The sequence below is a fragment of the Medicago sativa genome, chromosome 7 (genome assembly GCF_051527215.1).
Source record: "Medicago sativa cultivar Bolivia chromosome 7, Bolivia_mono, whole genome shotgun sequence".
NCBI lineage: Eukaryota > Viridiplantae > Streptophyta > Magnoliopsida > Fabales > Fabaceae > Medicago > Medicago sativa.
In genome coordinates, this window is record NC_140755.1 from 55,782,233 (window position 1) to 55,843,180 (window position 60,948).

Genomic DNA, 60,948 nt, shown 5'->3' on the forward strand with positions numbered 1-60,948 from the left:
GATTTTTTTGTGTATTTGTGAAAATAATTAGTGTAAAAAAAAAATGATTAGTGTGTGAATCTTGACCATGACTTTGACTTATTTATAGATGATGTGGTAAGCTTTGGACCAATGAGACAATGCCATGTGTACTTGACTTGTAACAAACCTTGACTTTGACTTTAACAAAACTTAAAAAGGGATTAAAATGCAAATAACAAAAGTACGGGGACCAAAATGAAAATTAAACTAAAATTGAACTGAAAAAGTAAATTGAAAATTAACGTAAAGCGAGACGATTAAAAGCAACAAAGCAGATTAAAATGAATCAGAGATTTTATGTGAAATGACCAAAATGCCCCTAGGGACTAAAATGACTCGAAACGACTCAAATGCAATTTTAAAATGATGTTTTAACAAGGGATTAAAGCAAGAGTTTATACAAGCGAATTAAAAGACTCAGAGACAATTTTTAGAATTTAAACAGGGTTTTAACACATGAAAAGACTAAAATGCCCCTAGGGGCTAAACTGACTCAAAATGACTTCAAATGCAATTTTAAAAATGGATTTTGACATAGAATTGAAATAAAGACTTATTCAAGCTATTTGAAAGGACTCAAGCCAATTTTAAAAGATTGAAAGAAATTTTAACATAGAAAATGACTAAAATGCCCTTCTATGTGAATTTTGCAAATAACATTGAAATAAAATGCAAGGAAAGATGTAATTGATCAGAGACAGTTCAAATGACTTAAAATGTAAGAAAAGAAGAATTGAATAAGTATTTTTAGGTCCAAAATTAGGGTATAACAGCTGCCCCTATTTAAGTTTCTTTGTCCGGAGAGTCAAGAGACGAAGTCTTAGAGTTGACGGGACAAAGATACTTAAATATTAACATTTGCACTGCTTTTGGACATAAAAATACGCTTTTATATTTTCAAAACATGAATGCTATGCAACATTTTGATTATGAATGCAAGACAAACGACTGGAGTCCATGGAACATGTCATGTCACTGGGGATTCAGATGGACATTGACAGGGTGGACAAACCAGGGGATAGAAAAAAGGGTACAAGCTGTTCTTTGGATCGAACTAGCCACTTGACCGAGGAATACAAAGCAAGAGATAGGTACAAGCTGTTCTTGGGATCGAACTGGGCACTTGACCGGAAACATAGGCGTATAGGCAGATACAAGCTGTTCTTTGGATCGAACTTGACACTTGATTGAAGATACAAACAGATAGGCAGACACAAACTGTTCTTTGGATCGAACTGGCTGTTTGGCCGGAGATATAGACAAAAGGGTTGATACAAACTATTCTTTGGATCGAACTTGCCGTTGGATTATCACCCCATCATGTCGGTAGGTGCAAACTGTTCTTTTAGATCGAACTTGCCGTTTGACCGATAACAAAGCATAAGCTGGGTACAAACTGTTCTTTGGATTGAACTTGTCGTTTGTCCGGAAGCGTAGGTATATAAGCAGGTACAAGTTGTTCTTTTGATCGAACTAGCCACTTGACCAGTAACAAGATATAGATTGGAAGTCTGATTTGACAAGATACCTATGGAGGGTAAATTGTCATTGACTTGGTTTGAAGATAAACATGACCATTTTTGTTGGCCCAAAAGCAAATTGAGAGTAAATTGACATTGATTTGGATTGAATTGGAAGTTGACATTGAAAGAGAGATTGAGAATTGAGATTGAGCAGAGACATAGACATAGACATTGGATTGGAGAGTTGAAATTGAAAGAGATATTGGAAGTTGAAATTGGATTGAGACATAGACATTAACATTGAATTGGAGAGTTGCAATTGACATTGAGATTGGATTGGAATTGAATTGAAAAATTGACATTGACATTGAGATTGGATTGAAATTGGAGATTGATTTGCAATTGAAATTGAGATTGCTTCGAATTTGACATTTGAATTGAAATTGCTTCGAATTTGACATTGAATTGAAATTGCTTCGAATTTGACATTGAATTGAAATTGAGATTGGAAATTGCTTCGAATTAGGATTGGATTGAATTGACATTGGAATTTGAGAGTTGAGATTGCATCGAATTTGACAGTTGAAATGATTTGAAATTGAGATTGGAAATTGCTTCGAATTAGGATAGGATTGAATTGACATTGGAATTTGAGAGTTGAGATTGCATCGAATTTGACAGTTGAATTTGAATTGAATTTGACATTGGAATTGTAATTGAGATTGGAATTGAGTTTGACAGTTGAAATTTGGATTGGAATTGAGATTGGGATTGATTTGAAATTGGAATTGGAAGTGGAAACTGATTTAGATTGGAAATTGAAATTGGAAATGCAGCATGTATGTATGGCATAACAAGATTACTGAATGTATGAGCACATAAAATGCATGATTATGCATGTATGAATGCTTGAAATGTATGATTGGTTTGAAACTTGACAGAGAAATTTCACAAAGGCAGACAAAACATTGGAAGGTTGGGCACGTAGTGGCTCGTGCTGCAACATATTCACGGGGGAAAACCTCTTTGGGAGAGACCGTCGTTGAGAGACGTATCAAAACCATGGCTGAGGGCAATAAAACTTGTAGAGAATGGAACCTTGGAAGATTCTTGGATACAGGTCGCCGTTGCTAGGCGTGTCAGTGCTGGGTAAACATTGGATGTTCGCATCTGTGGTCAATGCTTTTCAATATTTCATTTTTCATTTTTCATTTTCAAACCCCATTTTTGCCTGAACCCCCCTTTCGGGTTTTCGATTCACCGGGGAATAAGATTCTTTTCATTGCCCCATTTTTGCCTGAATTGCCTTCATAGGTTGTCAATCAGCGGGGTGCTCATTTTTGCCTAAGCTGCCCTTTCGGGTTTTCAACTTAGCGAGCTTGTCATTTGTATTTTTCAATTTTTTCATTTTCATTCTGTTTTTTCATTCTTGCCATTGACCACAGATCATCCTAGGGAGTAACCTGCTTGTAACATGAATTGAAATAGACATTGACATTCATTTATTCATGCATGTTTCATTGAAATGTACCCTGTTGCTCAGGTTTGCTTTCAAAATAGACAGAAAAAGATTTTTAGTTTTCAAAAGATGTTTGTTTCAGACATTAACATTATCAAAATAGAAAGAAAATGTTTTGTATATAGCATTGAAAGTGGAAAGAAAAATAGAGTTTCAAACAATAGCGCAGGCTCAAATTGATGTAGAAGAGTGAGAGTCAGCCAAAGGCATGACTTCACGGATTTACAAAGCTTGGAAAATGGTAATTTTATTGGTTGGTGATACATTGAACACGATGACCGCTACATTTCATAGAAATTTTGAATTCACAAGTACAGAAGCCTCTGATGAAGACGATCGTTGATAGTTGCAGATGCCCCAAGGGGTGATGGTAATTTGCCAGATATAGTTACTTGTCTTTTATCAACCTCATTTTTGCATGAACCGCCCTTTCAGGTTTTCGGCTCATCGAGGCGCTCATTCTTGCCTGAGTTGCGTACAATCTCAGCGAGCTTTTTCACATTCATTCATTTTTTTTTGTCCCTAACTTTTGCCTGGATCGCCCTTTCGGGTTTTCAATCCACCGGGAAGCGCATTTTTGCCTAGGCCGCCCTTTCGGGTTTTCGACCTACCACGCTGTTCTTTTCTTTTTAGACAAAGTATTTCTTGACTATATCGGCATTGACAGGATTTGGGAGTTCAACACCATCCATGTGTGTAAGAATCAAAGCACCACCAGAGAAAGCCTTCTTGACAACATAAGGACCTTCATAGTTAGGTGTCCACTTGCCCCTTGGGTCGGGTTGCTGACTTATCCTTCTTTTCAATACAAGTTCGCCTTCCTTGAATTCTCGAGGTCGGACTTTCTTGTCAAAAGCATTCTTCATTCGCACTTGATACAATTGTCCATGAGCCATAGCATCCATACGTTTCTCTTCAATCAGGTTCAACTGGTCATACCGACTTTGACACCATTCAGCCTCAGTTAATTTTGCTTCCATGATCACTCGAAGAGATGGAATCTCCACTTCCAGAGGGAGAACTGCTTCCATACCATATACCAAAGAGAAAGGGGTTGCCCCGGTTGAACTGCGCACTGTAGTACGGTAACCATGCAAGGCAAAAGGTAGCATTTCGTGCCAGTCTTTGTAAGTAGTAACCATCTTCTGAACAATCTTCTTGATGTTCTTGTTAGCGGCCTCAACTGCACCATTCATCTGAGGTCTATAAGGAGAAGAGTTGTGATGTTCAATTTTGAATTCTTCACATAAAGCTTGCATCATACTATTGTTCAGATTGGAACCATTGTCAGTGATGATCTTGTTAGGAACACCATATCGACAGATGATGTTATTCTTGATAAACTTGACAACTACTTGTTTGGTCACATTTGCATAGGAGGCAGCTTCAACCCACTTGGTGAAATAATCAATTGCCACTAGAATGAAACGATGTCCATTGGAAGCCTTTGGTTCAATTCTTCCGATCATGTCAATGCCCCACATAGAGAAAGGCCATGGGGAAGAGATAACATTGAGGGCATGTGGAGGTACATGAATCTTATCAGCATAAATTTGACATTTGTGGCATCTTTTGGCATGTTTGTGGCAGTCACGTTCCATGGTTATCCAGTAATAGCCGGCTCTTAACAGTTTTCTCGACATAGTGTGGCCCGAAGCATGGGTCCCAAAAGTACCATCGTGTACATCATGCATCAATTTCTCAGCTTCTTGTTTATCAACACATCTCAACAAGACCATGTCATAGTTCCTCTTGTATAGGATTTCTCCGTCCAGAAAGAATTTACTAGCCCATCGTCTCAAAGTCTTTTTATCCCTGTTGGAAGCACCAGGTGGATATTCACGATTCTGCAAGAATTGTTTGATATTGTAATACCAAGGCTTTTTACATTCACATCTTCATCAGTTTGATCTGGTATATTTTCAACAGTAAACACATGAGCGGGTCTATCAAGACGCTGTACTTTGATCACAGGTACATCATTCCAATGATTGACACGAAACATGGAAGACAAAGTAGCAAGAGCGTCAGCCATCTGATTTTCATCCCGAGGGATATGGTGCAGCTCAACCTTGGTAAAGTACGTCAACAGACGTCTTGCGTAGTCACGATATGGGATCAGCTTCTCATGATGAGTCTCCCATTCACCTTTTATCTGATTAATAACAAGTGCAGAATCTCCATAGATGTCAAGGTGCTTAATTCTCAGATCGAGGGCTTCTTCAATGCCCAAGATACATGCTTTATATTCAGCTATGTTGTTTGTGCATTCAAAAGTTATTCGAGCGGTGAAAGGAATGTGGTGCCCCTGTGGAGTTACAATGATGGCTCCAATTCCTTTACCATAAGCATTAACAGCACCATCAAACACCAATCCCCACTTGCTATTGGGGTCCGGCCCTTCATTGATCAGTGGTTCTTCACAGTCTTTTGCCTTCAGATACATAATCTCTTCATCAGGGAAATCAAACTTAATTGGCTGGTAATCATCAAGAGGTTGACAAGCAAGATGCTCAGCAAGAACACTTCCTTTGATTGTTTTCTGAGCTTTGTACACAATATCATATTCAGACAACAACATTTGCCAACGTGCGATCTTTCCAGTAACAGCGGGCTTCTCAAAGATGTACTTGATTGGGTCCATTCGGGATATCAACCAAGTTGTATGATTCACCATATAATGACGCAGGCGTTTGGCAGCCCAGGCTAAAGCACAACAAGTCTTTTCAAGCATTGTATAGCGAGTCTCACAGTCGGTGAATTTCTTGCTCAGATAGTAGATAGCATGCTCTTTCTTACCAGTATCATCTTGTTGACCGAGAACACATCCCACTGAATCATCTAATACTGACAGATACATAATCAAAGGCCTTCCTTCCACTGGTGGGACAAGGATAGGTGGTTCTAGCAGGTAATCTTTAATGCTATCAAAAGCTTACTGGCATTCATCATTCCATACAACAGGCTGATTCTTTTTGAGCAATTTGAAAATTGGTCCACAGGTAGTAGTCATGTGAGATATGAATCTTGAAATATAATTCAGGCGTCCGAGGAAACCTCTGACTTGCTTTTCAGTTTGAGGGGCCGACATCTCTCTGATGGCTCGGACTTTATCAGGATCAACTTCAATGCCTCTTTGGCAGACAATGAAACCTAGCAACTTTCCAGATCTTACACCAAATGTACATTTGTTAGGATTCAACTGCAGCTTGTACTTTCTCAGTCTTTCAAACATCTTTTTCAAATACACAACATGCTGCTCCTCATCACTTGATTTCACAATCATGTCATCAACATATACTTCAATCTCTTTGTGAATCATATCATGAAACAGAGTTGTCATACCTCTTTGATAGGTAGCACCAGCATTTATCAAGCCAAACGGCATCACGTTATAACAGAACGTTCCCCACGGAGTGATGAAGGACGTTTTTTCTCTATCTTCAGGTGACATCCGTATTTGGTTATAGCCAGAGAAACCATCCATAAAGGAGAACACTTTGGATTGGGCAGACTGTCAACAAGCACATCAATATGAGGCAATGGGAAGTTATCTTTTGGACTGGCTTTGTTCAGGTCTCTGTAATCAACACACATCCGAACTTTCCCATCTTTCTTTGGTACTGGTACAATGTTGGCAATCCACTCAGGGTATTCAGCTGTCATGAGGAAACCCGCATCAATTTGCTTTTGTACTTCAGCCTTGATCTTAAGAGCCATGTCTGGACGAGACCTTCTCAATTTCTGCTTGACGGGAGGACATTCAGGTCTTGTCGGTATCCGATGTTCCACAATCTTGGGATCTAGACCCGGCATATCTTCATAGGATCATGCAAAGACATCTGGATAATCATGGAAAAGCTGAGTGATCTTCTTTTTCACTTCTGGCTCAAGTGCAGCACCAATCTTGATCTCTCGCTTGTTCTCTTCGGTACCCAGGTTGATAAGCTCAATCTCTTCCTGGTGAGGCTGAATGGCTCTTCTTTCTTGCTCAAGCAGTCGAGTGATCTCATACGGTATCTCTTCATTATCTTCCTCATCTTCAGCTTCATATACAGGGAATTCAAAATTTGGAGGAACCATAGGGTCACTGTGTTCAACGGGTTTATTGTGGTTCAATCTGCATAATATGATTGGGATGATTTTAGAAAAATGTGTTTTTTTTCATGCAGATTTTTGAAATTAATAAGAAAATACAGATGTTTTGGTTTTTTCTGGCATTACCATTATTTCCAAGAAAAAGGCACTAAAAAGTAAAAGAAACAAAGAGTCGTGAGAAAAACGACAACTTTTATTGATAACGGCAATGCCGAAACAAACACGCCCTTACAATGATATCACTTTCGCCTTGGGCAGAGCGAAATGATTGTTATTTTGAAAACGAAGAAAACATGAGCAACAAGACACATTACATGGAAGCATGCATGACTAAAGGAACATCAATGGCTTCCCAATTTCTCACGGTGCCTCCTGGTATAACAAATGTAGGCACATAACTATTTTCAGCAGCATCTTCAGCAATAGCATTGATAAACCCAGCACTATAGAAAGTTCCTGTTGAAACGCCTGAGGTTGGGGAGAATCAAAGGCCCTCTTTATGCTTGTTTTCCAGAATCTGAATCACTTTGCCCCAGCCAGCAGCTTGCCCTTCTTGAACAGCTTTCTGGGCGTCTTTCAATGAAGCCATAGCAGTACCAGCTCTCCGGGGTTCGGCACCCTCAACAGTCAAGCCTTGAAATGACGTCCCTTCAGCGGACCCTGCTTCAACACAAGAGAAAGATGACACTTGGCTAACCAGATATGCTTCTTCACCATGTACAGTGACAATCTTACCGTTCCTCATGAACTTGAGCTTTTGATGCAAAGTAGAAGTTACTGCTCCAGCGTCGTGAATCCACGGTCTTCCGAGGAGACAACTGTAAGAAGCATTGATGTCCATGACCTGGAATGTAATTTGAAATGTCTCAGGACCAATGGTAATTGGCAAGTCCACTTCCCCAAGAACATCCTTGCGAGATCCATCGAAAGCCTTAACCAGATAGCTACTTCCCCTCAGAGAAATTCCATGATGACTCAATTGTCTTAGTGTAGACTCGGGCATTACATTTAAAGATGATCCAGTGTCCACCAACACATTGGATATCATGTCAGACTTGCAGTGCACCGAGATATGCAGAGCCAAGTTGTGGTGTTTCCCTGCTTCGGGGAGCTCATCGTCACCAAACCCCAAGTTATTGCAAGCGGTAATGTTACCCACTATTCCATCGAACTGATCCACAGAGACTTCATGATCAACATATGCTTGCTCAAGTACTTTCATTAACACTTTCCTGTGAGCTTCTAAGCTCAAGAGCAGGGACAAGCTGGATATCTTTGATGGAGTTTGCAGCAGCTGGTCAACAATTTTATAATCGCTCTTTTTGATGAGCCTCAGAATTTCGTCCAGATTAGACTCTTCAATGGGCTGGCCCGAGGGGCTGGCATTCTCTTCCTCAAGGTTAGCCATGTTTCTTCTCTTGTGAAATCTTGTTTGATGAACTCTATCTGGTTGGTAAACCTTGCGAGCACGAGCCACTTTTCAGACTGCGGCAGAAGAACCAGAAGACAATGAGCACGGGAAGCCATTTATGACCGATGAATGATGCATATGATGCATGATATGCAAATGCGAAAAGACTCTTTTTTGTCAGAGGACTTTGTCAAAGTGGTTGTGAACATCACGGAGAAACACGGTTTTATTTGAAAATCTTGAGCAAAACTAAAAGTTTAGTTGAGATGGTATCACTTGGTGTTCATATCCGTGATGTTCAAAAGATGACTTGTCTAAGTCCTCCGATAAATGCATGGGAAAAAGTTTATGCATGTATGCATGTATGCATGTATGCATGATTATGTTCAAGTTCGGAGAAAACATAGTGGGTTGAAGTTCAAAGTCGAGGAGTCATGGGTGGACACGGTGTCCGGTGAAACTAAGGTTTGTAGGAAATAGTAACCGGGTTCTAAAAAGGTTCCCAAGTCGCAACCTCTCCGACGTATATCATGGTGCCACGAGACAACACTCGCTCCATGATTATCCGTGGAAGGTCTAACTTGAGTGTAGTATCGCGTGACGACTAAAACTCGAGACAACACTCGGTTTAGCCTCCGCACTACATCCTAGAAAAATGGCCATGGATGGGTTTGGTTATCTATGGTTCATAGCGTCATAGAACAATTAGAAGTAAAGTGCCTAAACGCGACAACACGCGCCGACAACATTACCCCCAAAATGCCTTAGCTATGTGGGATTGATCGCATAATCCAAAACACGAGGCAACCCCCGGAATGAATTGTCGATTATATCCCTCCTAAATCCTAAGTTCACTCAGCCCGGGTGCAGGACTTTTGATATTCTCACCCCACACGTTTGCAAGAAATTAAACATTTATCCACATAGGAAAGCAAGTAAAAGAAACAAGTAAAAAGAGCGCAAGCGTGGAAATAAAGACTAGGCGTAACTCTCGAATCTCCCCAGTGAAGTCGCCATCTGTTTTATCTTGGTTTTCGGGTGTCAAACATTGATTACGTTTGAACCTTTTAAACCGGTGATATCTTATTTTTTCTTGGGAAGGGAAAAAGTAAGCAAAACCCTTGAGAATCGAGGTCCGGGAGTTGTTTTCGCTACGGGAAGGTGTTAGGCACCCATAACGACTATAGTATCCTATAGGAACCGTCTTTAATTTCTACGCGCGCGCTTTATTTTTAAATGCTATTTTGAAAAGTGTTATTTACACCTATGGGTTTTCTAAGTGAAGAATTGGAGGGAGAAGAATGTTTTTGGATTTTTATTTTAGTTGAATTGAAGGAATTTTGTTCCTTGCCTACGTACCCGTTTAAGGGATCAAATCCACCGTAGTTCTCTTCCAAAAATGTTTTTGTTTTTGTTGGTTGATTTTAAGTTTGAAAATTAGAAGTTGAAGAATGAGAGAGAGAGAGGCCTCAAGGGCATGAGATTTAGAAAATGTGAGGTGGGATTAGTTATTTGCAAAATGTGGTCTAAGTATGGTTATTTTTTCATTGAAATTTGATTAAGAAAATGAAAAGGGAAAATTCAATGGGATTTTGATCCCAAGGTTTATTTTGAAAATGGTTTGAGTGAAGTTTGTTCAAGTTTTTTGGAAAATGATTTTTCTAAGTATAAAGCCTAAACATTCATCTAAACATACATCTAAACATGCATATTCTAACTATATACCTAAAGTGGTGTGTGTGCACGTGTCGGTGCTTGTGTCGGTGTACATTACTAGAGTCCATTGTCCTTATTACATCATTGGCCTAGATACATTCTATGGTCTTGCAAGGAATTAAAAGTGGCATAAAAGTAAAGTACAAGATTTCCTAGGTGTTACATTCTAAGTATTAATATGGGAATTAAAGTGCAAGAAATGAAACTATAATGGAAGAATGAAGTATGCTTGTGGAGATGCATGAAACATGAAACAAAATGGTTAGTGGCACAAGGAATAATAAGGATTGAAATGGATGCAAGTAAAATAGCATAGGAAAGTAATGAAACTTGAAAAAAAAGGTAAAAATCCTAGCACACAAAAGTGGTAAAATATGCCTAAACTTTGTCATAAAATTCCCACAAACATAAGGCCTATAATTTTCATGCCATGACAATCTTCAAAGAGTTTTATTTCAGCTATGACATGAAAATTATAAGACAATATTAAACCAAGAATTATGACACATTTTAAGCATATTTCACACTTTATTTCTACAAACAATTATTTACATGACTTGTAAAACAAGAAACTAACAAATCAAACTCCAAAACAGTAAAGAATAGCACCAAATCAGAGGCATACACATTGTAAACCCTTATACCAAGGGTCAATATACCATAGTAAGGTTTTAGGATCAAGAACATGCAAAAATTTCACAAGAAATTAACAAAAGGTAACATAAAATCACAAGAAAACTCCACATATATTTTTATCAATTTCAACATGCAACAATTATCACAAAAATACCACAAAACCATCAAGAAGTATGTATGAAAATTTTTGGAGTTTTTTAGAGAATTTTTAGACACAAACACATGTAAAATTTCACAATTTTCGACAAAAAATGGTAAACTTTTAACAAGAAAATACTACATATTTTTTAACCGAGATTTAACACATAAAAACACCAAAAAAAATGTCAAGAAAATAATCAAGAACACATAGAAAATTATTTGGAGTTTTTTTCACGAGAACCTAACACAACAGGGGGTATGAACAGCAAGATTAGCAAGAAACACACAAGGAAAGGGGGTGTGAGTAGCACATCAGAATACACAGCAGAAAATAAATCAGTTGGGCTTGGATTGCATGGGTCATGGATATGGAGCGGGTTACTTGAACCGGTTTTAAAAAGAGAAGTAATAACAATGGTTTTCTTCACATACAGTACGTGAAGCTTGTTTTAAACACACCAAAGCAAATTCTTCTTCTCTCTTAAAGTAGCGCTGCTACTTCTTCTTCTCAGGCCAATAACCAATTTCCGGCACGGTGGCCGGTGGTGCACCACCGTGCCGGAGTTTCAAAACTCCGCCATTTCGAAAGTTGCTTACGTTTTCAAATATCAATTTCGGCACTGAGTTCGAATCCAAGCTCGGATTTTAAAGAAAAGCAACGAATAAGAGCAGATCTACGTTCAAACAACACATCAAATATGAAAATATGTGAAAAACGGAATGGTTTTACCTCTGTTCGTCGATGTTCCTGGCTTTCTCCTTGAACTCAGTCTCGAATTTGATGTTGCTTCTGCTTGAATCACCACAAATCGATTCTGTTTGATTTGTTGCTGCACTTTGAAGCTCGAATTCCTTCTTCTTCTTTCACCTCGTTCTTGATTCGTGATTCCCTTTGGAACAGTTCTGCTTGTACGTTGTTGTTTTGTTCTCGAATTTGAGCTTCGATTGATGCATCGAATAGTGCTTGCGAATTCTGATGTGTGAGGATTTGCGTGAGATTATGAGCTTACGGTTGCAGCAGCTTCGAAGGGGGCAGCAACGTTGTGATAATCTTGGACAGAATTGGAGTTTGAATGTGGAAGAATGGGTCGGTTATGATGGAAATGGTGATGAATTTGGGTGGTTATGGAGGATATAGAAGGTGGTGGAAGGTTGTTATGGTGGTTTTTGGTGGTGGTTAAAGGTTGTTGTGGCGGAGGAAGAGTTAGTTAGGGTGGTGATAGGTGGTTAGAGTTTGTTAGGGTGGAGAAAGAAAGAGGAAGAAAAAGAAATTGATTTTGTGATTTTTTTGTGTATTTGTGAAAATAATTAGTGTAAAAAAAAATGATTAGTGTGTGAATCTTGACCATGACTTTGACTTATTTATAGGTGATGTGGTAAGCTTTGGACCAATGAGACAATGCCATGTGTACTTGACTTGTAACAAACCTTGACTTTGACTTTAACAAAACTTAAAAAGGGATTAAAATGCAAATAACAAAAGTACGGGGACCAAAATGAAAATTAAACTAAAATTGAACTGAAAAAGTAAATTGAAAATTAACGTAAAGCGAGACGATTAAAAGCAACAAAGCAGATTAAAATGAATCAGAGATTTTATGTGAAATGACCAAAATGCCCCTAGGGACTAAAATGACTCGAAACGACTCAAATGCAATTTTAAAATGATGTTTTAACAAGGGATTAAAGCAAGAGTTTATACAAGCGAATTAAAAGACTCAGAGACAATTTTTAGAATTTAAACAGGGTTTTAACACATGAAAAGACTAAAATGCCCCTAGGGGCTAAACTGACTCAAAATGACTTCAAATGCAATTTTAAAAATGGATTTTGACATAGAATTGAAATAAAGACTTATTCAAGCTATTTGAAAGGACTCAAGCCAATTTTAAAAGATTGAAAGAAATTTTAACATAGAAAATGACTAAAATGCCCTTCTATGTGAATTTTGCAAATAACATTGAAATAAAATGCAAGGAAAGATGTAATTGATCAGAGACAGTTCAAATGACTTAAAATGTAAGAAAAGAAGAATTGAATAAGTATTTTTAGGTCCAAAATTAGGGTATAACAAATGTTTCTGATACCTGGAGATGGACACTTGATACCGTTCACGGATACTCGATGCGGGAGGCCAACCGCTTTATCACCGCTTATGGGGATCAAGTAGATAGGAGTCTTGTTGACGATGTCTGGCATAGGTACATACCGGCAAAGGTTTCTCTGTTCGTGTGGCGCCTTCTCCGTGACCGCCTTCCGACCCGAGATAATTTAATGCGAAGGAATGTAATTCACGCCCCAAATTCTGTGTGTGGCTGGTTGCGAGGTCTTGGAAACAGCACATCATCTCTTTCTACAGTGTGGTACATCATCTACATTATGGTCTTATGTGTTGACTTGGTTAGGCTTGCATTTGGTGACCCCCTATGAGTTACGTGATCATCACATTCAGTTTTGTTATATGGCGGGGCTTCCGCGGTGCACTCATTCCTACTTGAAAGGTATATACGCTTGTGTTTGGGTGATATGGAAAGACCGGAACGATCGTATCTTCCAAAATCAGATAACACATCCATCTGTTCTTATTGAGAAAATCAAGTTCCATTCTTTTATATGGATGAAAGCAAAGCAGATATCTTTTAATTATTGTTATTATGATTGGTGGGTACATCCCCTCCTTTGTATGGGTGTTCACTACTAATCTCTTTTTGACTTTTCTTAGGGAGCAAACCGTTGTGCGGCTCCTTGCGTTTGTAAGTTTTTGACGGTGACTTACTTGTGCACGTCTTGTGCTCGGTGCGTCACCGGTGTCATTAATATATATCATTTTAGCTTGTGCAAAAAAAAAATTCTTTACAGGGTGGCAAACTAGTAAATTGTTTGATAAGAAATGACAGTACATGTAAACTGGTAAGTGCACAAATGGGGCAAAAATGAGAAAAAAACCCTTACATTTTTTTTTTCAAAAAAAAAAAAAAAAACCCTTACATGTGATCATCACTTATCAAAACTCTTCAATTAAGTTAAGAGGAAAACTAAGGTAAGCTTTTCCCTTTCCTTCTCGGCCTAATCAAAACACTATAAACCTTACAAATAAACATCAAGCATAACAATATACATTAAATAGATGAATGTGTAAGTAGAGTTTTTGCATAATTTCTTCTATTTTAAAAAATAAAGTCACTATAAATCTTTTTTTTTTATGATATACACTATGTAACTCTAAAATATACTCATACATCTCTTCTAACGCTTCCTTTTCGTCAATCGTCATACCATCATGTGGGTAATGTCGATTTATGTTAGAGAAGCCTTATTTTTTGTTTTTCTGTTTTTTAATAATATGTCTATCATTAGATTGATCTAGTGGCTAATATTTAGAGAAGAAGAGAGATGGAGACGTTTTAAAGGAGATGATCCGATTCCTATAAACATATAGTGAAATTTATCAAACAAAAGTTTCAACTATTCAAATAAAAAGTGTTGTTAGAACAAAGCACATGGTGTCCTTTGGTTATGCAACTCGTACTACAGATGACTAGGTGCGTGCACAATAAAACAATACCAAGACAATGCTAATCGGAATCCCACACTCTTCAACTAGACCAACACCTAAACCAAAAGCCTACATCCAATGCAATATAACAAAAGCAAGTTTCTTTTTTTATTGACAAACTTATGTTGCAATTTCCATGCGAGAAAATCAAGTATTGTTATTTCCTTCTTTCCCTTTGATAATTAAACTTAGAGTAATCATATTTGTACACATCTTTTGTGACATATTAGGAATAATCTTGTTGTTCTCGCTTTTTTATTGATCAAAAACAATAGAGAGAGCGAAAAAGAAAGAGAGAGAATAAGGATACAATGTGAGTATGAAAAAGAGAATTGTCTAAAAGTTGTATTAAAATGGTTACAAATATCATTTGTGTTAAACTTAAAAGTGAAAACTGTATGTGCCAAGTACCAAACATAAGAACACACGAGTTTTCTAGAAAAAATATCGATACAAAGTAAGGATTTGTTTTCTTCTTAGAAAACTTGCATTTTTGTTGAAACCTATTCTTGTTTAAATGTTGCCCTGCCTTTTACGAAGTGTTTCATTCTGAAGTTCAACATTGTTATTTGCAGCTTCTGATGTAAATAAAATTTAGCCACACAAAAAAAAAAAAAAATCTTGGATCCACCAGTGTTGGTAAAGAGTGGAAAAATAGTGTTACACAAAAAAATTAAGTTTTACTTGGTAAATGAGTCAATTTACGTTGATGAACATGAATTGGAATTCTGAGTTCTAACCCTTTTGTCCACATGGTCAAATGAACCGAAACTAGAAGCATGTAAGAGACAAAGAAGCTTGGAAGAGAAACTAGAGATTTTGGGGTTTGACATGAAGTGGGAGTTGCTCATTGAGGTGGGTTTCTGGTAAGTTACAAATTTTTAGTTAGAAATTGCTTGCTAGAAATTGTTGATGAATGTAGGAACTATGTGTAGGAGTATATACACATATATAGTTGAATAATAAATTTAAGTGTTAAATTAATTCTAAAATCAAAAGCTCAAATTCTAAGCCTCAAGGAGAGAATACGTCCACCAAATAACTTATTTTACCCAACCATTCTACACTTACACCAAAATACCCATCCCATGTAAACGTTGACTTTAAGCTTAAAGAATTTGCTTTCCGAGTTATAACTATGCATCCACACAACCTAACTAACCATGCTCTATTAGAAATTCATACATAATGCACGTTAGTTAAGCGTTATCAGATAGTGAGATTGGTTGGTTCAATTGGTTTAAGCTTAGAGTTAAAGAAGTTGGAGGCCGCAAATTCAAACATGTTAGAATGAGCAAATATTAATCTGACAACTAATTACTAACATTTACCATTAAAAAAAGTGTTATTAGATAATTTTTAATTGAGTTTAACTTAATTGGTTGTTTATAATACATAATTATTAACACATAGATTGATATTGGATTAATAATCCAACATAATAATCTAATCCTCAACCCGTAAACCTACTCGGCCTGAACCGATACAAACCTTTTTTTTTTTTGGGTTGGTTTACCAAGCTAAAAAGACAGAAATCCAAAGAGTCCGTATATATATGTGGAAACCCCCAAAACCCACACAAACCATGACAGAACACCTCACAGTCGCATGACATAACACAAAAAAACACCAACAGACACCCCATCATGCGACCGCAAAGGGAAACAACAGCCAAAACTGGAACAACGACGCAACCATAAAAGAGAGCGAGAAATAGACGATATTGGGCATTAAAACACACCTTCAAAGCAACTCGAGGGGGTTTAGTTGAGAAGAAGCTTCCAAGATAAATCCACTACATTTGATAGAATCGGACTTATTCAAAGACCTTCGAACACTCTTTTCTCATCCACATGATGAAATTTTAGGGTTTAGCCATGAAACAATAGATACAAGTTATAACATATCATCAGTAACAAAGAAGGAACTAGAAATTGTGTACCTTTGAATTAGCTTGATGAAGGATAACCGTTGACAACGCCGACAACTATGAGAGGGGTAACTACCCTCATTCCGTCTAGCTCTAGGTTTTCACCAATCTTCAGAATAATTAACCGTCTAATGGGATGACGTTTAAATAGCTAAACGGCTGAGGGCAGGGACCTCTCATTGGGCTTATCTAAATGGTCCAACCCATCACGGTCCATTTAGTTACAAAAGCCCAATCACTCAAATTCATCATATAATTAGTGCTTAACACAATAGACCATAATTTATATTATGACACCGAATTATAATAATTGATTATTGTCAATCCATAATTGATTAATTAAATAATTAATCCAACAATCTCCCACTTGGATGACAATACTCAATTACTGAAAGAATAAAAAATTCACTTGTCATAAAGAATTTAAAATTTAAAATTACATGTATGGTCAAAGCACTAATCATTCAAAAGAGAGGTAAGCTTTAATGTTGCAGAAATTGAATCCGATAGGGAAAACAAATCATACAGATCAAAGACTCACTTTTCTAACAAATGATGAATCTATAGTGACACGTTTGAATTAAAAAAGAATATGTCACTAAAGAATAGCCCAAGCATTTTAAAAAAAATGCTGTAACAAACTCCCACTAACCCAAAATAACATAGACTTAATCAAATCATTATGAGTTACAATACTCATATATATAAGTCTGTGGTTAGTGGTTCTGCCAATGAGTTTTCAATATTACAGAAGTCATATATCCACATAGGTACACGAAAAGTAATTACTTATAGGGATAGCCTATTAAGAGAGTGTAATTACATATAGTCAAAATCAATAAATGTTCTACGACATTCAATTAATCCAAGTTTTATAAAAAAACGTGACTATGAAAATCCATAAAAGCAAAATAGGAAATTCAATAATCCCCAAATTGGATTAACATAGACACTTAGTTTAAAGAAAAAAAAATGTGGATTAATGTGGCCACTAGAATGTCAATAACAAAAGAACATGTATGATTATCTCAAATTATAAGTACCACAAGAACACAATATCATACTCGATAGGAGTATTGATATTATACATTGTACTTACTATTTATGACCTCATAAAATGTGGAATGTTGGTAAAACAGAAGCACAATATATATTTGCATGCCAAGAAGTTATCGTGCATATTCCAACAAAATTGACTTAAGCATCCAATTATGATGCTCATTGAGATCGATAGAATTTTAACATATATCTCAATATAATAGAATGAGACTAAAGTTTAAAGTCTCTTAAGCTATGCCATATTTTATAGTGTGCACAAGACTATATGGCGATAACGACAATAATATTGTGTACACATTTCTCTTGATCTCACATATATATAAACAAGAGTGAGATTTCTCATTTGAGCTCATAATATATAATGTTGTGTACACACTCCCACTGATCCCACATATATATATAAACAAGAGTAAGTGGAATTCTCATTAGTGATCACTGATACAAAAAAAAAATTACAATAATGTAATATTTAACAGTGGGATACTTAATTACTAGTGCAAGATTATCAACATAAGTGGTTATATAATTTTAGCCAATAGAGTTTCATGAACTCAACCACATATTTTGCACATGAGCATAACAGAATTATTAACACAAGTGGTAACTCAAAGATAATATGAAACCCCATAAATACATATTTTATCAATGGCAGATATTATCAAGAATTGGGTTTCGTAGTTAACCACATATTCTGCATTTAGAATTAAGGAGAATGTAAATTTTCATTTAAGAAATTTATAACACAAAATCTCCTTTTTCACAATTAAAATTCCAAAGAATTTTATAAATATAGTAACCTCTATACGACAAAATATGATGATTATATAAAAGGTTTATCATCATATGAGTGAGATAAGTCTCTATTATTATAAAATAGGATATGAAACTCTATTCACAATTTTAATAACTCACTCAAAACTCAAATGTTATAATTATACTTACACAAATTTGAGAAAAAACATTAGGTTACAAGCAGCGGAAATACACAAGACTTATATTTTATTATTATTGAGGATATAAGAGAAAATAGTCATAAGCTTCCATAAGTAATAACATAACTAATATCCTCAATATAAGTCTCTACAAAAATTTCATATCTAAAAATATGAAAACAAATAAATATATTTGTTTATGAGATATAGTTAGTTGACATGTAGAATTTTTCTCACTTGTTGAAGAATGATAGTTAAACTATCTTACCCACAAAAGGATGATTATGTTAAGTAATGTCATACCGATAGGGTATGTCCATCACGTTACACAATACATAGCAATGATTCTCCCACTTGATAGAGAATAGACAATGATAGTTGAATTAAAAGTTTGAAAATATTTTAAATAAAATATTCAACTATTTCTCTATCACAACATGATATGTAAAGTAACGTCACACCGATAGGGTATGTCCGTCACTCACATAACAAAGGGATAGTAGCAATCCGATATATTTATATATATAAAAAATCACATTTAGGTAGAAATTTAATTCAAAATGTAATAATATTGGATTGCAAAATTTATACAATTTTCTACATGTCTTTTAACAAAGTAACTTACTTATATTAATCTCATTCAAGGATCTTAACGATAATAAGTAAGAACTATATCATCACAATGTACCATTCTTATGTCTTACAAAATTTAAACATTGATAGAGTATTCTAATTATAATTGACATAAATATAAACATTTTAGGTACATTGAATAATAACAATTATATTAATAACAACACACCGATAGGGTATGACTGTTACCAATATAATGCTAATCTATTTAACAAAATTCGCATAATTGTACTCACGATAGGTGAGATTACAATTATACAAATAAATAATTTTTATGCTTAAGAAAATATGATATAATAATATCATGCATAAACAATTGTACTTAATTTACTCAACTTCGGTCATATTCAAACGATAGAAAAATGTGCTTAACAAAATTTTAAATTAGCACATCATAAATATGACTTTATAATTTCTTTTATATGAAGTAGTATAATAACAAAAATTGTTATTTGGAATAGAAGTGTGTCAAATAGTTTTCTAATTTATCCAGAAAAGAACTCTTAGAATAAAATTTTTCAATGCTCCCACTACAAATTAGAAAAAAACACAAATACAAAATGGAGCATTATAGTAAGAAAATAGTATATAACAACAGAGTTCTGTTTAGAATATTCTGAAAAAGGATTTCACTTCTATATAGGATATCATAATTGCACAACAAAAGAGAAGAAGAACTAAATTTCTTCATATGTGCAATAATAAGCAATAAGTCACAAGAGGATAAAATAATTAAATAACAATTTACCTCGTAGAGTGTGACATCCATCCTTATACTTAGAGCCACTGAATTTTGATGACTTAACGAGAATATCTTATAATATAGTCATCTCAAAAATATTCATCAATAGAGAATAAGCAATTATAAATAAGCATATGTGAGACTCTAATTATAAATCAATATGATTTATATAAGAATTCAGATGTAAGGATGATACATATTTTAAAATTGCCTCAACAGATAGAGCATTTGGAACATAAAATACAGTTGCATACGACATGTTATTCACAAAATCCTTGAAACAATTATGGCATTCGGATCTGAGAATTAAAGCCATACATTTTGGGTTGAACAAAAAATACACAGCAACTTGCAAAACCTATAGTACACACCAATATTTGTGACAGAAAACCGATAATCACAAAATGGAAATAAGAGAAAACAAAATCGGTTTTAGATGTGAAACAAGCACTATGGATTCAATAGAATTTAAAGAATGAATATGAACAATCGTATGGATGATTAACCGATACAATTAGATAATATAAAATACTATTTATCAGATTTACTCTAAATATAAGATTGATACAGATTCATATAATAATTATTTGCTGAATCCTACAAATCAAAGGATGTTGCTTATCGCAAAATTAGAAAACCCTCGATGGAAAAGGCAAAAATTCCAACATGTTCGTAAAACCTCATCGTGCATTAGGTACAATACATCATACATCAGTTTTGGCAAATGGAGAATAAAACAAATGATCATATAATAGAATTCACGTAGATCACAATAGCCAAAACAGATTCCGATTCAAAAAATAGCCATAACATGTATCTATTTGGCTCTGATACCAATTGATGAAATTTTAGGGTTTAGCCATGAAACAATAGATACAAGTTATAACATATCATCAGTAACAAAGAAGGAACTAGAAATTGTGTACCTTTGAATTAGCTTGATGAAGGATAACCGTTGACAACGCCGACAACTATGAGAGGGGTAACTACCCTCATTCCGTCTAGCTCTAGGTTTTCACCAATCTTCAGAATAATTAACCGTCTAATGGGATGACGTTTAAATAGCTAAACGGCTGAGGGCAGGGACCTCTCATTGGGCTTATCTAAATGGTCCAACCCATCACGGTCCATTTAGTTACAAAAGCCCAATCACTCAAATTCATCATATAATTAGTGCTTAACACAATGGACCATAATTTATATTATGACACCGAATTATAATAATTGATTATTGTCAATCCATAATTGATTAATTAAATAATTAATCCAACACCACATTCCAATTGTCCTCCAAAACCGAACTCTCCAACTTATTGTAGGCGGAAATACCGAAAAAAAACACCCCCATCCTCCAATCTCAAAACCCAACCATCTTCAACATGATTCCACATAGAGCCAACCACATCCTCCCTCAAGCTACCAAGAAGCTCCTCCTCCCAAAAAAAATAAATTCCCCCCGCCAAGTGAAATTCCACTCACCCACTCCCTCATCCAATCCTCTAAAGTCGCCAACCATTGCCTCTTTTTGATGAGAGAGAGAGAGAGAGAGAGAGGATTCTAGGGTACTTTAAACAAAAGAAATATCACTCCTCCAAGGAACCTTCCGAAAACTCGAGATAACAACACTCCCCACCTTCCTAACCAACTATAAATCAAACCAATTAACACCTACTAATTCCCCCCATCATTTTGATGAGTACCTAGGCTAAGAACTACCCCCTCCTCCACCAAGTTGTCGTCTTGCCGATACTTGGAACATATTTTTCAATTAGAACCTCTTTCCACATAGCATTCTCTTCTTGAAGCAATCTCCATCGGCACTTGGCAAAAAAAAAACTCAAATAAGCCGCCCTTATATCCTGCATTTCGATTGACACACCATTCTCTAGGGGTGTTCAAATCCAAATCGGTCCAAAATAAATCTGCAAACCAATCCAAAAAACCAAAAACTGCAAAAAGCCGAATATATTTGGATGCACTTGGATGTTGTTTTGTAAAAACCGCTAAGAACGGATCGGATTTCGGATCACTTTTTCAAAACCGAACCAAACCGAACAGCAAAAATAAATATTAATACTTATTTATTCTTTTATTAGTATTATATATTGCATTATTATGTTGCTTATTAAATTTTAATCTTATATATTGCAATAATTTAATCTATATTATTATTACTTCATATGTTTCAAAAATAATCAATAATTTTAATATATTTTGCATCAAACCTACTATTTTACCGTGTTGGTGTAATATTAATATATTAATAAAAAGATTATATTCTTCAGAAAATAGTAAATAACAAAGTATATTTTGCATTTTGGATGTCCAAAAACCGATCCAAATTAAACCGCATATATCTGAATCGGTTTGGTTCGGATTTTTTTAGAATATTCATCCAAACCGAGCCGAACCGCATGTGATTTGTATTTTAGATCGGTTGATATTTTGCCTCAAAATCGCATCGCAAACACCCCTATCATTCTCCAATTAACCCAACTATCCTTACAGTCACCTCTCACCCCACGCCAAAGAAACTCACGTTGAATTCCCACCATCTTGCTCCACACCTTTACTGGCATATTCAGAAAATTCTACCACCTAGACTAAAAAATTGTGTTCCCAAATACTCATTTGCTCCAACAAAGGCTCCCAAGTCGAAAAATTCATAGCATTTGCCCCAACCGGTAACCCCAATATTTAAATGGAATACCACCTTTGTTACAATTATTTAATGTCTGGTTTATTTTTTCATTTATCATTTAAAAAGTGTAACAAACTAGATGAGTATATTTATACTTACTTTTTTATTATCTCAATTATAACCTTAAACAACTTTTTCTATAATAAAAATCGTTTTTGATGTCATTAAAAAAAATTAGATTATATTTATTTTGTTATATTGTTGGTGTCATTGAAATATATAATCATGATAAGTTTAGGTTTATTATAAGTTGAAAGCAACACAAATTTATATTTTTAGTTTTAATCCAAATCAAAATTTCATAAAAATAACACCGTTAATAATTTTCAAAAGTTAACGCAAAAAAAAGAGCGGAAAGACGGGCACGTGAGTGCCGTCTTTTTGTTAGTTACTATAATAAATTGATAATTTTGTTATGTACATAAAACATTTATCGTTGATTTGTTATTTAGTGGTTGTCATGGCTCACTTTAATGGAGACAAATCATCATCATCATCATTATTATTTTGACAAAAACAAAACTATATTCATTCATGCAAATTGATAAAGTATATGATTCATCATCGCCAAAATCATAAATGATTAATCTGCGAACAATCTCACAACATCCAAGTTAATAACATACACAAAATGTCCACAAATAATATGATAAAATTAAAGTGATCGGTATGCTTGTGCCTTCGGATATGCAACGAGGCCTAAATCAATTATTGAGTGGTGGATCTTTCAATATGAACTAAATGAACACCACAAAAAAAAATCATACAACGACGCACAAAACGAGCAAAACAATGCCACACACAGACGACGAAAGTAAAAAAGCCTAGATCTATGTGAAAATCACTTTTCTAGATTGAAATAAAAAGAAAAGGAAAAAAACGAAGAGGAGTGATTTTGGGTCAAAAATTGAACCAATAAACCCCCTCAATGAAGAAAATGGTCGAGGGAAAGAGAAAAATAGGGCCAACTTGTTGGAGATGGAGGAACCAGAGAGAAAGAACTAAGGCAATACTGCTTTAAATCATTATAATTCCTTATTAGTTAGCTCCTTCAAGAAAAAAAATATCCTTATTAGTAATATGTTGTGTCGTCTTTCCCTTTTCACAATAGCGCTCAAGAATATTCGATCAAAATAACATTGGTGAAGATTTGAATCATTTTTATATTACGGAAGAATATGACTAATTTGAAGAGAATGAATACATCGGATACTTTAAAACGAGTAGGGCTTAGCGGAATGTAGCATAATAAAGTGGAGGAGAACGGAATTGTAATATCCCGCTTATTAATGATACGATGTTTTACCTGATAACATTAAAATGCGCGCGTTTAAGGTTAAGGGTAGTTTTATAATTGCACGCCAATGGGGGTATATAAGGACTTTAAGTCCAAAATTTTCATAATTTCCTTTACCTTCTCTCTCTAGGGTTTGGAAAAATATTTTTCTCCTCCTTCTCTCTAGAAAATTGGTCTTCTCCCTTCCCCTCTACACTTAATCTTCACTCAATCTTCTCTTAATCCTTCATCAAGTTAGAATCTAAGCAAGAGATAAGTACAACTAAAAGGGTGTTTGGCTAGGAAGTTCTTGAAGCAAACCTCTCCAACTAAGTTCCTCTCATCTAGAGATTTTCTTTCTAAGGTTTTGCTGTCAAGGTCTAGAGATTTTGAGCTTATCTTCAGCTTAATCAAGGTGAGTTCTTAGTTAGAATCCACCCTTGGGAGTATGTGATTATGTTACAAAGAAATACATGAATTTTTTTTAGGGTTTTTGCATAGAGATTTGTTACCCATTCTCATGCCATGCTTGCTAAACTGTGAAATACTTGTCATGTGATTGTTTTTCAGGTTTTCTATGATCAATAGAGTCATAATATACTTAGGGACACTTGGTTTTGAGGTTTTTGGGCTAAAAATACCATTTTTGCAAGTTCTGGACTGTCACGACTCGCCGGGGCAAGCTAGTACTCGCCATGGCGAGTAAAAACCACAGAAGCTATGGTTTACTCGCCACCAACTCGCCTAGGCGAGCAGACAACACCAAAATGTGTTGTTGGCTCGTTTCGGGCAGTTTTGGCGTTTTCGTGTCGATTTTTCTTCGTGCGGTCTTTTTACAAAAGTAAACCCCTCAAGCCAAGACCCTATTGGATAATCTTTTAAATGTTTTTCTTGAATGTGAAGCAAGTATTTAACTAATTTAGTAATGCATGACATGCGAGAGAAATAGTAGGTTTTTGATCGGGTAGCAAACAATACTTTAAGAAAGGGAATGAAACTAGAGCTTCGATATAGTTTATCGAGAACTAGAACGTTAATCATAAACTCTAAGTATGTTAGGACGTGAGATGCTTAGTTAATCTTTTCACTAAGAAATGAATGTGTAAGACGTAGGTGTCGTGACTCTTGCGATCCACGCTAGGTTGGGATCTCAAGGGGGAGCCCGTACGTTACTGAGGGAGCCCGATGTTCCTTAGATAGGTTTTCATCGGTTATGGATGGGATTGTACTCGAGATTACTCCACCCGGGGCTTTCCGTAAAATTAACTTAGATAATGTTGTTGTGCAACGCTAACTCCTAACATAAAGAATGTATATGATTTATGTAAGAAATGATATGATACGTAGTTAGTTATGAATAGATTATGCATAGAATAAGCTATGAATTTATACCGGTGACGATCTTAGGTTTCTTTAATCGTCCGGTTTAGGATCGTGTCATGAATAAGTAATGCTTAGGCATCATGTATTTAGCATATCTTGGCATAGAGGACTTAGATTCCCCTGTTTCCGCCATGACACGTAAGATGTAGGTAAAACCTATTATATGTTAAGACGAACCTACGACGGCTTTAGCATGCACTTCCGTCTAGGTAAGCATGACCACACACGTATAATCAACCGTCAGGTTGTATTGTAGACACGTGGTGACCGTAGGTTTCCCCGAGGTTACCAATAGCCTAGGGTTAGGTAAAGCTCACTGAGACATTATGTCTCATCCATTTCCTTCTTTGTTCAGGTTCACAGGTTTCCCGTGGCAAAGGTAAGGAGAAAGCTACGAATTGATCGTGCTATCTTGGATCCAGCTTTATGTCTCATAGCTTGATGTTATGTTATATTATAAGCTTGTGTGTAATGAACATAAGTTGTATGAGTTTCATTAGAAGGTTTATGTATAAATAATGTAACATATATTCAAGTTAGCTTTTGTAACCGAATTCTCGACTTATGTCGTTTCCGTATTGTATAATTAATGTATCAAATATCAGTTATAACACACTTGTTGAAAATTCTAGACACTTTTAATTTGGGCGTTACAGGAATGGAGTGGGATATAGACCCCACTTCATTGCTTGGATAATTTTATATTTAATGTAATATAGCTTTTATTCCTTTGTTTGGAAATTAAACAGAACATGATAAAATATAACTTTTTATTCCACTTTTTCCTTTACTTAAAATATTTTTTTATAGAATTAAAATGATTCATAAGCCTCGATTGAACTCAAACTTTCTTTATATCAAGATACAGGGTGCGTTTGTTTCAGCTTTAAAAAAATAGATTGTGTGTCAAAAGAATTTAGAGATTTTTTTTTTATAGATTTTAAAAAAAATCTGAAGTTATTTGTGTTTGCCTACTATCCATAAAAATCCATTTTTAAAAAAAAAAAATTAATTCTAACATGTACATGTGTTATCTCCTTGTTGTTGAAAAAAAATGGATTTTGAGAAAAGCTAATCCTAATAGCTTTTCATTTTAGGGCCAAAATAGATTTTTTTTTTATAAAATGATTTTTCTAAAAATCCTAAACAAACACTTAAAAATGAACAAAAAGTGATTATTTTTAGGAAAAAATAGATTTTTTTTTTAAAAAAATATGAAACAAACGGGCCCACAATTGTTTAATCTAGTGTATATGACTTCAAATGTATGCAAGATTGCCTTCTTTATAGTGCTGTTAATGATAATGTTAGAGGGATAATCTTCTAAAAAATGTGAAGCCATAGTAAAAAAATACAATCGCATGATATAAATAACAACGTTTGAAATTATTTTTTCTAACAAGAATAACGTTTGAAATTATTAAAAAAAAATGAAAAAATACACAAAGAGAAAACAGTATAACCACAAATTAGGGAAAATAGTTCCAAAAGATTGACGCACCGGGAACTTTCATCTCAAGAGAAATAGTTCCTTGTTTTTTCCCTTTTCCTTTTTCTTTTTTTCTTTTTGTTGTTTTGATTTGCTTTTTGTAACAAAAAAACGAGGGAAAAGAACGGGAAAATTACATACAGAAGAGAATAAGAAAGAAATGGGGCTACTTTAAACAATCTTAAAATAAATCTTTTTTATAAACACTATAGTTTTTTAATACTATTAAATTAAATAAGTATATAAACTAAAATCAAACCAAATTATTGAAAAAGACAAGAACGACACTAACCAATAAAAGTGGTTAAGATTGAATCATCGGATTCATCAAATTATTGGCTTTGTTTTACACCTCCAAAATACAATTGTACACAATTTCTTTTAGTTATATTTTTCTTATTTGGAGAAAGTGATTAAAAAAAAATTCATTTTAAATTTTTTTTTATCAGATAAATTAACTATATTAAATATAAGTAATAAAAGATACATTTAGATTTGCATTTTTCATAAAGTTTCGAAGGTTTTCGTTAAAAGTATAAATATGTGAAGAAAAGTTGTTTGAAATGAAAAAATTTAGGAACAATATGAAATTTCAGAAAACTTTAGGAATTCAATTTGCAAAATTCCATAAAAGTTTTGTGTTGGTTTTTGGATTTCGAAACTATTGTATTTTTGGTTTCTAAAGTCTATTTTTGAAAAAGAATTTTCATCCAACATTCCAATCAGAACATTTTATACGCATAAAGGTTTGAAGCCAAAGGAGAGGAGGTGGAAATAATAGACTTGAAGCCAAAGAAAAGCTAACATAATTTTATATATATATATATATATATATATATATATATATATATATATATATATATATATATATATATATATATGAAGTAGAGTTGCTTCAAAGGCATACAATTTACAAATCAAATCTAACAACCTCTTTCAAGATTGATGACGAAAGTTTACTCGGTATTTAGTACTTGTTGTACTATATATTTTAGTACAACTAGATTAGTGACCCGTGCGTCGCACGGGTCTTATTAGCCGAATTATAGTTGGTAATTTTAATATGAAATGAATACTGAAACAAAATAAAAGGACATTAGATATAAAATGTCTTGTCTTAATCGATGATAATGTATAGTTAATTAAAATGCAACACCATTACATAAATTATTGTACATTATACTAAATGTGGGTTTTTTATACTACACGTTACGGAACACTTCCTCAGACGAAATTGGATGTCATTTCAGTGTCTTCACCGTCTTCATTTGTGATTAATATTTTCAACCCTTCTCTAGAAGTAACCCTTGAAACAACAACATACAATTGGCCATAAGAAAACACAGGCGTTGGTAAATATACACCAACATGTTTGAGTGATTGCCATTGACTCTTGTTAATAGTCATTGCAAATGATACAGCTAAAGGAAATTGTCTTCTTTGAAACTTGAAAGAAATTCTGATGTATGAAGGTGTTAGAGACAATCTGGGTATAAATACTTTGTCACCAACATTACTTCCGGATATTACATTCCCCTCAAGAACATATTTCCCCATTCTAGTGATAACCAGTGGCGGAGCCACTCACAAGACTGTGGGGGCTCCTGCCTGCACTATTTTATTAAAATGCATTGCTACTATATGTCTATATTAGTACCTTTGAGGTAATTTTGGGTAGTTAAATTTTAATTGGTTTGCTTACTAACAACACAATCTATGAAATAACATCTCACCTATTTAATTTTTGTCCCTCACAATCATTTGATGACAAGTTTTGCAACAAAAAAAAAATTCATTTGATGACAAGTATAATTAAATTTAAATTGCATATTTTCGATTGTAATATTATTACAATTGAAATTTTATTTTATTTCAACATGGTAATGTAAGAAATAATTGCTATTTTTCATTCTTCAAAAGCATTAATATATTTTCATAATTTAAAAAAAAATTAAAGTATATTGCGATGTATACATATACTCTTAAAAAAATATCGTATTTTTGATATTATATATATGTCGAATATTGCCCCCACTTCTTAAAATTCCTAGCTCTGCCGCTGGTGATAACCAACCTGGTTCCATTGCATAGCCCATACCGTTGATCTAAATTCCTTAACATTACTGGCAATCCAACTTTTAACCTTAATTTGTGATTAGGAAGACCCTAAGCAATAATTGTGTTGGGAAATTCAGGTGTGTGAACATCGTCAATTGCATCACCATTAATGTTACGTATAACTGGCGAATCATAACTTAAGTACACTATTTTATTGAATTAAAAATACTGTACAATATTTTACTAATGGGCCATACCCATTAACATTATTGGCTAGGCTTTATTGAGACACACGTTTAGCAAAGGGGTAAACATGCCACTATGTTAATGTTAAATCAAAATTAAAAAAACACAAAAAAAAAAAATATATTCAGAAACAAATGAATGTTTAATAAGCTATCAAAGTTCTATCCTTTTTTTTCCTCCCAATACCATGAGATTAGTAATTACATTGAACAAATTATTTACTAAAACAAAATATTTACATTTACAAAATTATTTACATTAACCAAATATTTATACAGTCAATTATTGAATGTTGTTATACTTAGATTAGTAAATTACCAGCACTTAAACGATTAAGAAATACTTGTACTTTTTCCTTATGAAGAGCATGAAATTTTGTTATAGTTATAAACTAAATAAGTACTGTCAATTGTTTCTAAATACAATCTATATTCTCTAACTATAGAATTGCATCAAATCTAAGATCATTCGTGGTCAATCTTCAAAAATGCCATAATTTATATATCTTCTGCTATTACTCATTATTCATCCCTGCCTTCTTGATTCGGCATTTTTTGTTTATTTGAATAAAAAAAATCTCTTTTCTTTTATGGAATTTCAAGAACTAACATATTTACTCAGTTACATAAACTTTTTAAGAAAAGAAGTCATGCCAATGATACAAAAAATACTGGAACTAATATAATTGAAAACAGACATATAATGACTAATAGACGCATAAAATGCTGCAACTATTTCATTGAAAACCAATCCTTTGAGCTTAAACAAATATTAGTACATTTTGGCATAATTAAAATACTGAAGAACAAATTATAGTCCTTCTCACATAAAACATAATTATGAAACTGAAAACTGAAAATAACAATGACGAAAAAACCAACAACTTTTAATGTCCTTCACGAAAAAAACCCAGCTACTTCAACCAAGGTCAAGTTGTAAACAACAGTCACGTAAATGTTATCAATCTTCAAAATCGACGACACCTGAATGTTTCAAAACGGCCAAGCGAATCTCCAAAATCACCACAAAAAATGCTTGGTAAACGCACGGCACCCTGATATACTAAATTTATGGAATATGTTACGATGAATAGGACAATTCACAGCAGCATGACATCAGTAAACTAAATATGACGTCAGTGAAATGAAGATGGAAGGATATGGTTTGATCAAGTACAATATGCAGGTATTTATAGAAAGAAATGTGAAGAGCTACCAGTTTATGCATTGGAAATGCTAAAAAAATATTAAAAGATGAGGAAGTTCAATGTATTCTAAAAGTATGATAAGATGGAACCGTAACATTAAAAGCTTAGGAATTTCAATGCATTCTAAAATTCTGATAATATGGAAACGTTCAATGTATTCTAAAGAATGCACTAAATGTTGCATGAGAATAGGAAGGTACATAACAGTAGCCAGGCTATTTGCTAATTTCGAAAGGAGAAAACTTAGGTGCAGTACCACATGTGCTGTTGGTGCTGTTCTCCAATTAGAATTTAACACCTGTATACTTTTTAAATCAAAAGTTATTTTTTGTTTCAAATGCCAATTAAAATGCACCGCTGGTTTTTGTATATTCCGGCGATCCATTATTCAATTTCTTCCAGACTATTGTTACTCGATTTAATTATCACACCAAATATTTCTCCTCATCAAATTTCTGGTAGATTTCACCGTGATCTGTAAAGGTTATGGTGCTTTGTTTCTATGCATTTGTTAGACTGTAGAATAGTAATTTGTGTTAATACTAATACCCTTGTGAACCCGGTGCATATGCTTAAAAAGAAGAAGTAATGCCGTCTTGCTGATTAGTTTGTGCAAGTTCGGTTAGCGGTGGCAGAGAGGATTTAAAGTAGTGGTTGCCGATAGGATTTGATTGGCGTTTATAAAAAAAAAAAATTAAATAAGTTTTTGATTTAAAAAAATATACAGGTGTCAAATTTTAACAGGAAAACAGCACCAACAGCACATGTGGTACTGCACCTAAGTTTTCTCCATTTCGAAATGCACAAACAGACCACGTTTTGGTTTGCTACACTTTCCAACTAATCTTCCTAAAACCAAGCCTTAGTAAATGCACACCAAGTATAGGGAAAATAAAGCAAGGCAAAATTTGAAATTCAAATTTCAAATATGGAAGGAGGGAAACATTTTTAGGGTTAAAGTGATTAGCAATTAATGACATGTTATTAGAGGGAAAAAATTAGGTTAAACTAGACTTTTCACCCGTGCTGCCGCACGGGCCATATATAGTTGAAAACATTAACTGCACTTTTTATTAAAAAATATAGGTGCGATATATCATAACGTATAAGGTATGTTAAAAGAACTCATGTTGTACATATGTAAGTTAATTTGTTTAATATAGATAAGCTTTTCCCTGTTAGTATGTTTTGTTTGAAATGAGCGTATATGAGTCCGAAAGTTAGTACATACTTGGAATATAAGGGATTACATGAGTGTAGGTCTTAACATGCTTTAGATTAGAAAGCTGCTAATTAATACATACTTGGAATATAAAGGATAACACCAACGTATCTGTCAAACTGGTAAGATGATAAAGCTACCAAATTAATTGACCAAATACTAATATACATATAAATTGGTCTAAGGTGTACATGTTTTCAGCAGAATTTTTTTTTTTTGTCACGGAATGGCAGAACTAACTTAGAGTAGATATGAGAGAAGCAATGTGATACTAAATGCATTTCAAATCACCTGCTTGTCTAAGTGGGCAAATAATTCAAGATCAAGTTTGAAATCTCAAATCCTAACCGATGAAGATTTTCTTTTATATTTTGAGTGAGTAATCTAGCCCAAGCGGACCTTTATTGACTATAAGCTTTAGGGCTCAACTTGAAGCAACTTGAATAAGTTTATTTTAGAACAAAAAAGAATAGACTGCAAAAATGTTGTGCACTGTCAAATCAGTGAGCCTAGAATTGGCAAAAGTTACAAACCCATATATAGTTAATTTGTTTAGTATAGATAAGCTTTTCCCTGTTAGTATGTTTTGTTTGAAATGAGCGTATATGAGTCCGAAAGTTAGTACATGCTTGGAATATAAGGGATTACATGAGTGTAGGTCTTAACATGCTTTAGATTAGAAAGCTGCTAATTAATACATACTTGGAATATAAAGGATAACACCAACGTATCTGTCAAACTGGTAAGATGATAAAGCTACCAATTAATTGACCAAATACTAATATACATATAAATTGGTCTAAGGTGTACATGTTTTCAGCAGAATTTTTTTTTTTTTGTCACGGAATGACAGAACTAACTTAGAGTAGATATGAGAGAAGCAATGTGATACTAAATGCATTTCAAATCACCTGCTTGTCTAAGTGGGCAAATAATTCAAGATCAAGTTTGAAATCTCAAATCCTAACCGATGAAGATTTTCTTTTATATTTTGAGTGAGTAATCTAGCCCAAGCGGACCTTTATTGACTATAAGCTTTAGGGCTCAACTTGAAGCAACTTGAATAAGTTTATTTTAGAACAAAAAAGAATAGACTGCAAAAATGTTGTACACTGTCAAATCAGTGAGCCTAGAATTGGCAAAAGTTACAAACCCATATATAGTTGATAGGTACAAAAAATACAGACCCACATGATAACCACCAAAAAACTACAAAATCACATCCATCATCATTTGAATTCAAAAACCAAAACATATTGTCAACTAAAAAACCAATGCCAAACAAATCTGCAGCAGGACCATAAAGCAGCCTCATCAATAATTGATGAAGAGAACATGAACTGCAACCATGCAAAACAAAATGGTAGCTGCACAGACTGCCGGAAAACCTGTAGTGCACAACACAAAGCTGCATAAAACAACATGAAAGGCAGCCAACACCCAAAAAACTCAAAGATACCTGCAGCCGAAACAGAAAAGTGTGAAATTCATCAGCATTCAAAAACAAAAACCCAGTAGCTACCTCAATGTATTTGATATAAGAATAATACGTGCAGTAGAGATTAGTACTTAAGGATGAAAAGAATGGAAAAATTAGACAAATTCAATGAACAATCTCATCCATAATTCAAGAATCGTACATTGAGTGGTTAAATACACATTTCTCAACCATAAAAAATGTCATACTCAGTAATACTAATAACAGCCACACCCTTGAATATTAGATTTTAGAGTTAAACCCAAACATTTGTGTTTTCTGTCTTAAAATAATGAGGAATATTCATTTAACGTACTTGTGCACATACACCATTTTCACGTTGAAATCACAGTGAATATCACCAACGCGTATATTACCTGAGGTACACTCGTTAATGCAAGGATATATTCAAATTGGGGCTGAACAGAGACCTCTTTAACAGATGGGGCTGAAACATGTTGTCATTGACTTATGCAGCCTGAAATAAAGCAAAATGAGACTATTAGTTTTCTATTTCCTCTAAAATAGAAAAGGCAAAAATGAAGAAGCACTAAAAGAATAAGAGAAGCTGTAATAAAGAAAAACAAATTCTTAATCAAAACTTTTTAGAAAGTTGTCGAATATTAGCAAAATAATATAATTAAACAAACATCATAAAAAATAATGGATGAGCAAGGTTATATCATAATTGCACAATTCTTGTTATTTAGCCACTCACTGGTTCCATATAGAAAAATTCACTCCCAAGGTTATATTATAATAGGAGGCAAAATTTCTTTAAAACAAATCAAAGCAATTATAATAGTACTGTGATCTTAGGTACTTACATGTCACTGGATATCAAATTTATTGATATTATAAAACCATCCTTTCTGATCAGTGGGAATCAAATTAATTATTAAGAGGAACCATCTTATTTTTACCTTAACTCTTAATCTCTAATAATAATAAATTATTTTCTAAAGAGTTGTATGTGGTAGGCTGCAAGCAGATAATCACATGTAACTTGAAATGTGATGAAAGCTTTATCTTAAAGTTGTTGGATTCTAATAAAGCTACAGACTACATGTGTACCTTAAGCAACATTTAAGTAAAAACCAACACCCAAAGTATAAGTTAAAAATACATATGAGGCATTCAATCAAACATGTAAAAGAAGAAGTGAATATAGCCTTAAAACGATACAACCAGCAAATCATTTTCCAAGATACCAGATGCTACAATTTGTTTCTCTCTCTTTTAAAAAAAAAACAGTAGTCTTAACCCTAATCCTGATAAATTTCTCGATGGCTTTAAGCAACCTGTTGATGTCCAATCTTATTAACATATATGAATAACTCATAAAATTCATAATGTTTCAACTATATTTAATTCAAGATAGCAGGACAATGTTTGGAACAATGCTTGAGCTAAACTTAATTCAAGATAGCTGGACAATGTTTGGAAGTCCCATTACTTTGCTTGCAGGTCAGATAGCACATTATTATCAATTTATTTGTGCAAGCTTCGATCAAGTTAATCAAAGAGTCCAATGATCCTATGCAAGCTATACTAAGAGGTCATTGATAAGTACAAATGCAAAAAATAATATAAAATACAGTATTTCAGATTCCACATTAACAATTGAACATTGCAAAATATCACTTATACTTCTTTGAAAAGAATAAATGATCATTATAAGGAAATAAGACTATTCTCTTATAAATCAAAACAATGTCATACCTTTACATCCTCATTATATCTTATATAATTAATAGTATCGGTTCAAATGTATATGAATTAATTGTATCTATATACCTATAAGATATATATATAGTTAAATCTATAAGAAAAGCTATTGTAAGATTAACAGAAACATGTGGTAAAATGATATGAATTTTATATATCATAATCAATATAGACATAAAACTCTAATACTTATTAAAAAGACAATAGTCAAGTAATGGAGTTAGTACCTTACATACACACAAAACTACATATGAAACATAAAAAGAGATATAAATATCTTAAGTGGAGGTGTCAAGTCAAATAAAACTAAAAAGATTATTGATGATGGTTGAAAATCCACTTAGTGACAGATTTTTCCCTATATACGCTTCTTTAGATCTGCATAGAAACAAACCAAGTCTTTGGCAAAGGTACTATCACTCTATTAGTGACAGTTATATGGTCTACCAATGATAACCATACTTCCAGCAAAAAAGATTATGGTGGTTCAAAGATGCATGTAAGAATCCTAGCTCACTTGCATGTAAGTGATAAATTCAAATGCATGTAATAAGAATCCTAGCTCACTTGCATCAATATAAATCACTTTAGGGATAGTTGATAATGTTGTCAAATGCAAACTTACTTGCTTTCCGTATCTATACAGAAGTATAAAGCGGAAACATAGAAGTATATTTTGAAGAGAAAAAAAAATTAAAACAGCAGCAATGACAACATTAATGTTTAGTTTTAACAATTAAAACTTGTTTATTGTTTTGAAATAGCAAATTATAGCTACTAAAAATAATATTAATCAAACTTTCTAATACCCACCCTTTTATTTTTCTAATCAACTAAGAGGGAAGAAGGCAACTTTGTTTCAAGTTTTGTTCTTTCCAAATCACCTCATCCGTCCTCTCACTATCCTGCAATCCACATTCACACAAAAAAAAAAAAAGAAAAAAACGACAGATACAACATTAAAATAGACATAAGTTAATTGTTGAAATGCATACAATGGTTCAAATATATAGTTATTCTAAAAGCTACACCTTATAGTTTTTCTTTCTTTCTAAATTACGGTGACTCGCTGTGATTTCAACTGAGTTGAAAATAAAAATAGTGTCGTATGTATCTGTGAGATAAGAAAAAGGAACAACGACCTTCACTTACCGGCGGCCGCCGACGACTTTAGAAACTTGTCGTCGTTGTTGCTGATGTAATTAAGAAGAAAACAAATTCATATCTTATGCAGGTCATTACTCATATGCCTCTGCTGCATCATTTTGCAGATTTTTTTTAATCCAAAGATCGATTAGGTTATATTACGGAAACAAAACCCATACATTTCAACATCATCATCTATTACCCATAAAAAATTATAATAATTACCATTAATATAAATGAAACAGAACCAAACCCAGACTTGTTAATATCTGAAACAAACCCCAATTTCTTCAACATCATCTTTTACCCATGAAACTGAACCAAGCCCGTATTTTTTATTGTAAAATTAAAAAAAAAATCTTACAATTTCAAATAAAACAAAGAAATTACACCTAATTAACCAAAAAAAGTTAATAGATTTTGATGGTGGTGATACACAGAACGATTTTGATTGGAAAGGAAGCAGAAAAAAGTTAATAGATTGAGTACCATGGGTCGGAATCAAAGACGGTTGCGGAGGAGACAAAACGACCAAAGTTGGTGCCGCCATGGCTGATGGTGGTGATACACAGAACGATTTTGATTGGAAAGGAAGCAGAATGTCGTGAACAATTTAAGGAAAAAGATTATTTGAAAGTCAGTTGTTTTGTTCAAAAAATATAGGAGGGATTTGTTTTGTTTAGGGTAAAACAGGAATTTTATAGATTAGGGCTTAGGTTTAATTAGGGCAAAAATTCTAGCTTGGGGCAACTTTTATATATAGATGATGATTAGCTAGACCTAATAAGCTTTAAGAGTAAGTGATTCTAAAATTCTGATAATATGGAAACGTTCAATGTATTCTAAAGAATGCACTAAATGTTGCATGAGAATAGGAAGGTACATAACAGTAGCCAGGCTATTTGCTAATTTCGAAATGCACAAACAGACCACGTTTTGGTTTGCTACACTTTCCAACTAATCTTCCTAAAACCAAGCCTTAGTAAATGCACACCAAGTATAGGGAAAATAAAGCAAGGCAAAATTTGAAATTCAAATTTCAAATATGGAAGGAGGGAAACATTTTTAGGGTTAAAGTGATTAGCAATTAATGACATGTTATTAGAGGGAAAAAATTAGGTTAAATGATTAGCTAGACCTAATAAGCTTTAAGAGTAAGTGATTTACGTGTTCCATCCTTGCAAATTTCTAATTTGATCAGTGTGTAAGCAACATTTAAATCATTTGCTTCTTCTTGGAAACTTCCCTAACCAATTAATTGGCTTCTAAGAATTTACTTGTTATATAAACTATTCAAAGAAATATGACTTTGAAGCTATAAAGAGTTTACTTGTTATATTAAGTACAAGAGGGAACAAGATCTAATGGTTGCTTGTCAGGGTGGACATCGTTCGGTTGCGGTTGATTAGATGGATGTTGCATGAAAACGGATTGTATGTACTCCACCAAGTCATCCACAATGGAGTGGCGCCTCCACGAGGAGATTGGAAAAAAATCAAACTTAGTTGAGACAAATGTATTGATAAATTTCTTAAAAGAAATATACATTTTTCTTTACTATTTCTTTAATCAATACACTGTGAGCACTAAAGCTAAGCATTTGCGGCATGAATTGATAGTAGGAGGAACATATCCATTCATAGTTGTTGAATAGAATAAAAATAATTTGCCACTGTGGTTGATTGTAACTACTTGTATTATGAATTTAAACACTGATTTTGAATATTGTGGGTTTCTGAAGGAGTTGCTAGGGAATGAGGAAGTACAAGAGGAAGTACCTAAGGAGTTTTATGAGAAGAAAAACATCACAATGAAGGTTAAGGTGATCGCTGATTCACTTTTTCTGATCCAGAATCTTCTAATTATTGTGGAGTTGAAGAGTAACATTTAGAAAAGAAGAGAACTCTTACTTCTTCTGTTTTCCTTACCAATGAAATTTTTCAAAATAGAGTTATTTTTCCAACATCTATTTCCTACCGAGAAAAATCTTGGAAAAGTTACAAAAAGAGAGGAGAGAGATACTGCAAGAACTTCTTCAAAGAAGCAAAAAATACTCAAAGAGAAAGAAATTGCTAGTGGAGGTGTTACAAAGGAACATAATAAGAAAACTATCGATTGAGGAGACATGAAAACAAAGAAACTTAAGAAGAAAGCTATTGATTGAGGTGTTACAAATGATTTTCATATTTTTACTCTTAAGTCCATCCTAGCCAAGTTGAACAAACAATCTAAGTGGGTGAGATTTGTTGGAAGTATGGCGGGAGCATACATATTCAATTGGATATATGACTAATGAGGGGCGAGTTGTTTATGCAATTTGCTGATGCGCTAATGCGCTTCTTCTGATCCAGAATCTTCTAATTGTTGTGGAGTTGAAGAGTAACCTTTAGAAACGAAGACAACTCCAACTTCTTCGGTTTTTCTTAGCAATGTACTTTTTCGAAATAGAGAGTAATGTTTATACTTAGTGTATGTGAATGTCTATGAGTTCTCTAGCTTCATTGTTGTGGTATGTATGTAACATAAATGTATAATTGTTCTTTAGCATTGATGTTGTGGTGTGTAGTAACCAAAAGATGTAGTGTGTGTATATCTATATATATAAAAGAAGAATTTATGTTGTTAAAATGATTTAGAAAACAATAGTAATAATGTAGAAGAAACTTAAATAATGGAATGAAAAGTGGGACATAATTGGATTTTGAAGTAAATTTTTTTTTTGTTGATTAAATTATTAACTTATAAATAAGTACAAGAGGGAGCAAGATTTGATAGTTGCATGGGGTCGACATCAGTTGGTTACGGTCGATTTTTGGGTGAAAAAATTACAAAAAAGATTATTCTTCCAAGATTCTCCTATACAAGTTGTGAAGTATAGGAGAATCTTGGAAAATTTACAAAAAAGAGGAGGGAAACACGACAAAAGTTTCTTCAAAGAAAAATAAAATAGTTTATACTGTAAAATGTAAGAAAATATCAGTTTATATTTATTATAGGTTTATTAATAAATGTTAAATTTCTTTTCTTAGTTCCCTTATTTTATTATTATAAATACATTATATATTATTTTATTAATATAATATTTAAAAAATAGAAAAAGATAAATTATTATTAATTAAATAAATTATTATTAATTAAAGTGGCACAATTGTGCATTTTACAATTAATATTAACCCCTCAAGATACTAACTCCTCAAATTGGCATAGGGAGAATTGAACTTGAGACCTTGAGGATGAGTACACTCCATGGTCCGAGATCAATACCTCCAAATCAACCCAACTCGGTTCATAATCAAAGAAACATTAATAAGACTTATTAAGAAAAAAATGGAAAAAATCTAAATATAATAAATATTTTATTAAAGATAAGGAATGTAGATGCAAATATATAAATATTTAAAGGAACACTAATTTTGTTTATAATAATAATTGTTAATAGTTAGAGAGTAACAATATGAGGTGCCTGTTTATTTACAAAATTGTCTTTTATTTTACATACGAGTTCAAAAAGAAAAAAGAAAAACACAAAAAAAAAATACAAAAGATTAGATGAATAAAAATGAATGTGCAAATACATATTTAATATTGATGGTGTTTCTTCTCTAATTTCAAAGTGGTAATTGATTCAATTTATAATTTTTAATAAAATAATAGAATGATACAAATTTTATATGATTATATATATAAAAATCAATTATATGATAAAATATAGATATACAATACATAAATTTAATAACGGTTAAAAGTAACAATCACTTTGTATTTTTAATATATATAATATTCATTCTCATATTGTATGCATGACTCAAAGAGTTATATTTAATACATGAAGAATGATATATAGATGTGTACTATTTGAAAGATATATTTATATGGTTTGTTTATGTAGTTGGTGGTGCTGTTTGTGATTGAAATGCATTACTCTAAGAATCATATTCAACTCATGAGAATGAGAAAAAAATCAAATGTGTGTGATATAACTGATATTCAAAACTAATTTTTTTTAGTTTAAATTAAATGCTATATTAATTTTGTTTTTATCTCTTCTATAATTAACAAAACATGCATAGGCAAGGGGCCGGGTGGAGACATGTATTACCTTCCCTGTCCCCATACCCCACTCCCGTATACTTACATATTTCCCTACCCATACCCAGCGGGAATGAGAAATCGAAACTGTTCTTATTAGGATTTAAGTTGTTTACTTTTTAGGTCATTCCTTACTAAAAGAGAATGAATTTAGATTTTTATCGAGACTGTTCTTTGTTTAGTTTTGAGAAAAAAAAGTTAGTGGTGTTTCTCATGATATTTCTTAAATTTATTTGTGTGTTAGGTATTGAAGAGTAATTATTTATTTTGAATGATTGTATGTGTAGTCTTACTAGTGCTATTATACATTAATCATTAATGAATTTACCTTCTTTTTTTTATTAAATTTTCAACTTAAATTTTCATTTTCACTTTAAACCTTCAAGTTTTTTGTTCAAGTTTTACCACTGTAATTCTAGTTATACAATTCATACAATCCTTTTTACAAGAAACAAAAACATAAAATTTGGTCATCTACAATATAAAGAAATGAATCCCCTATTATTCAAAGGTATGCGTGACATGATATTGCATATTATACAATTGTGTGTGTATATGCGTTTTACTTTGTAGAGAACGAAGATTGGTCAAATAAATTAAATACCGTTGCTAAAAAAAATACATGCATTAAACCGAAATCAAAACAAAGTTTGATCAAATAAACCAAACCCAAATCAATCGTCTTTCAAAACAAAAAATTGCTCAATTGTACCAAATATTGTTTCTTTTATTGCACCATCATGCGTTTATCGTTTAATAGTCTTAATCAATTCCCAAATTGTAGCATCAATGGTGCTATATAATTGTAAATTGTGCGATCTCAAAATCCATACGATCATACAATTCTTGCTCATTTATTGTTTTGCATATGCTTTGCAATTGTGTTATCTATTTTTTTAGAGCAATGCTATATCTCTAGAAAAATAACATCAAGAATTCTTCAAGAATAAAGAGTAGCCAATCATAATGCACTATTTGCCACAATTCAAGGAGGTGTGGCTGAAAAATAGGAAGTGGACAAATAAATCATCCAATTAAAATTTGCCAACTGTGTCTTGAAAAATTCTTGATGCTATTTTTCTAGAAAAGTAGCATTTTCCATTTTTTTATTACAATGTTACTAGATTCTCTTAATTAACCATCTCATGCAGGTCTTGATTCAAAGGAACATTTACTTTTCAACGAAACAAACATATAACAAGGAAAATTCTATGGTGAAGTCATGAAAGCGACTTTTCTGGTGAAGTTAACATTATAGCATCAAAAATGCAATGAGTAACACCTCACTGTTTGTACAGTGACATCAAAAGTTCAGTCCCCATAGTATCATCAATTCATCAAATTAACAAGACTACACTTAATCTAATTTTATCCTACTTTGTTTTAAGTGTAACACCCCACAAAGTGTAACACTTAAGACTATCACATAATATCATCAACTCTGTTTGCATGTTAAAGATGTCAATGATAAAATAGTACCTGTAAGTCCGATGTTGCAAGCATTACTAGATGAATTATTATTGATCATTAATCAATAATCAACAATTTAAAAATGAATCAAACATTAAGATAAAAATTAACTTTTTCAAAAAAGTCAGTTTCCTGACTGCACCATAGAAGCTCCCATATAACAATCCTTAAAAAAATATTTAACAATCTTTTATATAAGTCATAAAGTTTCCCTGATGAGGTGTATCATGTCAAAAACAGATTTCTCAAAAATAATGTATATGCAAAAGTACACAAAATAGTTTTTCAATTTAAGCAATTTTTAAAATTGATATGAGTAGCTAGACTAGAACTATATCGAACTAAGTTTACTCATTAAAATACTAGAACACTTGCGGAGGTTGGGTAGCAAAATTGATTTGAACTTAGTTTATTGGAGGTCAGGATTTAAGTGCTGACAATAAAAAAACTAACATAATTAATATATTAACAATTGTCATTAAAAGTGCACTTCTATAGATGGTATGAAAGATATAGCTAAGGAGTATTTTCTAGAACTGTTCTAGCGAAAGGATGGGGATCGGGTCAGGGTTATTAATGCGGTCCCACAGTCTATCTCAACCCAAGATAATGATATTCTCACTCGGCCGTTTTCTGTTGATGAGTTTAGAGAGGCTGCTTTCTCTATGGGGAACGATAAGTGCCCATGACCAGATGGCTTTAATCCGGGTTTCTTTAAAAGCTTTTGGAGCAGTTGTGGTACAGATATTTTTGAGGCTGCATGTTTTTGGCTAGATAATGGCTCTTTTCCTCCGTCCTTAAATTCTACCAACATCACTCTTATTCCGAAAGGAGATACCCAATCATCTATGAAAGATTGGAGACCGATTGCTTTGTGTATTGTGCTTTACAAGATAGTGGCAAAGGTTCTTGCTAACAGATTAAAGGTAGTGCTCTCAAAATGTATATCTGAGAATCAGTCTGCCTTTGTTCCCGGAAGGTCGATCTTGGATAATGCTTTAGCTGCAATTGAGATAGTTCATTATATGCAATGCAAGACTAAAGGTGATGAAGGGGATGTGGCCTTGAAATTAGTCATCAGCAAGGCTTATGATAGAATGGATTGGGATTATTTAAGGAGCATAATGGGGAAGATGGGTTTCTGTTCGAGATGGTCAGAGTGGATTATGATGCGCGTAGAGTCGGTTGACTATTCAGTTATTTTAAATGGTGAAAAAATTGGTCCCATTGTTCCAGGTCGTGGCCTCAGGCAAGGAAACCCGTTATCACCTTACCTGTTCATCATTTGTGCTGAAGGACTGTCATCACTTATTCGTCAAGCGTAAGGAAACGGTACCATAAGTGGAGCAAAGATTTGTAAGAATGCACCAATCATATCTCATCTCCTGTTCGCAGACGACTGCTTCCTTTTCTTTAAAGCTAAAAGTGGTCAAGCTCAAAGTATGAAAAATATTTTAGAGTTATATGAGAGTGCTTCATGCCAGTCCATGAATTTTCAGAAGTCCGAAGTTTTCTATAGCAGAAATGTGGATGATGCAGTCAAGGCTTCTATCTCTCAAACCTTAGGAGTTCAACAGGTTATGGGAACAGGAAAATACCTTGGTGTTCCTTCTATGGTTGGAAGAAGTCACACATCTACTTTCAAATTTGTAAAGGAAAGAGTGTGGAAGAAGATTAACTCATGGAGCAGCAAATGTTTGTCACAAGCTGGACGAGAAACACTGATCAAATCGGTCTTGCAGTCAATACCTTCGTATATCATGAGTATATTTTCTATCCCTAAATCCATTATTGTTGATATAGAGAAAATGCTGAATTCATTCTGGTGGGGTCATAACAAAAGGAACACCAAAGGAATCAACTGGATGTCATGGGAAAGGCTTAGCATTCACAAAAAGGAAGGAGGTCTTAGTTTTAAGAATCTCCGCGCTTTTAATGAGGCTATGCTTGGAAAGCAAGCTTGGAAATTCATGACGGAACCGCACAACATTGTTACTAGATTGTTCAAAGCAAAATACTTTAACAAGTGTGATTTCTTAGACGTAAAGATTGGTCATAATCCAAGCTACGTTTGGAGCAGCATTTGGGGGGCCAAAAGAGTTGTTAGGGAAGGATACAAATGGAGCATTGGTTCAGGTACTGATATATGTGTATGGGACCAACGATGGCTAGTGGATGATGGTGTTTTACAGAAGCCAGATAACCTTCCAGAAGAATTCAAAGAGCTTACTGTTTCAGATCTATTCATCTCTCATACTCGGTTCTGGAATGTTGGATTATTGAGGAACCTTGTTAGCAATGAAGATACTAATCGCATCCTGAATACTCCTATTTTTGAACCTAATCAGCACGATAGAAGAGTGTGGAAGGCAGAGACAAATGGTATCTATTCTGTTAGAAGTGGATACCATATCAGTCTCAGTCAACATGTGGAATTGAGTAATCACCGGTGTGATGGAAATTGGGCACTCCTTTGGAATCTTAAGGTGCCTCCTAAGGTGAAAACTTTTCTATGGAGATCGTGCATAAATGCTCTTCCCACAAGGGTCCGACTTCAAGACAGAGGGGTAAATTGTACAAAAACTTGTGCTTTATGCGAGAATGAGGATGAAGATAGTATGCACCTATTTTTCTATTGCACAAAGAGTGTGCAGCATTGGCAGCAATTAGGGATGTGGAGCAAAATTCAGCAAAAGGCTCAATTAAATCTCAGTTTTGGGGTCACTATGTTTGAAATACTGCAGGTGCTAGAATCAAGTCAACGAGTCATTTGGGCATGCGTTATGTGGTCTATTTGGAAACAGAGAAATGATTATATCTGGAGGAATGAAGTCATGACTACTGCAGCAGTTCGTGACAGAGGTCTTAGTCTTCTTACAGGTTGGCAAAACGCGCAAGATAGCCGTAATAGAGCGGGTGTACAGCAACAACGTATTGACAACACAATTTCGAGCAAGCCAGATGAAGGCCAGTTCAAATGCAATGTAGATGCTGCTTTCTTCAAAGAAAGCAACCAGGTTGGTATAGGGATATGCATCAAGGATGATCGCGGGAGGTTATTGAAAGCCAGAACCAGTTGGTTATCGCCGCTCTTAGATGTGACTGAGGGAGAAGCTATTGGCCTTTTATATGCTATCAGATGGGCAAAAGAGCAGAATTTAAATAATGTAATTTTTGAGCTTGACTCTAAGAGGGTAGTATATAGTTTTCACAGCACTAGAAATGATGTATCTGATTTAGGAGCTATCATCAGAGAATGTAGGACTACCTTCTCATCCTTTTTCACAAACTCAAGGGTAGAGTTTATTAGGAGACAAGCAAATGAGATTGCTCATAGACTTGCTAGGGCAGCCACATTATATGCTAGTATCCACATTTTCACTGTATTACCTGATTGTATTCAAGATGTTCTTATTAATGAAATGAGATAGTTATTTTCTGTCAAAAAAAACAATTGTCATTAAATTTTGTCAAAAAAAAAAAGCAATTGTCATTAAAAAAATAATACTAAAACTAGAGTTATCTTTTGTTAGATTTTTTTGTTAAAGAGAAGTCGTCTTTTACTAGTTGAATTTCATGAGTTCCACAAAAATATGTGAATTAAAAATTAAAATAACATTTTTTCAAAGTGATTTGACGAGATTTTTTAAAAAAAGAAGCCAAAATTGAACATGTTGAGATGATGATAAGATATCTATTTTGAGTTTAACCAGAAATTTTAGGTTCACCATCGTGTTCTTAGAAATTAATCTTTATAGTTGTGTGCAGTCAATTCACTTGTTATAAACTAACTTATTTACTACTTCCTCCGTTTCAAAATACTTGTCGGTTTTGAAGAAATTACACATGCCAAGAAATCAAATAAATTTGTTATTTTTGATGAAATTCTTTGTGTTTTCTTTTTCTTTTTATAATACTCTTACCCATTTATTATTTCATTCTATTATCCTCCGTTTCAAAATACTTGTCGGTTTTGAAGAAATTACACATGCCAAGAAATCAAATAAATTTTGTTATTTTTGATGAAATTCTTTGTGTTTTTTTTTTCTTTTTATAATACTCTTACCCATTTATTATTTCATTCTATTATTTTCTCTCTGCAATAAATAGTTAAGGGTATTATTGATAAATCAATAATTAATGTTGAATTGAAACTTTAAAGTGACAACTAAAGTGAAACAAAATTATTCTCCAAAAAAGACATGTATTGTGAAACAAACGGAGTATAAACTATGGTCATTATTATAAGCAAAAAACAACTTTTTAAGTTCATTGAGTAGATGTTGTATCTAGTCATTATTATAGACTAGATACATCATTTATTCAAAAAACTTATAAAATAGTTTTTTTGTTTATAATAGTGACCGGATGATGTATTAGTTATAAGTTCATCCATATAATTATTATAAGGGAACTAATACACCATCCGGTCACTATCACTATTATAAGCCAAAAACTATTTTTGAACACTCCCTAGCATTCACTCTTTTATTTGATGAAATCAATATATCTCCCACCATTTTTTGTGGGTTCTATTTTCAAAATGTAAACTCACTATGATTTAAACCAACAAGAGAGTAAACATTCAAAAGAGAAGATTACTAACACCACTCAAAAATAATTTATCATGTTGATCAAGGCGTTTCGACGAGGTAACCCATCCTCGAACAACCAGAATTTCTATGGCCTGGGCGCCTGGCCCTATCACTTAGGAGCAATGCCACGTCAATATTTTATAGAATCTATTATTGGTTTTCAAAGCATGCTAGACTTCTACTTTTTATTGACAACTTTTATGCTGGAGAATAGGAATTTAAGAAGTGATGTCTCTAGGAAGGTTATTTGGCTATTAAAGAAAATTGATCTCACTCTCAACAATGTCATATATGGATCGATCAGTACATTTGGCAGATCTCAAGGAGTCAAGGTTGTAGAAACATTTTTTTCATTTCCAAATGTCTCAGATAGGCGCTGCTTGTTTGATCTCAGATTTAGATTATTCTGACCTATTTAGCTCTCTTTCCAATATTGAAAAAGTTGGCTTATAATCATTTTGTGAATGCTCTATCACCTAACCATATGGAAACTAAACTGTCTAAACAGGGGCGGATTTGGCCTCACAGAGCTAGTGTGGCACAATTTTTTACAGGTCGTCATATATATTATTTCTCAAAATACTATTCATAAAACAATTGTGTGTATAGTAGATTAGTGGTTTATATGAATAGATTTTACTTTAGGTACTCTAGTTCAATCAACACTTGCATTATGCATTTTTTATGGTATTATTAGTTAAAATAATATAGTTAAAAAGCTAAAATAGGCAATACAAGAATCGAACCAATGTTTCCTTGATGAAAGAAGTGCCTTTGCCACTAAATCACACCATCCACATGTGATTAATTTACAAAATTTGATTTATATAATATAACATTTAACTAAATAATTTAAAAAAAATATAATTGGGCCTAGACTGGTGTGGTACTTGCCACACTGGGCCTAGTCCAGGTCCGCCCCTGTGTCTAAGTAATCTTTTGTTACTTTCAAAGGAACATTTTGAGTATTAGTGCATTTGGAACATTTTTACTGGCAGAGTGATACTTCTAATTGATAGCCGTTGGGAGTCATATGGCTTTGAGAATTGAGAGAGTATTAAATATAGCTTTTATTAATTTTAATTAGTTGACTTATTTTACACTTTGATTGTGGTAAAATAAGTGGAACCCATTAATTAATTGTTTCTTATCCAGTGTCCGGGGTACTGGTTAGCATTGCCCCAATTATAATTGGAGCAATGCTATGCAGTACGGGAAATGTGGTCACGGGATTTGACGAAACAGCAAACAACACTTACCATTCAAGGGTAAGGTGGAAATAAAGAAATGGTATGGGGGTAAAACTGTAATAGCAAATTCATAGTAAAGTCATTCGTTGTTTTTCGTTTAGATTCTTCCGTACTATGTAGCATTTTCCTTATAATTGGGGTTTTTTTTTTCTAACATGTGCAACATTGCACAGCTTAAGGAATAGTAAATGCATCAGTTTTTGTGTTTTCAACCTACTTTTGAAATTAAGTTATGACTCAATATCAATGACTGTAACATCCCAGACTGCTTACAGGATTGCCGACTAACCCCACAAACCAACACGAGTCTTTTCAGCATGCTTTGTCCTCACTCACATGCTTACCGGGAAACTTCCCGGTAGGTCACCCATCCTAGTACTACTCCAAGCCGAGCACGCTTAACTGTGGAGTTCCTATGGATTGAGCTCCCGAAAAGAAGATGCATCTTGTTGATATGGGTAGTACCTAACAATTCTTATAAGCCTTCCTTCAACCATGTAGTCCCATACCTACACGGCCTCCGGATCCCTCTCATTCCGATGTGTTTCGGTTCCTACTATTGTCGTGGGGGTCCCTTGCGGCTTAAACCGTTCCCCTTAGGTCGGGAACCTTTCGTATCCACCTAGCGGGATATCGAAAGCCACGACGTGGGTGTTACATGCCCACCAGCTTCCGCCTGGTTCGTCCCCGAACCACACCGTACTGGGAGAGGTCTGCTCTGATACCAAGTGTAACATCCCAGACTGCTTACAGGATTGCCGACTAACCCCACAAACCAACACGAGTCTTTTCAGCATGCTTTGTCCTCACTCACATGCTTACCGGGAAACTTCCCGGTAGGTTACCCATCCTAGTACTACTCCAAGCCAAGCACGCTTAACTGTGGAGTTCCTATGGATTGAGCTCCCGAAAAGAAGATGCATCTTGTTGATATGGGTAGTACCTAACAATTCTTATAAGCCTTCCTTCAACCATGTAGTCCCATACCTACACGGCCTCTGGATCCCTCTCATTCCGATGTGTTTCGGTTCCTACTATTGTCGTGGGGGTCCCTTGCGGCTTAAACCGTTCCCCTTAGGTCGGGAACCTTTCGTATCCACCTAGCGGGATATCGAAAGCCACGACGTGGGTGTTACAATGACTCAATTAATTTTGTGTTTTGTAACCTACTTTTGAAATTAAGTTATGTCCGAGTAAATCAACAAATTATTGATTGATTCTATTAGGTAGTCTATTTTTGAAATTATGTTTTATTAGATGAAATGATGTAACCATCAAAGATTTGATTGATAAACATGGTTATTTGTTTTAAACCATTTAACAAATATTTTCAAATCATGTTAATATGATTTGATATTGTACATATAATCACCTTGTTTCCATACGAAACAAGCAAAGATAGCATATCAAGGTGGTACATATCACAATTGGTGTTATGCATACTTATGAAATTGCCATCTTGAATTCCAACAGGTCATCAAAGCTGTAAACAAATTCCAAAAACTCTCTACATATGAGTTTAATCAGATCATACTTCCAACGAATCTATTCCATTTATGCATGTTCAATTTGTTAGAGTTCAGCCTAAGATCATAAAGACCGGTTAAATTATTTTCAAGCACTCCAAACATAGATATTTCAACTTATTCATTTGTGATATTTTTATGTTTTTCTTAGCTTCAACTATTAAGATCTTGAATGTATAACCTCAACCTCATTGTTTCTTATTTTTAGCACAAATTATTTTGACAATGAACTTTTATTAAAAATTTAGGTCATGATAAATAACAAAATTAAACTACGACCAAGTCTATAGTCATCGTACAAATTTAGACTATTCTGAAGTTGGGTCTTGTAAAGGTATATAGTAAACAACAATATTCTAAAACTTGTTCAATGGAAGTAGAAGGGTACAATATGATTGATGATACATTTATGTGTGTTCCTTAGCTTCTATGTTGTGGTGTGTAGAAAACATTGAAGTGTGTTCTTTAACTTCTAAGTTGTTATATGTATTCAATTTGTTCTTTAGCAACTTTGTTGTTGTGCGTAGAATATGTTGTGGTGTGTATACAACTTGTTCTTGAGCAACATAAAACAAAAAGGTATAATATGATTGTTGTTGATACTTGGCGTATGTGAAAGTCTATGGGTTCTTTAGCTTCTATATTGTGCTATGTATGCAACATAAAGGTATAGTTGTTCTTTAGCATCGATGTTGTGGTGCGATGTAACCGAAAGGTATAGTACACACATGCACACCCACACACACACACACACACACACATATGTATAAGAAGAATTTGTGTTGTTAAAATGATTTGGAAAAAATAGTAATAATGTAGAAGAACATAAATAATGGAATGAAAAGTGGGACATAATTGGACTTTGAAGTATTTTCTTTCGATGGTTAAATTATTAACTTATAAATAAGTACAAGAGAGAACAAGATTTGATGGTTGCTTGATTTACTTGTATAAAAAAGAGGAGGGAGACACGAAGAGCTTCTTCAAAGAAAAATAAAATAGTTTATACTGTAAAATTTAAGTAAATATAAGTTTATATATATTATAGGTTTATTAATAAATGTAAAATTTCTTTTCTGAAGTTTATTTTATTATTTTAAATACATTATATATTTATTATTTTATTAATATAATATTTAAAAAATATAGAAGGATAAATTATTATTAATTAAAGTGGTACAATTGGTCATTTTACAATTAATACTAACCCCTCAAGGTATTAACTCTCCAATTGACATCAGGGAGAATTCAACTTGAGACCTTGTGGAAGAGCACATTCCAAGGTCGGAAGCTAATACCTCCAAGCAAACCCAACTGGGTTCATAATCAAAGAAAAATTAATAAGACTTATTGAGAAGAAAAGAGAAAAAAAATCTAAATATAATAAATATTTTATTAAAGATAAGGAATGTAGATGAAAATATATAAATATTTAGAGGAACATTAATTTTGTTTATAATAATATATGCTAATAGTTAGAGAGTAACAATATGAGGTACCTGTTTATTTACAAAATTGTCTTTTATTTTACATACGAGTTCAAAAAGAAGAAAGAAAAATACAAAAGAATAGATGAATAAAAATAATGAACAAATAAATATTTAACATTGATGGTGTTTCTTCTCTAATTTCAAAGTGGTAATTGATTCAATTTATAATTTGTCATAAAATATAGAATGTTACAAACTTTATATGATTATGTATATAAAAATCAATTATTTGATACAATTTGGGTGGGCTAGTTTAACTTCTTAAAAAAAAAAAAATCAATTATTTGATAGAATATAGATATACAACACATAAATATAATAACGGTTAAAATTTACAATCACTTTGTATTTTTAATATATAATATTCATTCTCATATTGTATGCATGACTAAAAGAGTTATATTTAATACATGAAGAATGATATATATGTGTACTCTTTGAAAGATATATTTGTGGTTTGTTTATGTAGTTGGTGGTGCTGTTTGTGATTGAAATGCGTTACTCTAAGAATCATATTCAACTCATGAGAATGAGAAAAAATCAAATGTGTGTGATACAACTAATATCCATAACTAATTTTTTTTAGTTTAAATGAAATGTTATATTAATTTTGTTTTTATCATTTCTACAATTAACAAAACATGCATAGGCATAGCAATGGGGCGGGGTGGGGACGAGTTTTACCTTCCCCGTCCCCATACCCCACTTCCATATACTTACCTGTTACCTTACCCATACTCAGCGGGGATGAGAAATCGAATCTTATCCCCGTTCTCGAGATATTATAAAATGGATCATCGTTGCCAAAACCACTCTAGAGCCAACACAACTTTAAGAACCATGCTCATTCTCCAACACCTACTTCTTCCACTCTCTATTGTTGCGTCCTTTCTTCTCTTATTCATATTTTGTTGGATAATAACTTACAAAAATTCGGTTCCCGGGAACATTGATAAGTTGATAGAGATTTTATAATATATGCAGGGGTCAGAGTTCGAACTCAGATTCCTAACTTATTTATCTGAAAAAGGGTGAAATTAGTCGCTAGACTACTATAAAAAAAAAAACTTACAAAGATATGAATTTGTTTGAGGAATTTAACAATTTAAAATTAAAAGTATTTTTTCTATTAAAATTTTAATTTATTTTATCTGTATGAGATTGATCAATGCAGCCGACCCATTGAGTGGAAAAGATTTGTTTGTTTTTATCTTATTAGTGGGTCAAAAAAATCTCCCATTATCCTTTCAAAAAAAATAATGGGAGATTTTTTTTGACCCAGTTGGGGTTGATTTTTGTTAATTATAGATTTAGATTATGTATCAGTTTAGTAAAATTTTAAGAAAGGAATCTTTTACTTCTTCACACCTAATACCGATTTTTCTGTCGAAAACGTTCATATATAGACGGCTTTGGTGTGAGTCAATCTGTACATCATGTCAATTTCTTGCTTTGCATGAAACAATTGTTCACGATCAATTATTTCATCCGTTTCAAAATTATACGTCACTTTACGATGTTAAAGAATTATTTATTAATACTTATTTTTCTATTATGTCCCTTACTATTTATAACTTTATCCTTTTTTCAATTCTTTAAATTTATGTTTTCCATACTATTAACTAATGATATTTTTACAGGGTTGTCGTCAAAGATGTTTTTTAGTCATAGAGAGAGAAGCTCCAGCGATTTTGAGATACTCATGTGCGTGCACTGTTCATCATCTCCCTTCTAATTTTAACCCTTAAACCGCCTTAATTTTTCTTGTTCCTTTTTCTCCTTTTCACCATGAATCCTTTCAGCATCCCTTGGAAATGTCTAGATTTCGACACGATCCCAACCAAAACAACCATCCAACAACCAAAACCCCAAAAAACTTTCGCAGAAGCTGTTTCAAACCTTTGTGAAATACCTCAATCTCAACTTCCCCAAGCTGTCATCAAAGGAGATAACTTTTCGATCCAAATACCTGAGGAGGAGTATTCAGCTGGCATGGATACATGCAAACTTAATCTTCATGGAAGAGTAATTTGGCCAAAAGGGTCAACACCCCTTACGGTGGTTGCCTTAAAAGCCAAGTTATCTTCAATCTGGAAGGGTTTATCAAGATGGGGAATCACCACACTAGGTAAGGGTTTCTTTGAACTCTCTTTTACTTCCCTAGAAGACGTAAGAAGGGTAAGATCCACCGCTTCCTGGAATCTTAACCCTGGTTTGCTTAAGTTATTTCCCTGGTCTAAAGAATTTAACCCTAAAATACAAACTAACTCATCAGCTCAAGTTTGGGTCAGAATATACGGTCTAGCACAAGAATATTGGAGGAAAAACATCATTTTCTCTATTGCTAGTGGGGTAGGTTCACCAATATGTACTGATTCAAACACTGCGAAGCCTATGTTGGAAAGAACATTTGGTCAATACGCTAGGGTTTTGGTAGATGTTGATCTATCACAAGCCCTAAGATACAAACTTTTGGTGGAAAGAAAGGGATATGCCTTTTATGTTGATATTGAATATGAAAATATCCCTCCCTATTGCTCTTACTGTAAGATGATAGGGCATCATGTGGATTATTGTAAGAAATGTTACCCTGAAGTGGATATGCCGGTAACTGACAATTTACCAAAGAAGAAACCAGTCAGAGAGCAAAAACAAATCTTTGTGCAGACAAAGGATGGTAGGCAAGAACAGGGCAAGACATATGAAGCTGTTGCTGCAGAGAAAAACATTGTTAACATAGAGGATGACATATCAGATCAGGTGGAGAAGACACCTGAATGTTCCAAATCAGCAGGGAGCAATACAATGGAACTTGAACCAGCTGATATTTTCAAAGATCAGGACCATCAGTTGGAACTAGAAATAAACGCTATCCGGAATGAAGAAATAAACAAGAGTCATGATGATGGTAGTGAATCAGATAGTACTCAAGGTACTTTTGTAGATGCTACTATGGTTAACAATGATAACCTATCAAGTGAAGATGATGCTCAAAACAGAAACTCTCCCAATGGCAAAACTCCAACACCAGAAAGGGTGGTAAAAGACATGGAATTCTTGAGACAGTCATGGGCCAATATTGAAGATAATGAACATGCTGAGACTAGCTTACTGAAAGGGATAGAGAAAGAACCAACAATTCCAACTGATGCTGAAGGTTTTCAGATGATTGTTTCAAAGGCTCATCAAAAGGCACAACAGAAGTTAAAGAACTCAAAAAGAGATACTTACACAACCAGGTCCAAGGTTTCCTCCAAACCTTTTAGATGAAGTCTCTATATTGGAATGTGAGGGGTCTGGCTAATATCCCCACTAAATTAGCTCTCAAAAGGCTTATCTTGTTACATAAGCCTGATCTTTTATTCCTTTCTGAACCATGGATGGATTTTCAGGATTTCCCTAGAAGGTGGTTTGCTAATCTGAACCTCAAGATTTTTGCTGTTAATTCTAGATTAAACCAGCTCCCAAACCTTTGGTGCATATGTAGAGTGGATCTTAATCCTATTATTATTTCTGCTGATGCCCAACAGGTTTCTTTTACTCTCAAACTTAATGACACCTTAATTGCTTTTTCTGCTATTTATGCTTCCACAAATTACATAACCAGAAGAAACCTTTGGAACTCTTTGTCTTTACTTTTAAACCATCATAACCTGCCTTGGTGCTTCATTGGGGACTTCAACTCCATTATTGGAGCTCATGAACACAGAGGCAGGTTTAACCCAGCTAGGTTACCTTTGGAAGAATTTCTATCTTGGTCTGATACTAACAATCTCATTCACCTAAACACCAGAGGTTCTCAATTTACTTGGACAAACAGAAGAGATGGTAACAATTTAACAGAAAGAAGACTTGATAGAATCATTTGCAGTCAGTCATTGATTGATTGTTGTACATCCTTATCTGCCACAACCCTCATCAAACATAAATCTGACCATTTCCCCATCCTCTTTGAACTTCACAATAGCCTTGAAACTTTTCCATCCCAATTCAAATTTTTTAAAATGTGGACCCTTCACCCTGACTGCAAATCTGTTGTGCAAGAGGTCTGGAACTTACCTGTCATTGGCTGTCCCATGTTTGTTTTGAACAAGAAACTTAAAAACCTCAAAGAAAGACTTAAAGTCTGGAACAAAGAATACTTTGGTAATGTTCATGATTATGTGAAAAATTCTGAGCAAAAGTTACAACAAATTCAGGATATGATTCAATCTTCTGGTCATACAGAATCCTTGTTAGAAGAAGAAAAGCTTGCTCACAAAGTATATGAAGATGCCCTAACCAGACAAGAATACTTCTGGCAAGAAAAGGCAAGAACCAACTGGCATTTGGAAGGGGACAGAAATACCAAATATTTTCATAGGATTGCAAAGATTAAAACCTCTACCAAAAAAATATCCACCCTTCAAGATGGTGAACATGTTCTTACTGAGCAATCTCAAATAGCTGAGCACATAATTAATTATTATAAAAATCTTTTTTGCTCTAACTTTGTTTTGCAGGAACATTCGCTTGCTGAGGAAGTCATTCCCAACTTGATATCAGCTGAAACCAATAACATGCTCACAATGATTCCTTCCCACCAAGAGATCAAGTCTGCAGTTTTCAATCTTAACAGGGATAGTGCTCCAGGCCCTAATGGCTTTGGCGCATATTTCTTTCAATTTTACTGGGATATTGTCAAAGATGATGTATTCAAAGCAGTGATTGAATTTTTCACATCTAGTTGGATCCTTCCTGGTTATAATTCTAATATTATTGCTTTGATTCCGAAAACACCTGATGCTATATCCATAGATCAATACAGACCTATTGCCATGGCCAACTTTAAGTTTAAAATTATTTCCAAAATCTTAGCAGACAGGCTGGCTTCAATTTTACCTGCTATAGTTTCTCAAGAACAAATGGGATTTATTCATGATAGAAACATCTCTGATTGTTTATGTACTGCCTCAGAAGCTGCTAACCTATTACACAATAAAGTCTTTGGAGGCAACCTGGCTCTCAAAATAGACATCACAAAAGCTTTTGACTCTATGGAATGGCCTTTTCTTCTGAACGTGTTGAAGTGTTTTGGTTTTAATGAGGTTTTCTGTCACTGGATCCAGGTTATTCTTAACTCAGCATTTCTATCTATCTCCATCAATGGTAAATCTCATGGTTACTTTAATTGTACAAGGGGGGTTAGACAAGGAGACCCTCTTTCTCCCTTACTTTTCTGCCTTGCTGAAGATGTTCTTAGCAGAAGCATATCCAATCTGGTAGTAGAAGGCAAGTTAGATAGAATCAAAGGCTCAAGACATTATCATCTTCCATCCCATACATTTTATGCTGATGACCTTATGATTTTTTGCAATGGTAAAAGCTCAGGTTTGCATGCTCTTCAAAATCTCTTTAACAGATATGCTTTAAATTCTGGCCAGATCATTAACACCAACAAATCTTCCATCATTTCCACATCCATTTCTCAACAAAGACTGCATCAAATTGTTGATATTTTACACTTTAAAACCGAGTCTTTACCTTTTAACTACTTAGGGGTTCCAATCTTTAAAGGTAAACCCAAAGTCATTCACCTTCAACCTATTGCTGATAAGATTAAATTGAAATTGTCTTCTTGGAAAGCAAGTCTTCTTTCTATGGCAGGTAGGGTGCAACTTGTTAAATCAGTCATACAAAGTATGTTATCTTATAATATTTCTTTGTATTCTTGGCCATCTTCTCTTTTGAAAGATCTTGAAAAATGCATAAGGAATTTCATATGGAGTGGAGACAGTGAAAAAAGAAAACTTGTGACTGTTTCTTGGAAAAAGTTATGCAGGCCTCTGGCTCAGGGAGGTTTAAATATTAGGTCTTTATGTGGTCTTAATACTGCTACCAACTTGAAACTTTGCTGGTCAATGCTTCATTCTCAGCAACCTTGGGCTTTACTTCTTAGAGATAGGGTTATTAGAAATAGAACAACCATAAAATACCATATATTTTCATCTTTATGGAGTAGCATTAAAGAAGAATTCAATGTGATTGCTGAGAACTCAACTTGGCTTCTTGGTAATGGTCAGAAGATTAACTTCTGGACAGACTCTTGGTGTGGCCCTCCCTTAGCAGATATTTACAATATTCCTCCTCACATAAGCAGCCTGCTTACATCAACTGCCCATGAGTACATTGACAATAATCAATGGTACGTTCCTGCTCCTATTCTTCAAATGTTCCCCAATATCTTATCCATTATCAATTCTGTCTCCATCCCTTTGGACAATCAGCAAGACCATCTGCTTTGGAAACATTCATCTGATGGTGAACTGCATCTCAAAACAGCTTACAATTTCAAAATGCAGCAGTACCAAGACTTACACTGGGCCAAAACTATTTGGTGTTTTGACATTCCTCCCTCTAAGTCCATGTTTGCGTGGAGATTAATGCATGAAAAGATTCCAACAGATGAAAACCTCATGCAGAGAGGTTGTTGCATTCCTTCAATGTGTTCTCTTTGTTTCATGAATTCTGAGACCTCTTTCCACTTGTTCTTTCAATGTCCATTTGCGGTGAAAATTTGGTCTTGGTTTGCAACCTCTATTGATAAAGCCCTTCAGTTTCAATCAATGGAGGACATTTGGAAAATTTGTGACCGTTCTTGGTCCCCACAGTGCAAGATAGTGATTAAAGCTGCCCTAATTAATCTTCTGAATATCATCTGGTATGCTAGGAATCAAGCTAGATTTAATAACACCTGCATCACATGGAAATCAGCTATAAATATGCTCATATCTAGCTCCTCTTTGTCTGGTAACTTAACTGCTAAGGCTTCTAATAATTCTATCAGAGATTTCATCATTCTCAAGAATTATAGAGTTACAATCCATCATCCAAAAGTCCCCCAAATAAAAGAGGTGATATGGCTCCCTCCTAGTCATCCTTGGCTGAAATGCAATACGGATGGGGCTTCAAAAGGGAACCCTGGCTTATCAGGTTGTGGGGGAATCTTTCGAAATGCTGCAGCTGATGCATTGTTGTGCTTTGCTAAGCCTCTGGGAATCAAATCTTCATACCTTGCTGAACTATACGGGCTGATGATAGCTGTGGAAATTGCTGATCGAATGGATTGGAGGAATGTTTGGTTTGAAACTGACTCATCCTTATTGATTCTTGCCGCTAAAAATCCAAACAATGTCCCTTGGGAAGTTAGAAATAGATGGAAAAATGCAATGTTGCTGATCAGTTTTCGAAACTGTATGGTCACTCACATTTATAGGGAAGGGAATCAAGTTGCTGACTCTTTAGCAAATCATGCTTTGTCTTTACCCTCTTACACTATTTGGCATGAGCCTCCTTTTTGTATTAGTGATAGTTATTTCAAGAACAAACACGGCATGCCTAGCTTTAGGTTTTGCTAGCTCTTGTTTTGGTGTTTGCTTTCCTTTTTTGTATCTGGTTCACATCTTTATTAATATATTTTGGGTTGGTTAGCGCTTTGCTACCAACTTTTTTTAAAAAAAAAAAAAAAAAAACTAATGATATTTTTATAATACTCTTTTCTATATAACATTAACTATATTTTTTAATTTATGTGAAATTGCTAAAATGACATATAATTTAAATCAAAAGTCTTCTTTTTATGATTCCTCTGTTGGTCTGGACGGCTTCTTGATTTTGTATCAGAGCCAAAGAGAGCTTCAAATTATTATTTTTTGAGAGGAAAGAGAGCTTCAATTTTTATTCATTACTATTTGTGGTTGTACGAATATTATATATATTTTTCAATTGGTTCTTCGTGGCAACAAAAAGAATGACATACATTTTCTGTACTACGTGCTTTGTGAAGGATAAAGTATGCAGTTCGTAAACTATATATCATTTTAACAACAGGATATGATATGATAAAGAAATTTTAGTTTAACCAGAAATTTTAGGTTTGCCATTGCGTTATTAGAAATTAATCTCTATGTTTGTGTGCAGTCAGTTCACCTGCTATAAACTAACTTATCTACAACTTTCTCTGTCTCAAATTATAAATCGTTTCGGTCATTTTGCTTGTATTAAGAAAGAATTAATTATTGTATGAGAAAGAGACATTATAAGTTGTTTTACAAAATTTTCCTTCATAAATTTATAAAAAAGATAAATTAAAGAATTGAAAAAAGAGAAAATAATAAATAGTTACGGATATAATATAAAAAGTAACATTAATAATTCATTAGTATTGTAAATCAACTTATAATTTGGGTTATAATTTGGGACAAATCTTCTTCTTCAAAACGATTTATAATTTGGGAAAGAGGGGTACTATATTTCAAACTCATTTTAGTTATAAGCTCGTCCCTTAGAAAGGTGACTATATATAAAAAAAATGCCGAGGTTCTAACAACCTTGCCTCTCTTTATTTGTATGCTATTACAATTCATCTTAATTTTTTGTATTGATATAACAACCCAATGAATGAATACGTAATTTGTGCATGATATTCAGTAAGCAATAGATATATGATATTATTCATATTGGGTCTTTGCATGATCAAAATAGTGAGTGCAATCATATTAAAACAAGTGGACGTAAAAATCCATACAAATTTTGAAAATACAATAATTTAAAATATATCATGAACATTCAATAGTATAAATATCAATCATTCTGAATAACCCAAGTGTGATCTCTTAGTGAAATAACTTTGTGACAAACTTCAGATTACATTGGTCCAATTACACTTTGAACCGGAGGGTTAACACTAAAATAAAGAAAAATTGTTTTCAAATTTTTTCTAGCAATTTTAATTCATATTTCTTTTTATGCGATGCGAAATCATATATGCCTCATAATATTTTTTTTTGAAAAATGATTGATGCAAGGAGTATCAACCAAAATTTTTTAATTGGAAATCAAGTGAAGCCAAATATGTTCTCCTATATGATCAATTTCAAATAACTTCATTCCATTCGATTTGAGTAATAAAAGGGAGAATATTCAATCATAAATGCTATTTAATTTTTAATTATGTTGATTAATCGTCTTATTTATTATGTATTTCATGATAAAAAAGATCCTAAAAGGAATAAGCTCATTACATCATGTAATTTACACGACTCTATGATTTATATATTCTTTTTGCTAATGACAAAAGGGGGAGTATATGTGATAGTATTTAAAGGCTCTGAGCCCCATTAATAATATTTGAAAATTTTGAAAAATTTCTATCTTTTTGTTTTACCTTTAAAAGGGTGTATCAAAAAGGGTGAAGTATCAAATTTCAAATAAAATTAATTGAACCATTCTTCTTATCTATAAGTCAATTCTTTCAATTTTTTTTAGCTCTGATATTATTGTGCGAAAAATGAATTTAATTAACCTGGATAGAACATAGGGGGAGCTTACAAACCTCACCTTAAAGACTATCAGACTCAGGGGGAGTTAGAGCTTACAAACCTCAGACTCTGAGCTTACAAACCTCAGAAACCCCAAAGTCAACTCGTTAATTAGATTAACAACAATTGACCATTTTTAAATACTATTGTTTGTCATCATCAAAAAGGGGGAGATTGTTGGAACAAAATGTGTTTAACAATGAACCTCAAAGAGTTTTGATGATAACAAGGTATTAAAAATTGTAAATTGGACTAGCTAATATTTGTTCAAGTGTACAGGACCACAGTTAAAAAGTTACATCATTAATTGGTTCTGAATGAGCAAATAAAGAGCAAAAGAAAATGAAGCTTAGACGATTCTGAAGGCAATACGCTCCTGAAAGTTGAAAGCGCTCCTGAAGTCAAGCTGCTCCTGAAGATAGTAAAAGCGCTCCTGAAGAAATAGTGCTCCTGAAGAATAGTGCTCCTGAAGACAAGAGGTCCAGAAGCCACATTATCAGAAGCTGCATCATCAGAAGCTGAAGAAGCTGCATCATCAGAAGCTGCATCATCAGAAGCTGCCTCATCAGAAGCTGCCTCATCAGAAGTCATTTCACCAGAAGCTGAAGATCAACTGGATTTGCAGAAGATTCAAAGATTGAAGAATCTACATTGCAAAAGCTGTCTATTGGACTCGAAAACACAGCAGAAAATTAGTGGAACATTGCAACGGTCATTTCAAAGGTGTTTGAAGGCATGTGCTTGCAATTTGGACGAAAGCGTTGACATTGTACTATTGTACGAACTGTACAACCACCTTCTCCACTACTCTGTTTTGTGTCCACGCTACAAGACAAGAAAACAGCTTCAGAATACGGCTTCGCCTGCAAAGATGTTCCTTTGGATAAGGAATGGATTTCAAATTTGTTCTTCATAGGACAACAACCAAATCAGGCAAAATATCATTGGTGAAAGATCAAGCTTCAACAACGACTCTTTGGTGTGCTGGCAATTTCACAACGTCTCTTTCACACCTCTATATAAAGGAGTGAAGACTTAGTTGGTAATGCAAGAACCCTGAACGAAAGACTCACAACATTTTTACAAGTGCCAAACCTCTGCTGAAATTGTTCTGCATTCACTTAGAATTTCTGTGTCTCAAAGTCATATCTTAGAAATTCTTAAGTCCATTGAGTCTGTATCTGATTTATATTGTGAGCACCTCTGATTGTATATCAAGTGTTCAACCTTAAACAATTTTCTGTGTAATTTTGTTTAGTTAGGAAGTCTCTTGCAGTTGTGCTTGAGCAGGAAGTCTCTTGATTGTGTTCTTGAGCAAAGGAAGTCTCTAGCTTGTGTGCTTGAGCAAAGGAAGCCTCTTGCTTGTGTGCTTGAGCAAT

General features: G+C 33.8%; 1 protein-coding gene and 1 long non-coding RNA gene across 4 annotated transcripts; one reads left to right on the plus strand and one right to left on the minus strand.

Moving 5' to 3' along the window:
• Window positions 1-32,544: 32,544 nt before the first annotated feature.
• On the minus strand, window positions 32,545-36,499 carry LOC146906907 (uncharacterized). Of its 3 annotated transcripts, XR_015019911.1 has the most exons (4): window positions 36,280-36,499; window positions 35,458-35,549; window positions 33,294-33,394; window positions 32,545-32,898 (listed from the first exon to the last, which is right to left on the minus strand). It is a non-coding gene; the product is annotated as an uncharacterized LOC146906907 (long non-coding RNA). The 3 variants fall into 3 exon arrangements; XR_015019912.1 differs by lacking the exon at window positions 35,458-35,549; XR_015019910.1 differs by lacking the exon at window positions 36,280-36,499 and having other exon boundaries at window positions 35,458-35,652.
• A 15,499-nt stretch (window positions 36,500-51,998) lies between these two features.
• LOC146906908 (uncharacterized) lies at window positions 51,999-57,607 on the plus strand. Its single transcript, XM_085728996.1, has 2 exons — window positions 51,999-53,456; window positions 53,603-57,607. Exons 1-2 carry the CDS (start codon window positions 51,999-52,001, stop codon window positions 57,605-57,607), a joined length of 5,463 nt encoding a protein of 1,820 aa, XP_085585122.1.
• The last annotated feature ends 3,341 nt before the right edge of the window (window positions 57,608-60,948 follow it).

Excerpts from the sequence above, each read along its gene's own strand:
- LOC146906908 (XM_085728996.1), top strand. The coding sequence starts at position 51,999 with ATGAATCCTTTCAGCATCCCTTGGAAATGTCTAGATTTCGACACGATC. Across the intron at positions 53,457-53,602 it reads CTTACACAACCAGGTCCAAG|GATTTCCCTAGAAGGTGGTT; the intron begins GTTTCCTCCAAA and ends ATGGATTTTCAG.